Consider the following 57,336-nt stretch of genomic DNA (forward strand, 5'->3'; position numbering starts at 1 on the left):
ATGTACACACAAAGTCCCCTTGTCTACATCATACTCACTGCACCTCTTACTGATATAACTTAGTTTTATCTCAGTCTGACATGACATTTAGTTAAAAGCTACACAGTACAGCTTTTGTTAGTTGTGATTATGTCTGGATCATTTGGGTGTCAAATGTTTTTACGCTTACTTAGACTCAAAGAATCTGGAAAAACTAGCCGATCTTTTTTAAAAAGCTGATATTCCCCCCCCCCCCTCCCTTTTTTTGTAGCAACTAAATGTAGCATGGTTTTCAACTTGTAACATTTGCAATAATATAATATGCCACCCAGCTATGATGCTTGCAGTGTCCAGCACACAACTGCTTATGTGCAAACTAATAATCCAGCACCAAAAACGTTTATTCCACCCATACTTCGACTCATCACTCGAATGATCCTGCTTCTGATCTAAGAACAAAAAGCCAGTTTTAATTTCCTACAGCTATAGTTTATTTTGTGCATCACTGAACATGATAACAGTCTCAACTTAAAACATCAATTTGTTAAAACTTCTCTCAAATACATACAGGGGTAAATTCTGTGATCATAACATTAGCTCAAAATTTATCAAATTACAGATTACAAATTACTCCTTTTCACAGAAATGCATTGTGTTTCTACCCAGGGAAGAACTGTCTTCAGTGCACTTAGTGCCATCGTCTTTCATCAAAATATTGCACATTACTTTTTCCTTTTTGTTTAGTTCCATATCTTTTACGTAAATAGTTAAATGTTTAATCAGAATTTCAATCATTTACGTCAAACACAGTCCTAAAAAGTTTGGTCGTTTTTCCAGCACGGTAGACAGGGGCAACACTGGAGGAAAGGGTTTTTCCTCTTGTACTGTATGGCCTTCTTCATATGAACGTGGACTTTTTCAATATATTCCACAGTGTTGCACACATGAGCCTCAATGTTATTGAGCATGGATCCCTGCTCCTCCACTAGTATGGCCATTTGGAGGAACAGTTCGTGGATCTCCTTCATCCTGGCCTCCAGCTCCACCAGGTCCTTGTGTCTGCCTTTGATCTCGCTCAACGCAGTGCGGCAAGAGCGTACACTCTGATTCTGAAGGCCTTGGGACAGCTCCGCCCAGCCCTCACCACCTTTGTCCACCAGCGCATCCAGCTGCTCATCAGTGATTTCTTTCCCCAGTATTGAGGCCTGCCTCTGGATCCTCACCCTGCAGGTAATCCTCTGAACCTCTTCCGCCTTACTGTAGTCAGTCATAGCACTGTGGAAGGCACAGGTCAGTGACTCGTACTGAGCACGGGCAATGCGACTAACAGCACTGTTGGCGCCCTCTTTCTCCTCAAGCTCTTTGCTCCATTTACCCAGGACCTGTAGACGGGTGTACAGAGCCTCCCCCTGCTGTTGGATCCCTCTGGCAATGGAGTCACAATCCTTTTTAATAAGGGTCAGGCGGCGCACAGAGGTGCCAAATCGTTCGTTGTGGGCGTGCAGACGTGCCACCTCCAAGTGGAGCAGGGAGATCTCCTTGCGTATTGACTCAGCCTCCTTTAGGATGACCTCAGTAGCTGAGGAGCTCTCAAATATTACCGCTTGATGAGACAAAGTTCCCTTGTCTACATCATACTCAAACCCATAGAATTCGGGCTCGTACTCCTCCTGCTCCTCTCTAATGGTTTGCAGCCTCTCCAACCTGTCCCGCATTCTGCCTGAGAGACCAGTGTATTAAAAAAAAGAAGTAAAAGGTATAATAAATAAAATCCATAATTCAAAATGATTATCATGAACATTCTTCAAAGTGATGACACACATGAAACAGAGTAATCTGATCACTTGGCTGTAAATTATTGTGCTTTGTTGCCATATTTTAGTAAGGGGGGAACTTTAAGAGCCATCTAGAAAGATTGTTTTAAAAACTGATGATGCAACTGATGCACATAAGGTTAGTTTTATCTCCAGTAGCCTTTTCCCGTCAGCAGTCACAGCTAAGTGACCAACAGGAATTTCTCAATTTAAACCAGGAACAAGGACCTTCTCATCCTAAAGCAGACTTTTCCATTTAAATTGAGGTTTTGCAATAGGATGGTGGTTTGTGCATTTATCCAAGTACTTTCTCTACGTTAGGTCTGTCAACTCCACAAGTTGCAGTGCTTTTGGATGGCAGGTATCTTTTCATCAAGTTCCTGTCATAAGCTCAGAAAGTCAATTTCCTTATTCCGTACCGTTCGAATGAATAACATTCACTTCAAAAGTTGTCTCAATTAAAAATAAACGACTTAAACAAGTCTTCAGAAATCATATCTTCCCCTCGAGTTGCCTGTAGAGTGGAGCCCAAACTAAATAGCCAGCAAGTCCCATCAATTATCCAGTTGCCTCCAGGTGGCAACACTTTTCCTATGAAAAAACCCAAATCATTAGACTCACAAATCAAATGATCTTACCTTCTTTAAACGGCCACCACGCTACAGAAAAGGCAAGTAAATCCTTTCAGCTTGTCTCATTTGACATTTTTGTAGCAAGTATGTGTTTAATCTACTGAAGGAAGTTGGCCGTCTACTTTCTTTTCAGCATTGTGTGTGATTGCCGGCCCCTTAACAGGTGACTCACTTAAGCCTTCCCACTGCGACACATAATACCTCCTAGAGTACTGTTTCAACTCACGAATCAAGCAAATGGATTAAGTAAGAAGGCATTCCTGGTAAATGACATGCCCAAAAACAAGAATTAATGAAAATTTAAAGAAACAAACAAGAAAACAAAGGGATTTGACTAGACGTCTTGAAAAACGCGTAATAAGCAGCTTTATTTGTTTTGTGACGGCACCTGTGTGCAGGTTAAACAACTGGTTAATGGCGTTATACGCATCGTGACAAAGAGCAGCTGTCATTGAGCTGGAAGTCCAGATTTTCTCCAGTTTTCTGTGCGTTTGAGTAAGAACATAGCAGGCCTTCTAAAATGTTAGTGTTAATGTGAATTGTATGTTTAAAAAATAAACCCAGACATATTATATTTAATATATTTTATATTTACTTGTAAGAGAAATCACATAAGACAGACAAAAACATTTTAATATACAGAAGTCAAAATAAGGTAGTGTGCATGGTGCATCACAAGTACAATCCCTGCAGAAGTTATATCCCTGTTAAACTGCTTCGTTACCGGTACCCTCTGTTTTACTTCAACCACAACATCCATGGTATTGGTGCTAAGATGTGTAGTGACAAACCAAACATTTCTTCATGGTTATTTTAATGGAACTTTCAGAAATTGTATAAAAATATCTGAAAGCTACTTATTAGTAAATGTGTAACCTGAGCAAGCTGAAAAATACCTTCACGTACTGTTTGTTTTCAAGTATGCATCGTGCCTAGGTCATTGTTATTTGACACAGGTTATGTCTCAAACCCTTACTACAGACATTAAAAATCAAGGAATTACATAAATCGAATTTTATGAAGTTTAACCCAAGAATTTTTGCATTTAAACCAAGCAGTTTGAACCCTTTCCCTCAAACCTTCATTTTACTCTCTGAGAAAATATTAGGCAGTAACTACAAAGACCGTGATGATAAATTATTGTGAAAATAGCATTTTCGTGACACGTCGAACATTTTGAATATCCTAAGAGCTAGCTGACATCGTCTTTGCCGGGTCATCCTGTTGTACCGATTAGTCGACGCACGGAAAACAGCTGCAAAACATCTTTCTAAACGGGTTCTTGCTGTCGTGGCGTTTTGCCTTGCCAAGTTTAAAGAGGACATCCTGCATGACAGCATCGGTTTTCTGAACGTTGTTCTGGATGGAGTCCATCATGGGGCCCTGCTCCTCTACCAGCACGGCGATGTCCAGGAATATCTCATGGATGCCCTTGATGCGGCTCTCCAGGTCCAGCAGCTCCTGGTGCCGTTTCTCAACCTGGGACAGAGCCGAGCGTGCCGTTCTGCCTTCAGTCACGATGTTGTCATTGAAGATGTTCCACTGACCTTTCTCAATCATCTCCTCCACCTCCTCTCCCGTCACCTCGTGCCCCATTATCTCCATTTGCCTCTGGATCTGAGCTTTACAGCTTTCCCGGTGGCTCATCTCGGCCTCATTGTAGTCAAACATCGCATCGCGAAAGCCATTACTGAGGCAGGCGTACTGGGTTCTGGCGATACGCGTCACAGCAGAATTTGTGCCGTGCGTTTCTTCTAGTTTCTGCGTCATGTCGTCCATTTTATGTAGACGTGCTAGCACATCCTCAGCCCGCGCCTTGATATCAGCTCCAATAGTGTTAGAGTCCTTTTTAATGGTGCTCATGGTGGTGGTGGCTTGGAACATGCGGGAGTTCTGCTCACGAAGCCTCTTAACCTCCAGGCGGATGAGCTGGATGTCTTTGTGGATACCTTGTGCCTGGGTAAAGATTTCGCCCAGAGCAGGGCTGTTGTCGCTAAACACCACTGCTTCATGAGGTAACTCATCCTCCAGGTCAACGTTACTGAAGGAATCAGAGACAACGGACTCCGCATACTCCATTGGCTCCATGGGGCCGCTGGACAGCTCCTGGAGGTGAGTTAGTCTGTCCCTCATGGTTGGTCTAGGGAACAAGTGAAGGTTAGAGGTCAAGATGTTTTTCTCTCTCTCTCTGATTGCTGTTGATCTAACATACAATGGTAAAGTTGACTAATTAAAGAGGGGCCTTTCTCAACAGTGCAACACTAAGCAACTCAAGACACCCCCCCCCCTTTTTTTTTTGTTCATAATTAAACACCTTCACACCTTGTCTTTTAACCTGTTTCATACCAGGTTAAAAATATTTTCCTTCTTCCTTTACATATAATCCACCCGGCACCAATCACTGGCCTAACAGGTTCTCTAAAGAATAGTAAGAGGTGTTCCTTCCTACCAAACTAGTTCCTTCAACTTGTGATCTTTCTGTAGCTAAATTCATTTTGACTTTAAAAACTCACAGACAGAATTATTTGTCAGAGTCTGAGAGGCAGTCTAAGTAAAATAACTTTATAGTGTGAAAAAGGGACGGTGGTGACATAATTTAAAGGCATTTCTGGCACTGCCACTACACCCTTCCCGTCCTGATTGCCCTAACTGATAATCTATATCATTGATCAAAACAGCCTTTATACAATTTTCCAGTTAAGATGCAATCTAGTGGATTAAATGTGTATTATAAATAAATACATGTGGTCCTTATCATCATGTTGTTGTTTTGTTGGTAGACGTATTCAACACTTAACTCATTGTTTCAATATTCCGAGTTTTTTTAATCTAGGAAATATTTTGATTTGGGCACAATGTATCATAAAGTACAATAAAAATGTAAAATAACAACGATAATAGTAAAAAAAATAACAATTAAACAATTGTGGAAGAAAGGTGTACGTTTTTCCACAAATGTATGGACATGGTTTTAGGCTGTGTATATGTCACGCTAGTGTCTATTTCTACTACGATAAATCTCGTTTACTACTAAAAACCCCAAACAAAAACAAATTTAAAATCACTTTTCATTTGTCTGATGGGCCATAACTTAAACTTCATCTTCCTTCGCCGTTCATGAGCAACGAGATGAAATAATCTCGTGAAGATTAAAGGAAGGATCCTCACCTGTTTCGCTTTTATGTCCACAGATATCAAAGTTTGTACGTTGCTGTCAGGTGGCCGCCGTGCCTCAGCAGCATCCTGCTGTTCTGATGTCGACTGCTCCGGGCCGTGAGCACATCAATGGGCCCTACATGCGTAACGCTGCTATATCTGGAACTAAAGCTGGAATTTTACTGTGTTATTTCTTTTTTGTCAAGCTGACCAACTGCGCCTCGCCATGCAACTGCGATGAGATGTGACTTGAGGAATGAAGCCCGGTCGGTTTGGTTTGCAGTGACGCCAAGGTGTGAGCAGCGGGTGTGTAACACTCAAGTGAGTGCCAAATGCAACTTGGCGTCTATCTTATTGTACAATTAAACAAAACTGTTGGCACGGAACCTTCGAGGTCACCTTTTTTAAGGGGGTTGCGCTTAAAAACGCATTGGCGACACTTGGCCAACCACTGCCATAACATCTAAAAGCCGCGGTAGGCTACCTGACAGTTTCCGAGATGAGTGAGTGAAGCCTGAGCTGATTTTAGCTCACGTCAAGATTTTCCCAGCCACGCCCAAATGACTTACACAGTACCGGCTTGTATTTGTGCAGGAGAGATCAGACTTGTGTGGTTTTACCAGCTTCTTGCACTGTACCTTGACTAGAACACACAATAAATTATGTCCATTAACAGGTTGGTTAGGTTCCAGACATTCAAGCACTATATATACACACATACACACACATATACGTATGTATATATACATATATATATATACACACATACATACATACATACATATATACACGTATATATATATACACACACACACACACACACACACACGTATACACACACACACACATAATAAACATACAAAACTAATAAACAATATTGTTGTGCTTTATTATTGTAAATCTATAGGCAGTATTTTTACTAAAGGTTTTACTGTTTCAGAGATGCCTGAAAAAGCAAACAGTGTGTGCCTCTTTAAGAGTGACTTAAAGTAAAATGTTTGTAGTAGATCTAGTCAATTTTTAAATGAGCTTGTCTTGGATTATATGTTTACTTACAGACAAGGCACAGAACACAGGAATAAAAAAATGTTTAATATTAAAAAAGCAATTAAAAGACAGTAAAACAGTAAAATAAGTAGTGTAATCCCTGCATAACCTATATAAAAATAAATCTCTGTTAAAATGCTGTATTATTGCCTCCCTTTCCGGGGTCTGGATGAACGGCTTCTGAAAACCAGCCAAAGAAGTTTAACAGTTCAGTCAGACTACAAATAATTGAAGAATAATTCAGCCTTTCTTCAGCTACAGCAGACATTTTACTGAGTTTTATTTCTTTTCTGAAAGTGGAAAAAAAATGTTTCTCAAAGTCACAGTTTAAAAAAAAAAAAAAAAAAACCTCTTGGGGCTGCGACAGGAAGAGTATCTGACATTTAAAAAAAAAAAAAAAAAAAAAAAAAAAAAAAAAACATTGAGAAAAAAAAAAAAAATAGCCAAATCAAGCATCCGCTGTGGCGACACTTTGTGAATGTGGGAGGAGTCAAAATTAGCTTTAATAGCAAATCCCTCACATGATGAGACTGAGCCAGCTTAAAAACCAAAAAGTGTCTTCAGCTACTATGTCTTTTTAAATATTCTTTTGAATGGGTTGTTGCTGTCATGGCGTTTGGCCCTGCCAATTTTAAAGAGAGCATCCTGCACGCCCTCATCGGTTTTCTGAACGTTGGTCTGGATGGAGTCCAGCATGTTGCCCTGCTCCTCTACCAGCACGGCGATGTCCAGGAATATCTCATGGATGCCCTTGATGCGGCTCTCCAGGTCCAGCAGCTCCTGGTGACGTTTCTCAACCTGGAAGAGAGCTGAACGCGCCGTTCTGCCTTCAGTCACCACGTTATTGCTGAAGATGTTCCACTGACCTTTCTCAATCATCTCCTCCACCTCCTCTCCCGTCACCTCACACCCAACTATCTCCATTTGCCTCTGGATCTGGGCTTTGCAGCTTTCCCGGTGGCTCATCTCGGCCTCATTGTAGTCAAACATCGCATCGCGAAAGCCATTACTGAGGCAGGCGTACTGGGTTCTGGCGATACGAGTCACAGCAGAATTGGCACCATGTTTTTCTTCTAGCTTGCACGCCATGCCATTCATGTCACGCAGGCGTGCTAGAACATTCTCAGCCCGCGTCTTTATGTCAGCTCCAATAGAGTCCCTTTTAATAGTGGAGGTGCCATGGAACATGCAGGAGCTCTGCTCACGAAGCCTTTTAACCTCCAGGCGGATGAGCTGGATGTCTTTATGGATCCCTTCTGCCTGGGAAAAGATTTCTGCCAGAGCAGGGCTGTTGTCCAGGTCGACTTTGCTGAGGGACTTTGAGAGAGTGGAGTCTGCATTCTCCACTGGCTCCACAGGGCTGCCGGAGACTTCCTGCAGGTGGCTCAGTCTGTCCCTCATGGCTGATCTGGAGATCAAGTGAAGGTTATAGAGGTCAAGATGATTTTCTATTCACTTAACAAACATTAGTAAAGCTAATTCATTCAAGTAGGTGAACCATTTATGTTTGAATTTAAACACACTTGGCGCCTTGCTTGCTTCTCATATCTGATGAAAATAGTTTTCCTTCTTCCTTCAAGTATAATCCACCCACCACCAATCACTGGCCTAACAGGTTATCCAAAGAGTAGTCAACAATGTTCCTTTTCACCAAAGAGAGATTCATTTTGACTTTAAAAACCGAGCTTTAGATTCTGCATATAAGTTAGAGTTATATCTTGGATAAACAGCCTAAATATTTCCAATGCATAAAGTACACTTGTGATAGCATTAAGAGGCATTTCAGTCGTTGGCGCTACACAGCAAATATATGGTTCCAATGCTATAAAATCTAAGAAAAAACCCCAAATGTTTTAGAAGAAATGATAACTTAGACATATCTGATCTTTTCTTACATCTCATACAAATTACTGCCTCCTGTGCTCAGTATCTATCACCATGTAATTTCATAAGTTACCCATACTTTCTGTCAAACCACAAAATCCCACTGTTACCATTTCATATGCAACAAGGTCAAATAATCATGCGCACAGTGACAAGATTAAAGGAAAAATCCTCACCCGTTTGCTCTTTATCTCTACAAATCAAACTTTGGCCATCATCTGAAGTCTACTAATCCGGACTGTGAGCACAAAAAACAGTCCCACGTGTTACCAGTGCTGCAGGCTCTGAGGTAAAAACTGAAAATCTGCTGTGCTTTTTGTCAGGGTGCACAATTGTGACACTCAGTCACAGTCATGTGACTTTAGGAATGAAGACAGATCAGTTCAACCTTGACCTGCACCACAGGAGCGTCAGTTGTGTAGGACAGCTTTGTAAACATAAACTTGGACCTAGACTTTAAATCAACACACCAGACTTTCTCTGTTCCCACACACAATCTGGTGAATCACCGGTTGATTCACCATCAGCAGCTTTTCTCCTGGCCCCTGATCCTCAGAGTCTCTGTCACAATGAGATTTCCCATCAGTTACAAATCCCAAATTATCAAAAGAAATAAAATGGTTCTGGATCAGACATGGGTACGAGAAATTTAGATAATGCGCAGTTTAAACCGCTCTTTTTAAATTACTTTTTAAAAATTTTGATTGTAATATTTAATTAATTAAATGGCTGGAAAATAAAATGATGCCACGGCTCATCTGCACGGCCACCAGGGGAGGGCAGCCTACACTCTGAGAGTAGGCAGAACAAGGTCTGTGCAGTTTGGGTTTGTGCGTTAGCCACACCCAAATGACTTCCACAACTACATGCACAAACAAGTTTGGATTTTAGTAGCTTCTTTTTTTTTTTTTTTAATTCTTCTGACTACTACACACTTAGTTATGCCCCTTAGCAATTGAGTTAGGTTTAAATCAACCCCTGTATTTGGCGATGGTTTTACTATTTTGAGGAGGTCAAGTCTGCTGGAGGCATTTGTAGCACTGTCCTCATTTTTTGGCTCCAAAATCGACCACAACTAAGCACAGCTTAGGTGCTTGTTGATCACACATAGACAAACTATGTTTTCTTATCTGGATAGTTGATGTAGGAAGGGGTGTACGAGCATAGATAAGAACTTTAAGCTTGGATGAACATTCCTGCTGTAAAATACATATTAACTGTTTCTTATCTATAGTATATTTTTCGCCATCTTTTGAACTATTATTGCACCACAAGGGCAAACCCGGTCTCACTGGAATTTCTATTAGATTAGACGCATTATTATTCTCTTTATATATAGATACATTCGTTTTCTTTAATATTCTGCCAAATCCCTTATTTGCAGTCTTTCTGACACACATCAAATTTGCACGATTGGTACATGACTTCAAGATAAAAATCTGGGTTTAGGCTTCAATCATAGGGAACAGGAATGTAGCTAAACTTACCAGTTCAACTCAGGCCACCAACCCACGCTGTGTATAGAAGCCTGATTTATCACATGCTGTTAAATGAAGAGTGCCAGCTCTGGTTTAGGAGTATATTGACACGCGTTTGCTGATAAGGAACCTGGTTTTAAAGTATTCTAATACGACATATGAATTGAGGCAATGATTATTAATACTGATTGTTTGGCCTCCTGTGAATAGGTATGTTTGAGTGAGTGAAACGTTGATTCTTAATTAGCCTGAGACTAAATATAGTTTTACTCACTTACATTATTGCATTGGGTTGGATGGATATGTTAACTTACCGACTGAGGTGTATTTTGAACCCGCTGACCTAACTCTTCTCAGGGTCTTCAGCACGTGAACTCGCGTAGTCGCGAGCATTCGCTTCTTGTTAGGCTGCTGCTTTCAAGTGTACCCCGGATTTTCAAATGAAAACATATGACTTTAAAATGCTGGTTTAATAACAGCATCTAGACTTGCAAGAAATGTAGCATTTATTGTCTTATTCAAACAGTCTTTCACATTACCAGTGACTTTGGAGGAAGGAAACAAATGCGTTTTCACACGTTATTAGATAATCAAAATATTGCGGAGGCATATACACACTAACAACAAGGTATCCATATGTCACTCCTAAACGCAATGTGTTGTCTTAAAAGACCTTTCTTTCTATGGGAATTGCCCATTTGTGGGTGGGAGGATGGGGGAATGGGGGGGAAACAAAGCACACCGACCGCTAGTTTTTCATCTTTCCGACTGCTCGTGAAGACAGCGCACCTCCATCAGCACCCTGTTGCAACCTCAACTTTCTTTTTGTTCCTTTCAAGGAACCGGGCTAATCACCGCCGCCAGAGACGAAAGGAGAAGAAACACTTTTAAGTCCTGTTTATTCTTTTTAAACATAAAACTACAATGAAGTTGGCGCTTATTCGCAGTGCTTACAGGAGTCTCCGGGCACATCAGGTCCGTCCGGGTAGCAGATTCACCGGGTTTTCGCGAAGATGCCTACCGATAGGCATTACCAGCAGTCGATTGAGCCTCCGAGCGGCAAGCTCTACCTCCAGCACCGGCACCAACCCGAAGTTAACCGGTAACTTTGGGGTACAATCTCAGAAGGGGGATGAGTCTGATTACGACAACCATGTGAGGTAAAATAACAACAGCAGCAACAACAATGTAGAGTAAAAGTCTGATTGTGGCGTGTCATGACAAATTGTTTTAACGGCTAGCTAAAAAAAACGAAGTTCGTTGGAGGGATGGTTATCTACGTGACAAAGGTAGTAAGCATTTCCGGTCTCACCGGCGTTTTGGCCCCTGGCTAGTAGCCAGTTCTGCACGTGTCCCCGGGTTAGGGTGTCAGAGACACCAGCCAGCTGACGCAACCCTTTTCTGTTGTTGCTAAACATGCGACACATGAGGAACCGAGTAAAAACACGCAGGCGTGGATGACTGATGCTAACTAGTTTTGCTGCTAACACTTAAATGCATGCAGATCTATAACACTTGTATTGAGTGTGAAGAAAATTAGCAAAAATGATTTATTCAGTTAAAGTTTAACTTTAAAGTTTTGGACTTTTAACGTATTTGTTAAGGTATATGTAAACATTTTTCCCCGCCCGCCCGCATATTGCCGCATGCGCACTGAAAACGACCATGGGTTGTTCCATACCACAAATTCTGGTATCAATCCGATACCAAGTAAATGTAGGGCCAATATTGCATATACCAATACTGATACAGATACGTTTAACTTTTAAAGGCATCTTATGTAGGGGAGAGCAGTGGTCAACAATTTATTGGTGTTGATCCAATACCAATATAAGCTCTGGTTTCGATACTATTGATATTTGGATTACTACTACTCTACTCCACAGAGCCTGATGCATAATTCATTAGGAAAATTCCTGCAAATAGACAAAAAATGATGGCTTGATAGGCCCTAAGCAATACTTATCTCACATATTTCACAAGCTAGTCTGTGAATTAAAGTAAACACAGCACCTGACTGCTTCCCACCTTCTCATCAGCTCCATAGTTTGCTGCATGTGCTGCAGACATTGCTTGAAAATTTGGTTACACCATGTGCTGCTTTCAGTGTTTCAGCACATGTATGTGTACTATCTGTACTTTCTCAGTGTTCATGTGTTCGATTGTTCGTTCTCTTCTGAGCCGCCTCCTCGCATTTCATCTGATTTCTTGTTGCATTGCACTGAATTCCCAAAGCCACTGTAGTTATAAACCCCCCATAGTTATGCTGCTTCTTTACCTTGCAGCATTCAGCACCTTGAGGTGGTTTTTGTTGTGAATTGGTGCTATATAAATGAACATATTTGAACTTAATTATGTATTATCCACTTTCCTGATGGAGGTGTTTTATCCTGCGTGTACCCATTAATAGGTTAATGGGTATTTCTAACCAGGTTGTCTTCTCTTGTAGGAAAGTGGTTCAGAGCACCAGGGAAGCAATTGTGACTCTGCAGAAAAGAAACCCAGCAATTCAACCCTTGTTAGCCATTCTACAGGTACTGTAAGGGAATACTGTTATAGAACAAAAAAATGAGTGCAAATACACGGTCTTATTTTATAGTAAGCAGTCTTTAAGTGTTGTTAATGCTTAGAAAAAGCGTAGCCTAAACATTTGATGCTAGAAGTCTCCTGATTTGCTTTAATCTTCTCCTGACCTTGAGGGTATCTGTTTTTACTGAAGTTTCATCTTAGCTTTTCCATATTATCAGGGTTCTGTGCGTTGTTTCAGTGTGCTCATTTTATCTCAAAGGCAGGTGAAGACGATAGCATGCTGGAGATCAATAAGAAAATGGCAGTAAAGGTAATCCACGCCACCACTTCTCCTTTTTCTGACTTCTCTTCTTCAGCTTGGCCATTTTGTTCTTTTGTAATGTCTACAAAAGATCTCCTCTCTCCTCGTCCGCAGATTGGTTTGAACATCACTCAGATTTGTCTGGCAAAGGAGTGCAGTGAAGATGATGTAAGTCGATGTGACTCACAAGTTAATTTTCCCCTTAATAGAGAACTCTTCCTCCCCCCTCAAAGTTTAGCAAGTCACTACATGATTACCATTCTCATGTTTGTGCAGCATGTGATTATGGTGCCTGTGTGTTCAGGTCTTCAGTATTTCCAGTTTATTCTTCATTTATCATCTAAGTTTATCATCAGGTTTTATCCTACCTAGTGATATTTTCCAGCATTATGTAACTGAGATTTGGGGAACCTTCTTGGCTCTTCATTCAGCTGGAGCCTGCCACTTGAACCATGTAGACAGAAGGAATTCATGGGAATAGCTTAGACATTTGACCTGACAGTGGATGATCTATGTTGCCATGCCTGGCCTTAGGAGAACTCAGCTGCTCTACTTTTACACATTATCTCGTCCCCCTTTCTCCTGTTTTTCACCTCCTCGGGGATTTCCACTACCACTTTCCCTGTGCTCATTAGGTAGTGCTGATTTGTTAGATTTTGAAGGTGCATGTGCTGTTTGTTTCTCTCTTGACGTTTTTGTAGACTACCACATAAAGTACCCGATTGTATTTGGTATATCTTCAATATTTTCACACTTGTTTCGTCTGCTATTTTTTCACTACATTTCTCAGATGTGTGTCACTGATTGTTATTTGTTCTCTTTATGTATGCATGTAGATTGTAGAGGAGTTGCTGAAGTTGAATGATGACCCCAAAGTGCATGGTATCTACCTTCACCTCCCCCCAGCTTCAATCACCAGTCGGGTCCTCAACACCTTAAAATCCGAGAAGGACATCGAAGGGTAAAAACCTGCAGGGGCATAAATATTCAGTCATTTATTTTATAAGTTCTATAAATGTAAAAATGTATGTAAGGTTGTTATTCCAATTTAAAATAAATGAATTAACTCACGGTGCGTGTCCTATTGACCCAAATCAGAAAGGACTGCTCACAATTAAGACGTTTGTGCCCAGTGTGTGTAGACACGTGATGAGAAAATTAGCAGGGGACCCTTCTTAATCACGATAAATTGATCAGATCTGGTTCAGTTAAGGATAGATTATCCAGAGGAAAAGTATATATGTTCCTGATGATTAATGGAAAACTTTTTTAACCTAATCCTGATGAAAACTATATATCCTCATATGTTACTTGCTAGTACTGTGCTGTGTCTTTAACATTTATTATGTGTGATTGTGTTATCCATTGCACTTTATTAGTCTGTTATGGCCTGTAAAACTGGATGGTTAAATAAAAAATGAAATTTTTATGTTTTTCTCTTGTTGTAGCATATCAGACTTGAATATGGGCCGTCTGATACGAGGAGACCTGAGTAAAGGCTTTGTACCTCCTTTAGCTAGTGCTGTTTTGGATCTGCTGGAGAACCATGGTGAGTTTCTGCTGAAGGTTTTCCTCTCTTTACACAGTGTTCACACAGCACACAGGAAACATGTCAGAAGTGAGACGTTACGTCTCCTGTGAGATTTTAATTTTAAAACTGAGTTGATGCATTAGAAACCAATTATATGCCTGACTTTCTGCCATCCTTAACTGCATTGTGCAGGTTTATGCACCTTGTGCCAGAAATAGAGTAGGAGCATATTTTTAGCCAGTGAGAAAAATCATCACTTTTGAGAAAGTCACAGTGTTCTGATTAAGTGCATTTGCATTGGTGTGTGTAACCAATCGACTGTATTAAATTACAGTTTATATAAACAGTTGACCCAAAAGTGTCAGAGTGAATGAAAAAGAAATTAAATGCAGCCAGTGTGCTTGAAATATTTTCACATTTCTGTTCAGTTCAATTGAATTTTATTTTTACAGTGCCAAATCACAACAACAGTCGCCTCAAGGCGCTTTATATTGTAAGAAAAGTGTCTGGACTTCTTTAAGTTTCCTTGAAGATGTTTCACCTCTTATTCCAGAAGCTAAACTGAGATTGAGAACCTTCACAGACATATATTTACATCATAATGTAGACCCTACAATATTACATACAGAGAAAAACCTAATAATCATATGACCCTTTATGAGCAAGCACCTTGGTGACAGTGGAAAGGAAAAACTCGCTTTTAACAGGAAGAAACCTCCAGTAGAACCAGCCTCAGGGAGGAGCGGCCATCTGCTGCGACCAGTTGGGGTGAGAGAATGAGGACAGAGATTTATAACAAGTATGATATAATGCAGAGAGGTCTCAAAGTGATTCTCACTGTGCTCTGATTGGACGATATATAAACACTAGAAATTAAATTAGATATACTAATAAATGTGACAGATGTTTCTCTTTTTTAAATTTACTGTAAAATACATCAGTATCCTTTACTGTTAACTACTGAGATCTGATACCTAACAGGAAAAGATACCATTGCTGTGGTTATTGTAAAGACAACTGTGACTTTAGAAAATATCTTCCAATTTATTATTTAAAAAAATACAATGAAAACATGAGCAAGAAAAATATCAACAAATATGTGAACACGTAATGTACTTGAGTCCAAATGACTATATTATAAAAAGGTGAAGGAAAGACATTGAATTTGGTAAGATTTGACCATATTTCTGGGATGTTTCTTTTTAATTTAAAATGCTGGTAATTTACTGAACAGGGGGTCTGTGCATATGAGATACAGACTTAGATCATTTTGGTTGAAGGCACACTTCAGGGTTTAGATATTTTCAGTACTTCTGATACAACTACTAAAGATTTCCAAGCTCTTTAATAAAAACGTTGAACATTTCTGTGTAGAATGTTATAAGCTAAAGGTACATTTAAAAAAAAAAAAAAATCTGGTTTAAGATTTTTTAGATTGTTATTTTTTATATTTTGCCTTTATTTAATAGTTTGGCTTCAGATATATTTAAATGGGGAGCCTGACAGGGAGTCCATGGACAGACTCGGCAGCTGGGAGCATTTCCACTCGTGAATGATCATTTTAAACATCCCTACAGATGCTCCTTTGGAAGGAAAAACTGTGTTGCTGGTTGGTGGAGAGGGTCCCCTTCAGCTGGCCGTGCAGTGCCTGATTGAACGAAGTGGAATGGTCACTCTGAAGAGTCACTGGAGCTCCAAAAGCCTGCAGGCACAGGTGTGACAGGGTGTGCTCACATTAGATGATCTGCATTGTGCCTTAGAAGCTACCTATGTCAAAATCACTGTCCTAAGTAATGAATTAATGTATAAGGAGTGCCAGCTCCTTAACCAGGAGTTAACCAGAAGTTGTTCCAATTAATCCTTAAAATGCCTAAAATTTTGTTCTCCAAAATAGAGAGGGAGAGCTTGAGAGCGATGTAGACTAAGGCCCACTGCGGGTGAGGGTGTCCAATTTAAGAACCAGTTTAAGTAAACATTCAGTATGTACAATTGTGGTTTGAAGTTTGTACACACACATGGGTTTAAATCTCATGTCGGGCTTGTGTAGTGTTAGTTGCTGGCCACACGGAGTCAGTATTTTCTTTTTACAACAGCTCACTGGAGCAGTTTTGCTAATGGGAAGATGTTCAAAGACATTTTTCTGCAGAGGTTCTTTTAAGTCATTAATATTTCATTATTTTAATTATCATTGTAATTTCTTCTTCTTTAATAATTCTCCATTTTCCCAGGTTATGCAGGCTGATGCTGTGGTCCTGCTAGATGTTGGAAATATGTATGTTCCACCCACCTGGATTAGACCAGGGGCTGCTATCATTTACTGTAAGCCAGCTCTGGAGAAAGGTATTGCATTATATGTTGTGTTTCCAATTAACTTGTGCTAAAATGAACATGAAATGATTTTAAAGTCCCTCCATTGCAGAGACACTTTTTAAAGTTATTGTTTAAAAATGAATAGAAATCTGTGAAATTTCAGATGCACTGGTTTGCTTCCACTATCACATGCTTTTTGTTGTTGTATGGATTTGTGTACTTATTGTGTTCATTAATCCTGTTGTCATTTGTTTTAGATGAAAATGCTTTTGGATTGTCTTCAAAATCTGGATTAGAAAGCCTCACAGCAGCTTACAGAACACAGGTATATATATTCCCATGTGACTCCTCTCTTTGGCTTACTATATTCTTCCTTACTTATTCGTTAGCTTTCTCTGTCCTTCTCTTTTCTTTTCTTTTTTGTCCATTAGAATGTTGTCTGGAGTTGCAGTCGGTGGCTCAAGGGTCAGGAATACAGACCCTGGCATCTGCGCAGCCTCAAACTGCAGCCCTTAACTCCTGTACCAAGGTATAGACCACTGTGTGGTGAACACTGGAATTTAACTTCATTCATCTTACCCGGATTCTTGTATACCTCATTTTAATGCTATTTGAATAAGATGTGGTGCGTAGAGCCATTATCCATATAGTCTATATGTTTTCTCTGTCAGTGATTTAGAGATATCCAGAGCTCAGATACCAAAACCAGTAGATCAGCTGGCTGAAGAGATTGGTTTGCTACCAGAAGAGCTAGAAGCCTATGGGAGGAGCAAAGCTAAGGTTCGACTCTCTGTGTTGGAACGCCTCCAGTCACAGCCTAATGGCAAATATATTCTGGTTGCCGGGTGAGTGACTGACCAAATCCTCTCTTATTCTTTCTCCTGCTTCATAATAATAATAATAAAGTTTATTTGAATAGTACAAAATTACCATTACAAAGAAAATACATAGGTCCTAGTATAGAACCCTGAGGGACTCCACAGTACAGGGTCATATTGTGCACACCAGAAAAAGTGATATTTGAAAATCTTCTGTATTCTCTCTTTGTTCAGTATAACTCCCACCCCACTGGGCGAAGGTAAAAGCACAGTGACTGTTGGTCTGGTCCAGGCGTTGTCTGCCCACCTTAAGCTCAACTCTTTTGCCTGTCTCCGTCAACCATCCCAGGGACCAACTTTTGGAGTTAAAGGTCAGCAATGAATACTTGGGTCTTTATGCTAACTGTACTTGGCTTATCTTCTCTGAAAGATATGCTGTCATCTCTCTGTGCTCCTTTGCATTCCTTCATCTGGATACTTTTTATTTTACTTTACTGTTGGTCATTCCAAACTATTTTCTCCAAAAACAATGAGTGTTTTCTCTAAAATCCTGTTTTGTAAGAAAACGTTGATAGAATAGTTTATTTTCACATTGGAACCAATGTTTAATGTTTCAAATTGTGAATATTTCTACTGAATACATTCAGTGACATTTGGACAAGTTTAGCTATCTTTGTCAGTGTGGGGTCAGCTCTACATTTTGTTCACGGGTGGAGCAGTTCATTTAAAGTCCAACACTCAGCACTGTTTCTTTGTGTGTCCTCGTCCTGTTGCCTGCCTCTCACAGTGTTTCCTCTCCTCCTTTGCCTAGGGGGAGCTGCAGGAGGTGGGTATGCCCAGGTCATCCCTATGGAGGAGGTAAGACACACAGACAGGCTCAGAGTGTTCCCTAGCAGGACAAAAGCAGGCTTCAAAGACCTGAGGCATGTAAAGACTCACAGTAGTTTGTACAAAAAGACACACAAGCATACATTCATGACCCCGGAGCTGTGACTACAAGCACAGACATAAAGACACACAGAACGAGGGGTTAAGCCCCAGCCTTGTAGGCTACAATAAGGCCAACTACTTTTCTCATTCTCTCAATTCACCCTTTTTCTTTACGCCTCCTTCTTTTAGGTGCACTTAAAAAAAAATATTTGTATGTCTTGAGATCAAAGGGCTTTGTGTCAAACTGTGAGAAAATGTGTCATAATATATTTAAAGACTCAAGGGACAAAATCCAAGCCATGAGAAGATTGCTTTAGTTGAACCCACATTTATCATCTGCTACCAAATGCTGTGGGTGCAGCCCACTGACCCCCATTGTTAGCGGTTTTTTTCTCCCTAGGGGCCATTCAATCAATCTTACAGAGTGTACACTTCTGCAGCAGCATGTTGATGTCTCGCCTGTAATCCTTTCATCTCTCACTGGGTTTTTTTTTTTCTGCTACTTTTTAAAATCTTCTCAGTTCAACCTTCATTTGACTGGTGACATTCATGCCATCACAGCTGCCAATAACCTGGTGGCAGCAGCCATCGATGCCAGGATGCTCCACGAAGCGACGCAGTCAGATAAGGTGACTGTGCGAAAAGATATCATATAGCAACTCTAGTTTAAAAAATGCGTGTGTAATATAATGACAGTATGGATTCCTTTTGCTCTCAGTCATGTTTGCGATTTGCTGTAGATTTATTGTAGTCGGTGACTGTAAATTATTCTGTGGTAACTTTTTAAGTATTTGATTTATTTCTGTAATCCTGCTTTTCATGCACATAATGCTATCTCGTTATCTAAATTCCAGCTTAACAAAAGTCCTTTCCTCCTGTAAGGACCGGTTAAATGTACTTTAAATAATAGTATTGTTTTTCTTGTTTTCTTTACCACCAAGGCCCTTTTCAATAGATTAGTCCCTTCTGTGAATGGAGTCAGAAAATTCTCACCCATCCAGATCTCCAGGCTGCAAGTAAGTTTAAATACCGGTACTACAGCTCCATAATCACACGTGATGTCTATGATCACACGTGAACTAACTAACTTGTGTCTGGGGTGTTCATGAAAAGTTGTCATTGTTGTTGTTGTTTTTTGTCCACCAGGGGGCCTCTGTGAATCCAGCTTAAATTTTCAATCTTACCCTTCACATTGGCTGCTTTACCAAACATTTCTTTATGCCAGATAAAACTCCTTGTTTGTAGAAGAAAGAGTAATTCAGTCTTCATGTAATGCTGATGAAGAATGTCTAATATTTAGTCCTAACAGATAAAATATGCATGGCAGATGTTACTGATCCAGGAGATGAAGGTTTGAACATGTGTACAGTTTATGTCCTGTTGCAGGAAAGTCCAGGTTTAGAGAAAAAGACTATGAAATTAGCCTTAATTGATGAAGGGAGAGATAAAGGTTTTTAAAAGGCTTTTTTTAAGCAGAAAACTCCAACTAAACCTTCTGATCTTGACAGTGAGTTAATAATTTCCTGGTTATTTAGCCTGGATTTGTTTCCTATACATGAATGATACCTCCCACCTATTACGGTGGACATAGCAGGCTTCTTTCATGTTAAATAAAATCTAAACAGCATCAGAAACATGTGGAACAAAATCGTGTTGTCTGTCTCAATTTCCAGCGCCTTGGCATCAGGAAAACAGATCCTGCATCACTCACACCTGAAGAAATCAACGCGTTCGTACGTCTTGATCTTGACCCCTCAAAAATCACCTGGCAGAGAGGTATCTTTATAAACAGACACATTCTCTGTGTATGCTTTTTTTTAAGGAGGGGTTGTAACTGTACCGCAAGCATGGCTGATTCAAGCTGTTTTCACACTAACTGTGTCGGGAGACTCAAACAGAGATGTTGTCCAACTCAAATGCAGCACCCAGCAGGAGAAATACTCCTTAGACAAGAATTTTAGGCGAAGATACCGCCTGTGTAGAGCTGCGTATGCACCAGACAATTACCAGCAGCTTTTTTTCACATGAGCACAGTTTAATCAGTTAGACTAAAATGGAACTTTTAATGTCTCTCTCTAACTAAGCTGGATCTTTGTGTTCTCGCATATAATGGGAAACATCCTAACACTGAGCAATTACGCTTAAATGTATAATGGGGTAACTGAGTTAGCACTGGTTCAAATCTTATGGTCAGCTGGGGCTTTTCTGTGTGATGCTTGCATGTTGACAAAGACATGTATGTTAGGTCAATTGGTGGCTCTGAATTAAAGATAAATGTGAGCTATTTAAAGTGTATGAAATAAAAGTGCTGCATGCATGTGTGGTTAAGCATGGCTTGTATTTTTAAATAGTTTTTAAGTGCTCATTAAGAGTAGAAAAACAACTGTTACATGTAAATTTTGCAGCTTTATCCACAACTGCATTAGGTTTGTCACTCAGAAAAAGTATTGCTTTACATTACTTGGCTGCTCCAAGGAGAAAGTCATTTGTTGCACTACTTTTTACATTACCTATGCACAAATTGGTAATATGGCCTAAGATGCATAATTACCAGCAAGTGGTCCCACACCACATATCACTGTACTAATGAGGGGCACTTCACAGTGATGCTACTGTCCTAAGTCCAAATGCTCATCAGTGCAGTTGTTACCTGTTGGACATCAGGTTGTGGCTTCTTGTCCAGGCTTGGCATACATTCAGCTTAAATCTGCCTGTGCAGATCCTTGATACAAGTTGTCATGTTAGCATCAGTTGTTTCTGGCCTGTCCCTGCTAATAAACTGAAAATAGCTGACTGTAGGACAATTGTGCAGGAAAAAAGGAAAATTTGATTGATTCATTTATTTATTTTTACATTTATAACAGAAATGGGCGACTGGTTCAGGGGGTTGGGAAGCTCATCTTGTAACCGGAAGGTTACCGGTTTGATCCCCTGCTCTGTCTGTCTTGGTCGTTGTGTCCTTGGGCAAGACACTTCACCTACTGGCTACTGGTGTTGGCCAGAGGGGCCAATGGGGCGATATGGCAGCCTCGCTTCTGTCAGTCTGCCCCAGGGCAGCTGTGGCTACAACTGTAGCTTGCCTCCACCAGTGTGTGAATGTGAGAGTGAATGAATAGTGGAATTGTAAAACGCTTTGAGGGTCTCGAAAAGCGCTATATAAATGCAATCCATTATTATTATTATTATTATTATTATTATTATTATTATTACTACTATTAAGAGTGCTAAGTGTATGTAATACAGGTAATGGCATAAGTAACATAATTCTTTGCTAAGCAGCATTATTGCGATTACTGAATCTCCGATAGTGTTGTTGCAGAGAAAAACGTAATTACAGTAACATGTTACTAAACCCTACACTGATCTCCAACTGCTTATGCAGTCAAGTGGTTTTTATAGCAGCGGCGGTGTAAAGCACGCAATCTTAATCTGGCCAAATGTGAACAACACCGCAGCAGAGATGCCTTATATTTCAAACTGGTGCAAAGGGGCTGCTTCAGAACACCAGTCTGATTGTCTGCGCTCGGATGTACTCGCAGTCAAAAAGCAATATCATGACTATCACACAAATCTAATTATCATAAAAAATGTCTGACAAACATCTCATGCTCTGCAATGTAAGTGTCTTATTGGGCCGTTCCTGAGGAATGTCACATGCAGTCTTGAAATAGAAGGTAATTTCCTTTCTTATATAATGTGTATTCATTATATAATTCATTCATTCATTCATTAAATTCATTAATTTAATGGCTTCATATTAAATTAATGTAAAGTGTCAGACCATCAGTCACAAGATTATAAACGTGGGTATGGTAGCTGTGGAATTAGCTACAGCAGTGATAGCTGGGTGCGTTTAAAGTTGCCTGTGAGACAGCCGGCCAGGTGCTGCTTTGACCGACGTGGTATTTTACTCTGTCGGCTTCGGGGTCACTCATCATAAACAAACTCTGGAGATTAAAAACAGGTTCAGCACCCAGTGTGACTTTGTTTCATGTGTTCACGGGACTTATTCTTGCTTAACTTTTTTCCTAAACTTGTTTTTTTTAATGGACACACTTTCCTTTTTTCATGAAAGGGAATGTTCTTTCATTCTACAAAACCAACACAGGAATAATGTCTCCTAAAATGATTTCCTGGCTGAGCGCAGTGAATTTCTAACCGCATTATCAGAAAGTAGCCTTAAGTGCTGAGTGAGGAAACCTTCATTAGCTAATCCATTTTAAGATAAACACAGGTTATGGGGTAGTATTTATAAACGTGTAGAGATGGATTTTTACAGTGTGTCAGGCTAACGCTGTAAAAACATACATTTTCCTTGTGGCTCAGGTATCAGATCAATTAATCACAGTTTATGGGCTCTTACAGTCACGTAGTCCTGTTGGTTTTTTTTTTTGTGTGTTTTCTTTAAAGAAAAGTGCTTTTTAATCTAATCTAACATGAAATTAATCAGAAATGTGAATAATGTTTTTCTGTGGAATATTGTTTCACATAAGGCAACTGCATCATGTTAAAAGGTGAATGTTTCATGGTCAGAGTTATAGATTATATAACAAGGTTTGCCCAAAAAAAAAAAAATGTTTCTTTTTGTCTTTTTTTTTCCAGTTGTTGATACAAATGACCGTTTTTTGAGGAAGATCACCGTCGGACAGGCAAGCTCTGAGAAAGGACAGATCAGAGAGGTATGGCATTATAGTGGAATAAAAGTGGAAAAGCATTCCATTTACCTAACGAACAATTTTGGGAAGTTGGAAAATTAAAATGGCTTAGCTTTAGTCTTTGTTAAATTGGTACAGTGTATTATCACAACCTGCCTGACGAGGCTGTAATGGACGTGTTTATTAAGACTTTTGACGTCTACAAGAATGTGAGCCAACTTTTTTCAAGGGTTTTTATTGTAATGCCTATACTGTTTTCCTTACCTCCAGCTTATTCCCTCCATACAATAATACTAAAATAGACTAACAAATAAAAGCTCTACTAAAATTAAACTGAGCTGAGCAAATCCACTCTCAAAACAAAATGAGACCAAATTAAAACAAGAGTAACAATGTAAAATATGTTGAATATACTAAAGTATAATAACTGTGGTATGAATCACTCAGGCTGTGAAAATTATGATTCTTTAAAATAACAAACAAACCATGTTGCATACTTTTCACCCTGGATTTGTATAATTTGTTCATTCAAACAGAAAACTTCACATGAACTTACTTTATAATGAAGAACAATGGTGCAGCAGTTTATTTACATTGTAAAGATGTAGCTGGTGGGGCAAAACTGGATTATAGATGGCAGAGAGTTGGTGTCGTAAACCACCGCCTCTGTTCAAAGATGGTCGCTCACAGTGGACATAGATGGCTTCTTTCACTCCTCTTTCAAACCATCTGTCTTCTCTGTCCAAAATGTGAACATTGGCATCCTCGAAAGAGTGTCCTTTTGTTTTGAGATCCCTTCCCAGACGCCTTAACGCCCACTCACATCCTGGGCCATCTGATCTCAGGAATTCGCATGATAAGGTGGGGCCAGGTTTCACAATGAACTCACCCGAAACTCTGGCTGATTGGGACCCACACCCAGTTTCACACCTTGGCTCAGGCGATTAGAGGATCATCAGGGGGTCCTTTTGTCCCTCTGTGGGGGGATCACTCCCACTAGGTTTATATCTGGGACTCTCCACCATTTGACCTTAGAACTGAAGAAGCTTCTCGGATGAGAGGTGAAACGTCTTCAAGTAACTTAAAGAAGTCCAGACGCTTTTCTTTGCAAGCTCCTTTGACTACGATGACCTGGATGACCGAGAACCTTCACAGACCTGGTGGGGCGTCATATTACTATTAACATGGCCTGGCCTCGGATATCTCTGTTTTATTTTTTGCTTTTTAATATAGCAAAACCATGACTAAAATCTTTCTCATGCATGTCCACTCTGATACACTCCCCTCTGCACATGCTCCTCTGTTCATGATACAGCCCAGATGTAATCAGCCCCCTCCACCACCACCATACATCTGTAGTAATGGCAGCTAAATGAAATTCTCTAAATAAACATTTCACGTCAGTGGGAAGCTAGCAGGCCTAAGTGAAAGCAAATGTTTAGAGAATGAGAAAAATGACCTACCCATCCATCCACACTCACACATGTACACACCTAGAATAGTCTTTAAGCTAGTTCACCATATGGTTATATTTATGATCATTGGTAAATCCATTCTGTTTCCACTGCCCTGCACTTTCTCCAGTGCTGGTTATACTATCGCCCCTCGGGTTATTATCAGTGGGAGTAGGAATAGAATTCTTATATTCCTTGAGGGATTATTGTGGGTTTTATGCTTCTTCTTTTTTTTTTTTTCTAACCTTACTTACTCATGTTTTCTTGTTCTCTCCATCCTTTTTTTGTTAAACATAAATCATGACAGAAACTCGTATCAAAACAAGTTAAACATTGTTATAGGTTTTTTTAAGTTTTCTTCATCAAATTAGCCGATCCGAAACTAGGCCATGTTCATAGGACTTTATTCTCTTTCTCATGTGATAAGCCCGGTGACTGCCATTTTGAAGAAAGTTGCCAGTTTTCTTCCCACGCTGTGCAAAACATTTTATTCACTTAAAGCTTTTATTCTTGAGTCTGAGAAAGATAAATTAGATTGTAAAGGCTTAAGCTTACTATTTTGCATTATAGCTCCAAACAAACTCATCCATTAAACTTTACTGCAGGTAAAACATTTGTTTTCAGCTCTCCGCTAGCAAGTGTATAAAAGAACTGTTGAAACTACAGTCCTAGTTTATGTCGCAAGTGATTTTTCTTTTCTCACACTCCAGACTGGATTTGACATTGCAGTGGCCAGTGAGATCATGGCCATCCTGGCCTTGGCTGACAGCCTCGGGGACATGAAGAACAGACTGGCACGCATGGTGGTGGGGACCAGCCGCTCTGGACAGCCTATCACAGCAGAGGACCTCGTATGTATTTAGTGTTGTAATCTCATTTGTAAGTGTGGAAGTATTATTGCTGTCTAACTCAGAGAATTTTAGACCAAAAATATGGATTTTTAAAAAATTTGTTCGGAAAAAAGTTGTTTTTGTGCTTAAGACTGTAAAGAAGAGTTATAGAAAGATAATGGTTTTAGTCCTTATCAAGCTATCTTTGATTTATTTAAGTGATACGAAACATCTTCAAATCTTAATTTGAGAAATTAACTGTATATAGTGGAAGAAAAACACTTGTAGTGTAGAAAGTGGAAGTTTTTTTTCCACTCTGGAGCATTCAGCTGTGAGTTAGTACAATGCTCCAATCTTCCCAGGAGTGAATGTTCCAGCTAATTCACCCTGAAGTCCGACCGTGTAATGGTCAGAGAACACAAGCAGAAAACCCGAGTGTTAATCTCAGACTTCACAGGCCTCGGTTAACATGTTAAATGTTAAAGGTCGTGAAATTAGTTACAAAAAAGGACTGAACAGGTGTGGCTCTTTTGGAATTGTTGCCAAGAGAAAGCCTGTATTCTCAGAATCAACTTTCTGAGATTTCCTTACTTGGATGATTGAGCTTGCATCAACCAACCAAACCAACACAGCATATCAGCACAAACACCTCATACCAAGTGGCAAGCACGGTAATAGAGGGAGGATTTGGGCAACCGTGAACTCTTCTGTATACCAAAGTATTCTAGAGTCAAATGTGAGGCCATTTATCCAACAGTTAAAGCTTGGTCAAAGCTGGGTCATGCGACATGTCAATGATCCCGAGCACAGGAAAACTTTAAGTTTTAGCGACCCATTGTAGATTCTTCAGGCTCTGGTTTCCCACACATGACTGTGATGTTTCAGAGCTGTAGAGGAGGAACCTCCATAAAGTTGCATTAGCATTTCTGATATGCCAGGATGTGAAAACACAACCACACATCAATGCCTGCCCAGTGGAAATATGCTGTCCGTTTGTGTGTGTGTGTGTGTGTGTGTGTGTGTGTGTGTGTGTGTGTGTGTGTGTGTGTGTGTGTGTGTGTGTGTGTGTGTGTGTGTGTGTGTGTGTGAAAATGTGTCCACGTTGCTGACGGAGCATTTTGTGCAAAGCAAGATTTACTTGCATGCAGGATGGAAACTTGCAAATGGACTGTAAAAACATTTATCATCTAAAGTGGACAGCTGTTTGACTATACTTTACATTATCAGTTGTTTGTATTAACGAGCTCAAAGTTTTGTCTGAATCTTGATAACCTGCTCTGTTTTCCAGCCAGCACCCTTATTTTTCTCTCTTCCTCTCCGTCAGGGTGTGAGTGGAGCTCTGGCGGTGTTAATGAAAGATGCTATCAAGCCCACGCTGATGCAGACCCTTGAGGTGAGACCTGTGAACAGCCCCTCTTAAATAGTCGTTATCCTGCTCAGCTGAGCAGCTTCTGATGAATATCTTATGGAATAAATGGGTTTGCTCCGCTGCTGCCGGAGAAAGCGTTCCGCTGAGATCCTTAAAGAAAGGATGATGGATTGGCTTTTTTCCTCCCAGGGCTCTTTATCTTAATGGCAGTTTACCTCGGTGGACAGGTGAAGCTCTCGGCCAGGGGATCCGCCTGATCCAGTTTCATGCAGCTGTGCTAGGGAAACACTTTAATTTGGTTGTGATGATGATAACAAAACTCTGCTTCTCACAACATCTGGCTTTTATTAGGCGTTTGAGATTTTACCTTAAGAAGAATTAGACATGAAGGATATTTCTTCCATGTGGACAGAAAGCACATACGCACCAACATATTTGTGACACTACGCCCAAATCTTGTCCTTGCAGCCACCATGATTAGTCAAACTCTATGGGAAGCTGGGGCACTTATAAAATTGAATAAACCCCACATGAAGGATGCATATTTTTGGTTTTCCCAAGTTTATTTGTGCATTTTTAGAAGTTGTGATTAAAGTCCAAAGCAAGGATTCAGTTTTGGATGATGACATCACAGAGAATAAAAGAGTAAAACTTTAATGTCTCTGCTTTTTTTTTTAATCCAGTAAACACTGACGATTATCTCTAGTGTACTCCTGTTTTTGATATTATTATTATTTATATATATTTCTCTTTTTTTCCTATGAGCAAGCACTTGGTGACAGTGGGAAGGAAAAACTCCCTTTTACCAGGAAGAATCCCCAGGCAAAACCAGGCTCAGGAAGGGGCACCCATCTGCTGCAAATGGGTGGTGTTGAGGGAATGCACAGAGAGACTCTCTGCTGGACAGGCTTCCATTAAACCCAATCCTAATATATGTTTGTTAAACAGGATTGTATACAAGTGGAACATTGGCTTTTATGCATTTTTAATAAGTTCTCACCAACGTTTGGACAAACATATTCATTAGGCTTGTTCTATAAAGGTGTTGTGTTATGGCATCACAGTAGAATGTGTCATCTTTAATGTTCACATTCCCGAATGTAAGAGGTGCGATCAAAAAGTTCTGGTCAGATGCTATTTTGAGCACCTTTTGATTTTTTTTTTTTTCAGGGTGTTTGGTTGGATATCGTTTTTATTTTTTTAAAATAATGGGATGATTGCTTTTGACTTTTTGATCACACTTGATTCAGTTTTCTTGTGCACAGACTTGAAACACTGAGTTAAAGGCCAAAGATTTACCACACAAGCTGAGGGTACTTTTCTGCCCATTTGGTTTAAGTAATTAAAGTTTACAGTGAACACAATGTTAGCAGTCATGCTTGTGATAACGACTTTTTGTTTCTCGTTTTGACGTGATGGCTGTTTCTCGTTTGTTTGTTCCTTGTTGGTTTTTGAGCAGAAAGCTTGATTATATGGCTGCTGGGTGGAGAAAATAAACATCGACTGTCCCGGATTCTGTGTTTTCAAGGGTGCGGTGAGGGTTGTGTTGTACGAAGCAGAGATTTGGTTACTTTTTGTTTTTGGGAGGAAGCGTTGCGGTCCTGTTGTGTGAAACTGTTTCCTGTGTGGGTTTCCTGCGATTCTGGTCAGGGAACTGGTATCGGGACCAAGCGGGCCTCAGAGCTCCATGAGAATTTTCCGCCGAGCTTGACCGCCTTTGCCCTTTGTGTCCTTTTGGCTCGTCACGGCTGTGAATGCAGATGCGCTCCTGAGAATAGAGCTGGCATACGAACGCTGGTGCTGAGCTTGCATTTCTGTGTCGTTTTTAGACGGGACACAATTTGGGTCACAAGAAGAAAGGGGATAGTTTTTTCTCCCTGTGTACGTGTCTGTTAAGCAGACTTCAGTTGTTGTGTGAGTTTTCCAAACATCCTGTCTACGTGGAGGTTCACAGAATGCATCTTTCCTGGGGGAGAGGAAGTAGACTATAGGATAGAGGGCAAGGGTTGTGTGGAAATGCGGAGCAGTTTGAGTCCTTGTGCTGTGTCAGAATACATTTTGGATACTTTGTCACTTGCTTGCTCTGCAGTTGACATATAAAATTGGCCAAGTGATGCGCGACACCCGGAAATATTAACATGATCTCCGGTTTCCTGTTTTTATTCGTCTCCCTTTCCGAATGTTCCTAATCCTTGCGTTCAACAGATGGAAAGGTGACACAATGGATTTTCATTGATTTCCACTTTCATTCCATTGTTGTTTCCTCCTGGACAGATGTGGAAAGAGTGAAAATTTTGCACTGGGTCAAGTTAAACCTCAAAGTTTGCAAACACAGATGGAAATCCGTGTAATGTTTGACGTCCATGTCCTTCCACTAAAACACAGAAATGGATGTGATGTCTTTGGCTAGGTAATGGTACTAAATTGCAATTTCTCTTCATCTCACGGTCTGCGTTTTGTCTTCTTCCCCCTTACTTTTCATTCTTAACTATGCATACTCTTTTTTTTTTTCTTTTTCTTTCATTCAGTAAATGCTGCTAGTGGCAGCTTCGCTCGTGACCTTGTTAAAGAAATGATTTACTCCTCTGAGGGGAGGCTGTTTATGCTGGGTGAGGGAGAGGTATGCAAACAAAAGCCTTGAAAATCAGACTAGGCCTTCCCATCCTTCCCTTTTCCTCTCTCTTAAGGAATTCATATTCAGTGTAACAATGGGTCAGCTGCCTTCCCTAGTTTTCTTTCTAAGTAATGACCTTTTTTTAAGAGCCTGTCTGGAGTGCGGCAGAAGGATTTTGATCTCGATGAGTGGGCCTTTCCTTGGCAGCCGTATTCTTTCATGCCTTTCTTGCAAGCAGGCTGCACTCCACGAAACAGATCTGAATTATTCCGAGAGGATACATCTGCTGCTTGTAAAGTACACCAGCTGTGCGTCTGTGCATTTGAAGTAACTTTAACTGGGAGGCAGCAAAATAAAAAGTCATTAGTTATTCCTTTACTTTATTTAATAAGTGATTTAGTCCAAGAAATGTTGAAAAATAGTGGAAACATGACAGTAACAATTCTTTACACTTAAAAAAAAAAAGCCAATGATATTCAGTTACACCTAGTAGAATATGTGTCAGTGTTAACTCTTTGAGGTCCACGCCAAGAAAAAAGCAATGGAAAAAAATTTGTTTGCTTTTCTTATTGACTTGGGTGAGTAATCACCACAATCAATACTTATTTTTTCTTTTCAATAGACCCTGGAGTTTTTAAAATATTGATCTCTACCAAATGGTTGAGATGTCACTCAATGGTAAAAGTATGAAATGTCATGCAATTCAAGTACAGTAGATAATACAGTTGAAAAAATCAAATAAAGGCCCAAATTATAATTAACTTAATAACAAAAACTATCCAGGGCATTGGATAGAGTTTATTTCTAGTAGCATGCCAGTGACCATTGCTGGTTTTCATTCTATCAAAGGAAAGTATATCAAACAACAAAATACATATTTTTTAAATCTGCAAATGTGAAAAATGTGCAACAGCACAAAATACTCACTTTCAGGCCACTTCTGATTGAATGCTACTGTGGAAAATCATTTTTGTTTGTAAAAAAATAAAATAAAAACAGTGCAAATCGAGCACATCTGCTTATGGTTTTGGTCGTTGGGGTCTTATGGTGTAGCATTTACTCTGTGGTGGTGGAGAGCAGAATCATGGTTGTCCAACTCTAGATGCGGCTTGTTAACTTGGTTCAGACACAGCCAGGCAGAAACCTTTTGCGAGCCATCGGTTTCTGGTCCAGTAGGGCACAGTCCCTCTTGTAGACCAGGTATTCAAGTCAAGGATGCATCCGAACAGTGGAATATGCCATCTCCTTAAAGATGAATTGATCATCAGAATCTTAGGTATTTAAATGACATCAGCCAATCTTACCTATAGCAAACCTGTGCAGAGTGACTTAATAGAGCAACAGAAAAGAGTGATTTTTGTTGTATTTCTTACTGACTCAGTGTTTCCTTTGTGTCTTTGTAAGGCTAATCGCTGCGAATGTGAACTTTGCACAGCTGCACTGCCAGATTTGAGGCCTTGAAGTGCTCCTTTAGTTCGTGTGGGTGTGTTTCTAGCCTTTCCAAAGCAGTCCAAATCAACAGGCAACACAAGCCTGGCTCATATTCAGGCTGGCAAGCCAGTGAAGGGCCTCTTAACTTCTGCCCACTGTTTAGACAAACTCCGCATCAGCATGTCATCATTTATCCTGGCAGCCGGGGTTAAAAGATGTTGAATTTTCTATGAAAGAAGTGGTTAGTTAGTATTTAAACTTGGTTGCCATGGGTTGCAAAGTTTTCTCAACTCCTCCCATATGTTTGTGCACCCCTCTTAATTGTTGTAGGGTACGCCGGTGTTTGTCCACGCTGGGCCCTTCGCCAACATCGCCCATGGCAACTCCTCGGTGCTGGCAGACAAGCTGGCTTTGAAGTTGGTCGGACAGGACGGCTTTGTGGGTAAGAGCATGCAGCCCATGCATACAGATCACACACACACACACACACACACACACACACACACACACACACACACACACACACACACACACACACACACACACACACACAACCACAACCACAACCACAAAACCTTTGGGGATGACAGACAAAAAGATCTCAGCTGTCGGATCTAGGAGTCCCAGATGTGTTTGAACTGAAGGCTTAAGCTTCGTTAGTAGAACAAACAAATTTATAACTTATAATTTATTCCAGCCATGAACTTCAGCGTGATCCCCTGCCGCTGAAGGCTTTAGCATGAACTCATTATCAGCCTGGTTCTGGATCTGTTCTGCCTGCCTCGGGTGGACTAGTATTCTGCTCTGGTGCTGTTCCTCCATAACTTTCTAAGAAGCTAGTCGAAAGAAAAAATATCAGCGCAGAGGAAGGAAGCAAGTTGATAATCTTAAGAGCCCTTGGAATGCTTTAGAGTAAACCACACTAATCCCTTCAACGTCAAAGCACACTGCAGCATTTCCATTTTTATCGGCCTATCTGTCCCGCCGCTCTCTCCCTGTCTTCATTTACTTTGGCTGCAGGAATATGTCTGGAATGCATGTGTGTGTCTGTGGTTTTTGCCAGGTGCATTCGGCGTACACGCAGATCTCCTTAAGGCGTACGTTCACGTTTAGGCGACAGATACTTTAGCCATCAAAGCTATAACAGGTATAAAAGGAGAAAAAAAAGGTTGACTGCTTGGGCAAAACCAGCGTTTGTCCAAGCTATCATCTGTGAGTCGGACAAATGTGAGAGCAGAGAGCTGGATTTCACAACACTGAGCATAAAAGCAGGGAGACGTATTTGTTTTAAACCTCCACCTCTCTCCATCTCACTTAGTTACCATCTGTATGTCTTGTTCCCTGTCTCCCTTCCCTTTCCGCATATTCGTTACCTGACTCTCAGGTATGCCGGGAACCCCCCACCTGGCAGCTGGGACGCGTGTGCCCTCCTCTCGTTCGTCCCATCTACAAACAAACAGGAACACTGAAAAAACAAGAACATTTTTACAGATGTAATGTGGTACAGCAAGTCATTTCTTTGTACAATCTTGTGCAGTGAAGCCCAGCAGGAGAGTAAACCCGTTTTCAGATGATCAGATAGGTGGTAAAACTGTGATGATGTTGATAATTCCATATTTCTCAGAAAATTGTTTAAATAACACGGTATGGTAGGTCAAAGATGAAAACAGAAGGAATATAGGATTTGGCATCATCCTGATGTCTTATTCCTTTTCACCTTGAAACTCCAAACCTATTGAAAAAAAGACATCTGCGAGCCAACACATGAAGTTTTCCTTCATTGTGTCACCGCACATCATCCTGATGCTGTAAATGCAGACTAAGGTGTCTAAAAGCAATATACACTCACTGTATTAAAGGTAGAATTCCCTACTTTTGTAGGAAATCACATTGCCTTGTATAAATGAGAGTTTTGTCAGAAATAGAGGAGCCAACTACTTGTTAGTTTTTGTGTTACTGTTATGGTTTAACAAGAGAAATAGACAGTACACATATTTTGAAATGTTTGCAGGAGCCTGTTAAATATTTAGGCTCTGAAAAATTATTATTACTATTATTGCTATTATGACTAATGACCAAAACTGCAAAAAATTAGGCTAAAGTTTTTTTTAAAGGACAATTAGAGTGAAGAAACTACGTCTGGCACTCATGTACAGTAAACACGCCCAAGTTTCGTTAATTGCTGGGACCCTCTTTGGTGAGTGAAAGTTGTTGTTGTGCCATGAACTCTTTGTGAACTCCGGGGGGGTCCGGCACTAATGCTGACTCATAGCCCTGCTTCATCATTCTTAATATTATTGTGGTGTTTTTCAAGTCACTCTGGAATCTGGACTTAACATGAAGAAATGCTGCTATTGCGTGGAGGGGCGGCTGTCGGGAGATGAATTCCACATGACAGATGTGTGCGTCTCTTGTACCATTAACCGTCTGGAGTCCTGAACGCAGATAACCCCGCGACACTTATTTATTATAAGGTTTAAAAGATCACATTAGAAAACGTGAAAAAAAAGTTTTGGCGTTTAAAGATTTGCAGTCATGTTGGAGTTTTTTTTTTTTTATCACCTACATAGACAAACAGTTGCTTGAAAATTATGTTTGAACAATAATGTGAATTAAATTTAAAAGAAAACTCGGTTACATTATAGAATTTTAGCCCAATTTTAGCCCAATTGGTTGTTAATTTTTCTTTAGTTTAGCTTCAAATGCAGGGTAAATACACCCTCACATTGTATTAAAATATGATCTTAGAAATAAGTTGTAAGTAATTCTTTGAATGAGATGTCAGATGTGGTGGCTGAGGACCTGGGTCCAACTCCACTGGCTAGCTGGGGCACTTAGGCGTGGCGTTTGGTTGAGCACAGGGTTGGGTTCAGTAAGTATGTACATACTTCTTTCTACTTCATTTAGCACTTGACAATTAAGTTGCTTTTTGTCACGTCATGAAGATTTTGTTTGTTTATATGTCCAAAATAAAAGGTTATCGTCATCCCTGTACCTTTTGTGGGTCTCCCCAAGTTCTCTGACTTCTGAAGGCTGTTTTTTTAGCTTAGCTGCTGATTCTAAATTGGCTCTAGGACAGCGGTCCCGAACCTTTTGGTTTATGTATGCTGGTTTATCTCTGACAATATTTTCACGGACCGGCGTTTAAGGTGTTGCGGAAAAATACAACAAAGTAAAACCTGTACCAAAAAAAGGAAGATTTATTCGTAACACACGGGAAAAGGCCCAGGCAAACAGAGTTAACGATAAAAAACGATTTTAAAAACCCTGAAAAGCATAAATTTCACACCTGAGCCTCAACTCTCGCAGCCCGGTATCAAACCAGTCCGTGGCCCGGGGGTTGGGGACCGCTGCTCTAGGAGGTAATGTGAGCATGAATGGTGGTCACCCAGCAAATAGACCACTGGCCAGTAGTCCAGGGTGTACACCACCTTTTGAGCAAATGCAGATGGATGAGAGATAAATCACATTTCTTTATGATCGCTTGAACATTTAGTTAGAAATGTTATAGGATTAGCTGATTTAGCTTTTCTCAGTTTGTTTGTTCATTACACAAAAATTAAAGAAGTTAAATTAAAGAGCCTTAAGCCAAATAATGCAGGCATGTGTTCTGACATTTGATTAAAGTAGTAGTACTTTTTACTTTTAAGTCTCTTATTGTGGAAAACTAACAGCACATAGATGGTCGTGCAGCCTGCTCTGCAGTGTTGTTTTTTATTTTTATTGGCAGCTGTGTTGATACCAATGCTTTGACATCTAGTTCCACCATCCCGATCTTTCTCTCTCTCCTTCTCTCTGACTCTGCTCACAACATCATCGACCTCTTCCTTCCCTCTCGGTCTCTGGGCAGTTCAGGGTTGTCATACAGAACAGGAAGCTTGCAAGTGTTTCCTTAGGACATCCTCCGGGGTCACTTTCCCGCTTGATGCAATGCCATCGAGGGGAAACTGTCTTTTCTGTTTTCTTTCTTTCACCTCTCAATATGCGTGTGTGTCGTGTGAGTACTCTTGTGCTCGCTTTTTGTCATAAAGTTTCTGGAAATCCACAAATACTCTACCCAAGAATCAGATTTTTGTTGGCAAGCTGTTTTTGTATTCAGAGCCAAAGCTCTAGTGTGGTGCTAATGAGAAACATTGCACTGAGCGCTATTTGGCCAAAAGAAAGCCGAGTTACATTTTTGCACTCCTCCCGCAGGCTTTATTTTTTTTCCCTCTTTGAGCAGATAGACTTTTCAAGATGCAGGCGATGCAGCCAAGGCCCCCCAAGTCACAGTTTCTGCTAAATGTTGTTGTTGGTATTCCAAGAAACTAAGTCCTGTTAGACTTAGTTCTTCTGCTCTCCAAAAGACTTTCTCAACTTTCTGATTTAATTTCATTCCTCACGTATTTCCATCTTCTTTCTCTCCTCCTCTCGCCTTCCCTCCAAGAAGTAAATTTACGCTCGCGTCTCGTGAAATAAATCACACCGTGACTAGCATTAAACGAAGACAAACAAAGCAGAGTGATGCATTTCTTCTCGCAAACGCTTGTTTTTTCTCTAAAGCCTCAGAGAGATTGATTTCATCAAATGTCAGACACAAGTACTACCAAGCTAAAGTACTCTTGTGTTTCCAAAGGCATGTCAATAAATGTTTTCAGCAAATTTCTTTTTGGATTAAACACAGTTTAGCTCATAAAATTTAGTGAGGATTCATTATTTTGCTGTCATAAACTTTAAGTCTTCAAAGTTGAACCAAGAAAACGACTTGGCATATTAGACATTACATGTAATAAATGTAGAATGTACAAAAGCCTGCTTTATTTTTTTATGTAATTATAAAAGCCTTCCAAAAGTTCAAATCTTCCAAAAGTTATTCCATCATTTAGTTTTTTAATAACGGCGATGGAAAGAGGCATTGAAGGTCATAGCTTATGATTCACTTCACTTCAGTGACTCCTCTTGGAGGAGACAGCTCTCATCAGGATGGGAATGATTTATCTTAGAATGAAGGAGACCACACAGATTTGATTTGCAGTGACGCTTCCCTCCAAGTGGAAATAGATCCAAGCCCCCCTCCCCTCGTTCCCTTTTCAATTTGTAAACCCATGTCTTCGTCATTACTGTCTACGTTCAGAAGTGGAACTGGTCAAAGCACGTCTCTGTGGAGCTCAAGTCTGCGCACAGGGTCCTACGCACAAAAACTTGTATGAGACGTAAAACTGATCAGAATGACACAAACATTTTATTTGTTTTTCCTGGTTTGCATCTGAGTCCCATTTGGGTTTTTTTTTTTTTTTTTTTAAATCGTTTTAATCAAATTAACTGTCAATAAGGTTAACAGTTGACGAGCACAGATGTTACACCACTGGAAGAAAGAGGTTAACCAGGATGGGTCAGTTTGAGCAAGAGGGGAAGCGGGGTCTGTAGATGATTAAGTTTATGGGCTGCGTATTGGTTCTTTAAAAAAATAAATAAATTAAAAAAATGTTAACTCCAAAAAAACTCCTCAAAAATGGGAAAATAACAGCAAACTCCTCCTGTTAATGTTATTTTTCGTGAATACCCATAGTGAGCGATTTGCCCTATATTTGGTCATTTGGTGACCTTTTCTCTCACAACAATCCCTTTTTTGGCTCTTAAACCCTGTGATTGTTTTTAGTCAATAATGTCCTGACCTGCCCACCCAGTTGGTTCGGCAATTACAAAAGTTAGTTGTTTTTTATTAGAATAACAAAACTGTAATATGGATAATTACCCTTGGCTGTTAAAACAAATCTGCGCCTTGGTCTTTGTTCCTTAGTAATATTTGGTTGTCGTGGGACAGTACTCCTTGTAGATTCCAGTACCATTTAAAGATTGTATTTCAGCTAAATTCTGTGGGGGTTTTCTGACTGAGTTTTCTGTGTTTTGTGATTTTCATCAGTCTTAAATTTGTAAAAATTTACTTTTGGGCTTAATTAGAGTTTTTCCTTGCTTTAATCACTGACATGTTGTTTTTATCCTTTAATAATACTTAAATTATCACTACTTTGATAAATGTTTTCTGAGATCAGCTGGTTTAGACTGGTTCCTTTAAAAAAAAAAAAAACATTTTACACTAATATTGCGAGGGCCAGCTGCTACTAATGGACCACAACTTGTTAACATTATGTCACATTGACAAAGCCCTCTATATTATCGGGACCCGTGGGAGACATTCAAAACAAACTTTATTAATTTGACTGACAGAAAATCATGCTGCATTTGAAGGCTTAATCTCTCTTCTCGTGGTCACAAAGAGTTCGTGAAGCGTTAAACTACAAACTGGACTCCATGCACGTTACGGTGCATTTATTCTGTTTGGATTTTAGATTTAGATTAAATGTTTTACTGGAAGATTTCTCGTAAAATATGTGTTGGAACGAAGGCAAAGCATTTAACCAAACAGCAAAGCCGTTAGTCTTTACTAGTCTTTACGGGGGCGACCGTGGCTCAGGGGGTTGGGAAGCGTATCTGTAACCGGAAGGTCGCCGGTTCGATCCCCGGGTTCTCTGTCCTGGTCGTTGTGTCCTTGGGCAAGACACTTTACCCTACCGCCCACTGGTGTTGGCCAGAGGGGCCGATGGCGCGATATGGCAGCCTCGCTTCTGTTAGTCTGCCCCAGGGCAGCTGTGGCTACAACCGTAGCTTGCCTCCACCAGTGTATGAATGTGAGAGTGAATGAATAGTGGCATTGTAAAGCGCTTTGGGTGCCTTGAAAAGCGCTATATAAATCCAATCCATTATTATTATTATTAGTACCAGTAAAAGTGTTGGGGCAATGCCACTATAGCTCGCTTGGTGACTGAATCATCTAAATCCACTCTAAATCATCTCTTGCATGTCATTCCTCCCCTCACTTTCTCCCTTTCTTCCTACACACTACTCTGCACTGTCCTCTTGAATAAAAGCTAAAATATTTGCAGTAATAATGTAGTCGACTTTCAGCGCATTGTGCAGTCTATCCTGCAAACTGTGATGATTCATCATGACCCATCTGAATATCATAATCTTTAGCACAAACCAAAAGCTTCAGAGATCACAAGGAAACAGACTTGGAAGCTTGCAGTGAATTCTTCCCTTTCAAGTACTGAAAGGGAAGAATAATGGCATCTGAGCAGACTAAACAAACAGCCCAAGGTGATTAAAACCTGCCTAAACACTTTTGATGGGAAATAAACTTTAGTTTTACTGTAAAATGTGTAAAACTAGCCAGCATGTAGCAGGAAACCTTATCTTAACAAGGCTGCCATTTCAGGTGGGGTATTTGCTTTGTTTGGAGCCTGTTCAAGAGGCCTGTGCGTAGAGCTGTCTGTATCAGAGGCCCTCTGTCTTTTTCAGAGCCCCTACAATGTACCCATTACTCAGTACTACTGTTCAGAAACCGTTCCCATGTCTCTTCCAGGCGTGTAATCGAGCTCACATGTGGTGCTGTGAGGTCAAATTGGGTCAAACATGGCTTGAAGGTGGAAGATGAGTTATTTCAAGCAAGATGATACTTTAATGCCTGTGTCCAGCGCCGCTGGTCCAGCTTCTAACACGGCTGAATCGCAGTCTGCTCACATTCTTTATTTGCTGACCATAAATTTTAATATGTAATTCAATAATTCACTGGTAGACACGTTTATGTGTTTTGTACCCGTTTCCTCACAGTGACCGAGGCAGGTTTCGGAGCTGACATTGGGATGGAGAAATTCTTCAACATCAAATGTCGAGCCTCAGGTTTGAGGCCCAGTGTGGTGGTGCTGGTCGCAACCGTTCGAGCGCTAAAGATGCACGGCGGCGGCCCAAATGTAGGTCAACACAGCGCTGTTGTAATAACACAGTATAGCCTAGCCATAAATTCTTCTCTGGTGTGGATGAATTAAAGAACCACTCACTTAAATGTCTCTGAAAATCTAGCGCAGCTTGTGATTGACAAACTCGAATAGTAAAATGCTCTTAATGGTCATGAAAGGCCCTGCTATCCCGTACTGAGCTGTAACTCAATTGAATTTAATGCGCTGACTATCTCATAGGGTTATCTCAGTTTCTTGGTATTCATTAGTCTTCATCCTGTTTGCTGAAATTAATCTTCCAAATTAATAACTGTGTTTATAGACTTGCTAGTGAAAATATTAAGAATTAGAAGGGTTGATTTCTTGTTTATCTCCCATATGGACAAAACCTGTGATGCTGAAGTGTCTAATTTGTTGGTCTGTTTGTACGGTTTTAGGTATCTGCAGGTGCACCGCTTCCCCGAGAGTATACCGATGAGGTAGGAACCATGAAAAATATGCATGAGCAAACATAAATATACACTCACCAAACACTTTGTTAGGTATATGCTTTGCTAGTACTGGGTTGGAACCCGTTTGCCTTCAGAACCGCCTTAATTCTTTGTGGCACAGATTTAACAAATTACTGGAAATATTCCTCAGAGGTTTTGGTCCATGTTGACACACAGTTGCTGCAGATTTCTGGGCTGCATATCCATGATGCAAATCTTCCGTTCCACCACATCCCAAATGTGCTCTATTCATTTGAGATCTGGTGAGTTTTGGTTGACTACAATGAGCTCAGTGTCTCGATTTAAAAAAAAAACAGTTTGAGATTAATTGAGCTTGCCATGATTTGATGATATGGTGCGTTATCCTGCTGGAAGCAGCCACGAGAAGATGGGTACACTGTAGTCTTAAAGAGATACAGTGGGGCAAAAAAGTATTTAGTCAGCCACCGATTGTGCAAGTTCCCCCACATAAAATGATGACAGAGGTCAGTAATTTGCACCAGAGGTACACTTCAACTGTGAGAGACAGAATGTGGAAAAAAAAAATCCATGAATTCACATGGTAGGATTTGTAAAGAATTTATTCGTAAATTAGGGTGGAAAATAAGTATTTGGTCACCTCAAACAAGGAAAATCTCTGGCTCCCACAGACCTGTAACGTCTTCTGTAAGAAGCTTTTCTGTCCCCCACTCGTTACCTGTATGAATGGCACCTGTTTGAACTCATCATCTGTATAAAAGACACCTGTCCACAGCCTCAAACAGTCAGACTCCAAACTCCGCCATGGCCAAGACCAAAGAGCTTTCGAAGGACACCAGGAAAAGTATTGTAGACCTGCACCAGACTGGGAAGAGTGAATCTACAATAGGCAAGCAGCTTGGTGTGAAAAAATCAACTGTGGGAGCAATCATCAGAAAATGGAAGACATACAAGACCACTGATAATCTCCCTCGATCTGGGGCTCCACGCAAGATCTCATCCCGTGGGGTCAAAATGATCATGAGAACGGTGAGCAAAGATCCCAGAACCACACGGGGGGACCTGGTGAATGACCTGCAGAGAGCTGGGACCAAAGTAACAAAGGTCACCATCAGTAACACACTACAACGGCAGGGAATCAAATCCCACAGTGCCAGACGTGTTCCGCTGCTGAAGCCAGTGCATGTCCAGGCCCGTCTGAAGTTTGCCAGAGAGCACATGGATGATACAGCAGAGGATTGGGAGAATGTCATGTGGTCAGATGAAACCAAAGTAGAACTCAACTCGTCGTGTTTGGAGGAAGAAGAATACTGAGTTGCATCCCAAGAACACCATACCTACTGTGAAGCATGGGGGTGGAAACATCATGCTATGGGGCTGTTTTTCTGCCAAGGGGACAGGACGACTGATCTGTGTTAAGGACAGAATGAATGGGGCCATGTATCGTGAGATTTTGAGCCAAAACCTCCTTCCATCAGTGAGAACTTTGAAGATGAAACGAGGCTGGGTCTTCCAACATGACAATGATCCAAAACACACCGCCCGGGCAACAAAGGAGTGGCTCCGTAAGAAGCATTTGAAAGTCCTGGAGTGGCCTAGCCAGTCTCCAGACCTCAACCCCATAGAAAATCTGTGGCGGGAGTTGAAAGTCCGTGTTGCTCGGCGACAGCCCCAAAACATCACTGCTCTCGAGAAGATCTGCATGGAGGAATGGGCCAAAATACCAGCTACTGTGTGTGCAAACCTGGTAAAGACCTATAGTAGACGTTTGACCTCTGTTATTGCCAACAAAGGTTATGTTACAAAGTATTGAGTTGTATTTTTGTTATTGACCAAATACTTATTTTCCACCCTGATTTACGAATAAATTCTTTACAAATCCTACCATGTGGATTCATGGATTTTTTTTTTCACATTCTGTCTCTCACAGTTGAAGTGTAGCTCTGGTGCAAATTACTGACCTCTGTCATCATTTTAGGTGGGGGAACTTGCACAATCGGTGGCTGACTACTTTTTTGCCCCACTGTAGGCATGGTCGGCAATAAGAGGTCTGAATTCTGCCAAGAAAATATATCACCACCAGCCTAAACATTTGACACAAGGCACGAGGGATCCATGCTTTTGTTGTGCCCACCAAATCCTGACGCAGCAGTCTGAATGTGGCAGCAAAATTCGAGGCTCAGACAAGACCAGACAAGGCTTTTTTTCCAACTTTCTGTTGTTCAATTTTGGTGACCCTGTGCAATTTTAGCTTACTTTTCCTGTTCTTAGCTGGCACGAGTGGCAACCAGTGTAATTTTCTGCTGCTTTAACTCATCTGCTTCAATGTTTCAACATGTTGTGCATTTTTCTGCGTTTTTTAATTATAACGAGTGGTAATTTGAGTTTATATTACTTTCCTGTTAGTTCGAAGCAGTCTGGCCATTCTCCTCTGACCTCTGATATCAATAAGATATTTTCACCCAGAGAATTGCTGCCTACTGGATATTTTCTCTTTTTCCCAACCAGCAAATCCTGGAGATGGTTGTGTGGGAAAAGTCCCAGTAGATTAGCAGTTTCTGAAATACTCAAACATGCACCCACATCCAAAGTCACTTAAATTACCTTTCTTTCCCATTCTAATGCTGTCAGCAGCTCGTCTTGACCACATCTACATGCCTAAATGCATTGAGTTACGAGAGAGTTAAAGAAAAAGGCAGTGTGGTAAAATAATGGGGGATGGGAGGTAATTATTGGCCCGTGGCATCACTTGTAATTAGGATAAAATAATTATCTGTCCTTATTGTATTTAGTCTGAAAGTTCAGGATGTTTTCAGGAGAATTAAAGCTATTTACGCTCATTAACATAACTCTATTTGGTGATGTGCTTGGTGCTGTGTTTTGAGTAAACTACCATGGCAGTGACGCATGACCGTGGGTGGTGATCCCACTTCCTCTTCATGCAGCTGTTTTGTGACCTGGCTCCTAATGGGCTTACTGTACACATTAGGGCTACTTACAGAGCAGTGCATCATCCTTGTATTAATGTATACTTGGTCTCTCCTCTGCGTCAAACATGTGTAATATTAACCAGAAAAATCATGGAAGGGAGACGTCATTTGATAGCATTTATAAGATGTTTATGTGATGCAATAAAGGGTCTTGGAGATTGTACTGAACCAGTCCACCTCAAGCTTTCAGCTGCATTCCCATTGACATTTAAATCTCCATCTACCTGCATAGATCCGCTGCCAACAACCGTGATTAGAAGCATTTGATGTATTAAGAGAGCATTTGCCTGTGGTTTTCACCTATGTAAACTTAAGCAAAAGTGGAATCGGGATTCTTTTGGTGTGTGTGTGTGTGCATGCATGTGCGGCTGTATCTGGCCAAAATCAGTGGTCTCTCAGGCAGGTTCAGCTGAGTAAATAATGAAGCAGTTAATTAAGGTTAACTGTAAAGCCTGTAATAAGAACCAGAAGTACTGAGGAAAGCAGAGCTCAGGAAATGAATTTATGGGACCTGTATGGCCTTACTCTTCTTAGCCTGTGGCTACACACAAATAGGGCTAGATTAGATTACTTTGGTCGCATAGGAGCTTATCGTGAAGCTACTACAGTGTGCACATAGTAGCATGCGGTTCAATATGAGCTATTGAATTGCTGCACACATCACCGGATCAAGTATAATGATGCAATCACATGCAAAGCACACAAGTGTTAGTAACGAGACATTTTATATTAGACTGAACAACTTATACAAAATGGTGAATAGGACATTAATGTATTCAAATGAAGCTCCCACTAGAATCACAGATTTCCTGTCATGCCCTTTAAATCATATCTCTGTAAACTGCTTATCAGTTACACAAGAATCTTTAGCATTTTTTCCACTGGTGAGCTGAAGATGCAGGAAAACTTTCTCCATCTCATTTGTTATCTTTTAGGGGTTTTTTGTATTTTTATTATGACACAGAATAATTTCAGTATTAAGTAAGACAGGAATTTCTTTTTGGCGGGGGGTGAGTGTTTTCATAGAACAAAGATCCACAGGACACAATTAGCATGTAAGATTTCTGCAAACCATTTAAGTACTTATTTCTGACTTATATAGTACTCGGAGTGAGGGATATGGCCTTGAAATTCTATCACGATATAAGTGTAACAGGTTTTTAACCACCTGCTGAAAGCTCTGGTTTTCCACCATGTAGCTGAATCAATAAATTCCATCTACCATCTTCCTCCCTCATGGAGTGCAACTTAGAAGAGCTCCAACGATGCTCGGTGGAGTATTTTGCTTACATTTAGGTCACAGATGATAGTATCTCCTCCCTCACGCCGTGACGAAACAGGCTGTGGATTTCACCTTTAACGGGAACCGTTTTCTTGCGTAATTTGCTCGTTAAACTCGTTGTGTAGAAAAGATGTGACACAATGTGACATTTTTATATTGCATAATATACCGGTGTAATCGTGGGCGGAATAATATAACACAGCCCTGTGTATTGTTTATTCTGTTAAAGAAGCCAAATGAACACATCCACCTTGTAAGAAACTGTGCAGCGCAGATGTTATGAAGCTACAGGACGTGTAGCTCATCTATTACATTTATAATATGTTTTGGTTCAAGTTGTGGCACATTTTATGGGTTAGATGTGTTTTGTTTTTTAATAACAGTTTGTTACCTCTGCTCTCTTTCCTCTTTCTCTGCCATCTCTAGAACCTGAGCCTGGTTGCTGGCGGCTGCCGTAGCAATCTCAGGAAGCAGATCCAGATTGCACATCTGTTTGGGGTACCAGTCGTGGTTGCTGTTAATGTCTTTAAGTAAGTTGTATATTACGGGTATATTTTTATAAAAATAGCTAACTGCAAGTAAAGCTACTAATTGTGATTAATTTGTATTTTATATAAACGCCAGCTTCGCGCTGCTAATGGTGCTTTTTTCCTCGGATCTTTTAGGACAGACACCCAGGCAGAGATCGACCTTGTATGTCAGATAGCGAAAGAGTGTGGCGCATCCGACGCTTTGCCGTGCAACCACTGGGCGCAGGGTGGAAGAGGCTGCTCGGAGCTCGCCCAGGCTGTGAAGGAGGCCGCCAGCAAACCCAGCGACTACCAGTTTCTCTACAACACAGAGGTGAGTGCAGATAATGTAATGGAAATTTTATTTAGTTATTTTATTTAGTTATTTTATTTAGTTATTGCTCTACAATAGGCGGTATTCCTGTTCCTACTGTTTCAGCGTTGGATAATTTGTAAATTATGTTGATTTTGGGAGCTAGAGTAGGTTGAAGTAAAAAAAACATCAGCTGGTTTGAGTTAGCGAGTCTAGGAGGTTGTGACTTAAATTAACTGACCTTGTTATGCTGTTTGTGTCTTTGTGCATGGCTCCATTAGCAGTAAGCATGTGCCTGCATGCAAGCGCTCTCAACAACAGGATTTATTGGATATTAAATTAATAAATCAAACCTTAACTGCTGTATAATAAGGTGTTCAATCTTTTGATTATTCCATGTGCTAGACGAGTTAGAGGGAAGGTCAGACAGAAAGCCTCAGGCTTGGATGTTTGCCAGAAGAGAAGGTAGTGTGAGAATATCCCATACCTGCTAAAGTTCCAAGTTAGCAGCTCGGATGGATGATACAGAAGAACTCCACCTCGATACACCTGGCAGGTGATGGTGTCTCATAGTGAAGGTGCTGAAATTCTGAATATATTAGTGACGAGATGTTCTCCGACAAGCTGCAGTTTAGGAGATGAAGAAAGAAGTCAAAGACGTGTTTATAAATGTTTTTTATAGGTTTCTCATTAATAAGCTGTTGATGCCATAGTGCTCAAATCCTCTGTTATTACATGTTTTTGACCAAAAAGGAAAAACAAAGGTTTGTAGTGTCAAGTGAGAATCAGATATAACGTTCTTTTTTTAATTTAATGACACCTGAATGTGTCGGCTTTGTTTACAAACCACACCTCGGGCAGTTTTGCGTTAGAAATTAGGCCATCAGTCTTCCAGGTCAGAAGTAATATTTGTGCGTCCCTTTCAGTTTGTCAGAAGTCCTTTGTCACATTAAAAGAAAGTAGAATTGCAAATACACGAGTCCATCATTGATTGTTGTCTAAATACCCCTGAAATGGAGACAGGCTTGATCAAGATCTAAAAGCAAATGACATTGTGTACTTGGCTTCAGTCAAATGGGCAGAAAATCACTTCACCAAATTTAATTTCCTCACTTCCCTTTGAGTGCAGAGCTATTGTGTGTTCACCTGCATTTGATGCGCTGTCCTTCCGATAGATGTCGATCGTGGAGAAGATCAGAACAATAGCCCAGAAAGTGTACGGGGCCGATGACATAGAGCTGTCTCCAGAGGCCAAGACCAAGACAGATTATTACCATCAACAAGTGAGCTCACTGCCGCTGCAGTAACTGACTCATCTCATTTCTCTTTCCTCTGTGACAAGGTCACACAATGACTATTTCTCTTTTGCCTTTTACCAGGGTTATGGTTCATTGCCCATCTGCATGGCCAAGACCCATCTGTCCCTGTCCCACATGCCTGACAAGAAGGGGGCACCCACTGGATTTGTTTTGCCAATCAGAGATGTCCGTGCCAGCATCGGAGCTGGCTTCATCTACCCATTAGTGGGAACGGTACGTGGTCTGCAGCAGGTTAACGTTGACGTCTTGGTCCATGCCTCATAGCGCGAAGTCACAGAGCTTTTTGAAAGTGATTGGCTTCGCAATACTGCACAGAGGTGATAAGAAAGTGCATTTGGTGTCATTTACAGAGAAAACTTGGACCAGCTTTATGTAGGCTGTAAAGCAGACGTCTGCACAGAAATCACACCACAAGTGTTTTCTTGTTTCTCGTGCCTACACGTTTGCCTGTGCAGCTGCTTTTTTCTTGAAGAATGTTCAATTTAATTTTGTTAACATGACACCGTTCCTTAACCTTGCCAAAGCTTAATATCTCCATTCTCCAACCCTTGAAGCTCATTCTGATCTTTAAGGGTTCGGTGGGTGTGTAGGATTATTGTTCCTTGCATGTGCTAATTCATCTGTCAATGTTAATTCCTTCCTCCCTCGAGTTCGTTCCTGGAGAGTGTGTGTGTGATTTTGGTCCTCTCTGTTGCTTTCCCTGAGCCATGTAGTCCTACTTAGAGCAAACAAGGCTGGCTGGAGCCTTTTGCTTGATGATGGGCTGGGCAGGCAGGAAGGAAGCGGCTTCCTGAGTGCTTTGGCTCCCGCTGTTTCACCAGTGTGCCCTCAGGGCCTGGCTTTGAAAGGCTGGGCCAGAGGTGTGAGACGCTGGCCATGCTTGGAAAGGCATCTTGTAGGGTTGTGGCATCTCTCCACTTTCCACAACCTGCCTTTGATGTGCTGCTGCCTATGGAGCCACTGGCACACTGACATCTCTTGAACTATGACTTCTAACCCAAAGGAAGTTCTTTGTTTGTCCTCTGAACTCATTGGCTTAGCTTCTGCTTGACACACTGACCCAAGACTGAAACTTTTAATAGTTTAAAGATTACACCATTTCTAATCGCCGCATGATTTTCATGTTAGCACCTGTTGCTCTGGCACAGTTAAAATTGTGCTATGTTGTTTAAAATGGCTTTATTAAGAAAACAGTCAAAAAACCTCCATGAGATAATTTTTTTGATAGAACTGTCAGGGGACTTCCGATGCCTTAGCTCTGATTACAGCTAAGAACTCAATTCTCCCTTCACGGAAAGAGGTGAAAAGCTCTCAGTCAAGATAATAAGGAGGAGGATGGCGGGGTTTTAGATCGATGGGTAGGTTAGGGGTCTGCAGGGTGAAGAGTCAGGAAGGCACTGATGTCATTCTCCAGATATGTATGGGAGGAGTTGCAAGCGGAACAATAGATGTCTTTGGAATTCATATCCCGTTAGAATTGCTTTCACTGAATCATTACACCCTAAACCAGTCAGGTTTATAGAAACGCCCTCCTTGGCTGAATATTCTCCGGTTAAACTTTAAAGATGGTTGATGATTAAAGATTTCTTATCAATTCTAAGAAAGGCAACAGATATAGCAGTTAGCCCTAAAGCTGCAGCATGCAATACGAATCGATCTCCTGCAGTGCCCCCCTTTCTCTTCTAAGCCCCACCCATAAGCAATAGTTGTAGTGGTCTACGCATTCACCTAACAAGCAAAAGATCCCCAGGTTGATGCCGGAAGGAGCCACAAATCCTATTGAGGTTTGGTCAGCATTTAAAGAAAATATCTGCCAACTCAAACACGTGGAGCCTCTTGCTGCGGCAACCCCATGTGAATAAGGTATCAACCGAAAGCAGCTTCTTAGATACACACTAGGATGTTCCTGGTGACTAATTTACTAGTTGTTTAAACAGGAAGAAAAAAAGACCAGGCTACTTTAAAAGACGGAGAACATCCAGAACTGACCACAGTCAGGCATAAACATTCGGGGTGGGGGCAGCCTTCTGTCCAGGCTGGATTCTTGGATAGTGGACGGTGGAATTGCAGCATCTAGCATTCAGCTGACTTGTCGCCCACATCCCTACTACACATGCTTCATACATGCTGCACCTGTGAATCGAACCCTGTTTTCCCAGGTTAAAGTCTTCTGGTTAATCTATCACACCATCTTACTTCCGATCTGGAATTTTTTGCTCTTCGTGCTACTTCGTAGAACTTAACTGAACTCACCTGAGCAAACCTGTGATTGGCTCCAGTCTTAGTGTTTCTATTTTAAAAAGCCCAGTAATGGCACAGGATTCCCTCTCAGACCACTTAACTTGTGCTGAAAGGTTATCATGGATTTTCTTGTCCAGTGATGGCAAAAAACAGCTGTCTGTTTCAGTTTTCATTAATTTTGGATAACTCTGTTATCTTAATGACCTGCCGGCCAACAGGTCCAGTAAATGTATTTATCTGGTAATTGACCTGTGCCTCAACTGCAGCTTTACTAAAGTTAGATTAGACACGAGGCAGAGATTGATCAAGTTGCATAGCATCATTAAACGCATTAATCAGTTCTTCATCATCAAGGCAGCAAACATACATGAACAGATGCGTCTATGGTAGTATACATGTAGCATCAGAATGAATACACCATACACACCACAAATAAGCAGTAAATGTACAAAGGTTCACAAACAATGGAACACCTTTGGCAAAACGAAGGACAATTTACAAGCTTGGCTTTATTTATCTATGCAAGCACGCAGCCTGAAGTACATCACAGAAGAAGATTCAAAATTAAAGATTAAAAGTTTAAAAAGTTTGGTGTGAAAAAATAAAAACCTGTAAGTACACACACATTTACAAAAAACCTGTACAGGATTTGTCATTCATTGACAATCAGTGATACTGTTTTTTAGCCCCAAACAGGATGCACCATAGTCCGTAAAAAACGTAAGAAGTCCAAAGTGCACGGTTCAGAGTTCAGACTAGATCTAAAACTAGGGCTGTTCGATATAACGATATATATCGGATGACGATATAAAAACGTCTATCGTTTCATTTTACACTATCGTTTGTTTCGTGGTGTCGCAAAATAAACTGTTTACGGCAATATTTTTTCATTGTTTTGATGGTCACTGTAGTGGCTATATTAATTTCTTAAAGTTCTCTCTTTCTCCTTTATTTAATATAACCACACTACAGACGGACAAGCGCCTGTTTTTATGCGTTGTCGTTAGCAACAGCGACGGAAACACCATCGCGTGTCCGCTTGTTTATGTTCCACATAAACCTTTCACAATAAAGCTCAAGATCCTGTTGAGACTTTTCAAAATAAACTGAATCACGTGAAAGAGCAGATTATTTACGGATGAGAAGTTTAAAAAAAAAAAAAAAAAAAAAAAAAAAAGAGCCGCCAGGTGCTAAAAAATAAACCTTAGACTTAGACTAGATGTATAGTTTCATGCATCGGTTAAAACACTCGACTCCAGGTACATGATGCGCTGCTGGAAACACTTCCCGCAAGTCGAGCTGCCCGAGATTCACAGAATTTACAGAAAATGTTACAGTTTTGTGATTTATATCGTTATCGGGACGATAGAATTCTTATATCGGGATATGAGATTTTGGTCATATCGCACAGCCCTATCTAAAACTTGTTAAATCTCATCTGTTCTTCACATTTTATCCATTGATTTCTATCAGACACAGATGAACCATAAATCTTAAAATGAAAACAGCTTTAATAAAAACCCTATTACTCAATAACCAAATAAACTGTGGAGAATCTGTGTGACTTTTAAAGATTTACTTTTATGGACTTCACTTATTTAATTTTAAATTGACACAAGTGCTTTTTGGTCTTTTAGATTTCATAATCTTCTCAGTACTTTTTCAAACTCTGCTGCTTGTTGACCGAGACGCTTCTCCAAAACCAGTGGGGGGTAAAAAACCAGCTACATTGTCTCCTCCAGGGCTTTCCCCAACAAAGGCACATTGTGTTTGGGCATAATGAAGGGACTTATTTGCCTGAATGGGCTTTCCAACTTTAGCCACGGAGTGTTATGTGTTTTCGCGAGTGCCAACTTGTTCTCAGGCTTGAGAGGAGGACTGGCAGAACAGCACATCTTTTGTTGCTTTCATCACTTTGAAAGGTTTTCATACACTTTTTAGTACCTTTTTATATTTAAATGTGCTGCCCAATATTTCATTCAAGGACGAGAAAAGTGAAAGGACCTTTTACTTGTGAATCAGAATTGATATTTTTAAATAAAGTTTGATTTGCCTCCTCCTGTGAGCTGACATTTTGTAGTCTTTCATTCAAGTAAATAAAGTGAAACTGTGATTTTGTTGCAGAACAAGGGGATGAATTTATTCCTTGCAGCTTTGCTTTCATATACAGGAATATACAGGAATGGAAAACATTTGCATTTGTACACAGAAGTCATCACAAAGCAGTCTAGAGTTGTAGGGACAGAGTTTTCCCCCGTAACGATTTCTAACCACATGTCATATGTCTGTTTTTTCTGAATGGAAGCCCTTAATCGGATGCTTCTGCTCATTATTTATCAGCTGATTGTTATGACATGAGGAGCATGCACGCTAGCTAGGGCAGGAAAAATAATTTAATATTTGAATATGGAACAAAACGATTTTCCAAAACATGGCTTCTTGTTCTGGTTAATGCAGAGATCGATGGCTAAAGTGAGATTCATCAATGATAAGCCTTATAATTAGTCTATTTCATGTAGGCACACACATTTCTATAAAGTTTAGAGGGTGGTGGAGTAAATCCTACAGGTGGACAATATGTACCCTGAAGTTAAAATGAGATTTTATCGGGCCGGGGGTTTCCACTAAAAGGTTAATTTTAGTACCAAAAATATCAAATTACATTAAGAACAGCTTCCTATTAAATCCAAATGGATCTGATTTTTAAAGCCTACCATATTTTTTGGACCACAAGGTGCTGGATTATAAGGCGCACTGTCGACGAACGGGTCTGTTTTCATACATAAAGCGAACCGGATTATAAGGCGCATTAAGCGAAACAAAACAGACAGATAAGTTAAAATTTGCTCAACTCATTCTTCTTGTTTCCTCCACTTCTGTAACATTAATTCATTAATTTTGAATTCTCTCTATTCCCATGTTGTTGCAGTATATTAATGACTGACCTCATATTGTGGATGGATTATCTCAGTTGTTCTCCTGACTGAAGTTTGGTCCGTTTACAGCATCCTGCCATGCGAACCCTCACTTTTATCAGTGGAAAAAAGTTAGAGTTCATCCTCCAGCTTCACTGTGTTTATGTTATGCTAACATAGCGGTGTCATAGTACATCATTATATACCAGCTAGTCCAATTTCAGTAACCCTATAAGAGTCACTGCTGTTTAGTTTTCTATCTTCATTTACGTTGGAAGTGATAGCAGAGCTGTACGTTTTAATTTTTTCAAAAATCTCTCAGTCAGAACATGCTATATCATGTTTTAGGTGGAAACTAGTGAGCTAACTTCCTGCTAACGGCTAACTCCATTAAATTTAATAAATTCTGTTTTCGTGGATGCCTGGATGTTAAACTTAATTGTTGCACCTGGTAAAGCAGCAACGCTGATCATTTTATCAAAGTTGAAAGAATTTTGACAGTTTTTAACTCTCGGTGATGCTGCAGTGTAAGTTTGAGTTTGGGACCTGAAGAGGACGGAGTTTTGGACCCAGATTACTCAGCGAGGCTCCTGACTACAGTAGCCATAATGCTCCAAAAATCCATCAAGCGGTGCGGCTTCATAGCTTACGAAGTCGTACTAAAACATTTTTGACAGATGTTTGAGCCCCGTGTAGCACATTAAATTAGCTCCAGGTCAGTAAGCACAACCAGAATTCATACATAAGGGGCACCAGATTATAAGGGGAACTGACGATTTTTGAGAAAATTAAAGGATTTTAAGTGCACCTCATAGTGTGGAAATATGGTAATTTCAGTATCAGATGTGCAATCGATGCCTCAAGGTACATATTGGACTCTGATTGGTCTCTGTAGTTCTGACTTCACAAATGTTTGTTCTGTTTTTCATACCTGATAAAAAATATTAATTAAATGTGTGTGCAGAATACTTACCGAATTCAATTCAGTTAAATTAAAATTTTTTATACAGTTCGAAATCACAACAACAGTCCCCTCAAAGCGCTTTATATTGTAAGGTAGACGCTACAATAATGCATACAGAGAAAAACTAAGTAATCATAAGACCCCCTTATGAGCAAGCACTTTGGCGACAGTGGGAAGGAAAAACTCCCTTTTAACAGGAAGAAACCTCCAGCAGAACCAGGCTCAGGGAGGGACGGCCATCTGCCCCAACTGGTTGGGGTGAGAGAAGGAAGACAGGGCAAAAGACATGCCGTGGAAGAGAGCCAGAGATTAATAACAAGTATGATTTAATGCAGAGACGTCTATTAAACATAGTGAGTGAACACTGTCTCTGTTTCAGCTCCGCCGTTCAGTATAATTTGATCAGTCTCTCACGTCATTGTGGAGAATTTTGGCCAGCTCTTCTTTACAACATTGCTTCAGTTGATTGAGGTTTGCAGATATCTGTCATGCACAGCTCTCCTGAGGTTCTGTCACATTGTTTCAGTCAGGTTGAGCTCTGGACTTTGTCTGGGTCACTGCAGCACCTTTTCTTTGTCAGCCCTTCTGTTGTAGACTTGCTGCTGTGCTTGGGATCATTGTCCTGCTGCATGACCCAGTTTGACCCAAATGTGAGGGCTGCCTCACATTTGACCCTACAATACTTCTCTATACAGAGGAGTTAAAGGCTGAATCAGTGAGTGCAAGCCGTCTGTGTTCTGTGGCTGCAAAAAAGTTCACATTTATCCAATCATTAAGTATTAAGTATTTCAAAATGTTTTCTTATGATTGTAAGGACAGATGTTTCACATATGTCACACTACCTGCATTCACTTTAGATGTAGGCTTCTTAGTGTGTCCTATTAGATTTTAACATTTTTATATTTTTATGTTATATTAATGTTATTACAAGTTATTTTCATGTTTTGGCTGCTATAACACAATAATTCCAATCTTTTGGGATAAATAAAGTATTTGTTATCTATTATGTTTGTTCACAGAGAGAAACATTCCTTCTTTAGCCAATTAACTCTACTCATCAGTCTACATAGTTATAATCAAAACATCCAACAATAACCCAAATTATTATTATTTTTTTTTAGGGGGAGGGGGGATTTCCAGAACTATTATCCAAATTGGTGAGGAATGTAGACAGAAAAATATTTTTTTGATATCACATGATGATTTTTGCGGAGCTTTTCCTTTATTAGATTAGATATTGGTAGCGCTAGAAGCAAAGCAAAGGAGGTGGTATAAACAGAAAGGCATGAAGTGACTGGAGCAGTAAATGCTGCAGTTAAAGTGAAAGTCCCCCCGCACTCCACCCCTGAAAAATATTTAATTGTCATTCAAGTCCTTTACAACCTTTTCAATAATCCAAATCAGGCAGCAAAGAGACCACCAACATGTAATTTAATTGAGAACGATCATGTATTTTAATTAGCCTAACCATAACTGCATAGCAGTGGTGTACGTTTTTTGTCCATCCATCAGTTTTATGCTGCTTATCCAAGGCCCAGTTGCCAGGATTAAAGTCTAACTAGAGAAGCCTAGCCTTCCTTCTCCCTAGCCACCTCCTCCAACTCATCCAGGGGACACCAAGGGGTTCCCTCAGTGTAATTTCTCCAGTTTTTCCTGGGTCTTGCCCAGAACATTCACCTCAGCTGGCTCCTTTCAATGTGGAGGAAGAGTAGAACCAATCCTCATCCTAGCTTTAAAGCTGACCACCTTCAAAGGAAGCTGCATTTCCACCACTTCTATCTGTAATCTTCTTTTTTCCATTACTACCCAGAACTTGTGGCCAAAGGTGAGGGTATAAATGTAGATCGATTGGTAGAGTGACATCTTTTCTTCTACGCTTCACTCTCTCTCAAACGCAATTCGTTGGTGCAGTGTCCTTCGGACGCCACACCAAACCATTGTCAGTCTTCACTCTCCCCTCAGCCATAAACAAGGCCTCAAGATAGTTCAACTCCCTCATTTGGGGCAGCACCTGCTCCCTGACCAAAAGTGGGAACGCCACAAACTACCTGACCAACTCCTTTTAGCCTTGTAGATCCTGTTTCCCATGGATGCATGGACAGAGAACTTTTAATAATATGTTGGAGAACGGCTACACTGATCATGTTATTGGATTTTTAAAGAACTTTGACCTTATTTTATTTGTTAATGGTCCCTCTCTGTTTGATTTTGGCAACTGAAGGAGCATTGGGACCTCTTAGTTGGATTCATTTGGGATTTAAGCATTGACGGTGGACTTTAAAGGACACGCCCATGTCACAGCAGTCATATTTGAGGAATTGTTATCCGCTCTGTGAGATTGCGAAAGCACGTTCTCCTTGTTTTGTGCTTCTGCAAGTATGCAGAGCCACGTTTTCTCAGACAGGAAGCTCACTGCCCACTTCCTCCTGTTTAATTCCCACTTGTGGGTCCATAAAACTGCTCCTGGGTCAGAAGAAGGGAGGTATGCAAGGAATGTCGCTGTCTGTCTAATGAGCAAGATAATTTACTTTTGAGTCTGGACGGGAGGAACCGGCTGGGTTTTGAGAGAGTAAAAGGAGTTTATGAGTCACATAGGAGTCTTTGATCCATTGAACTGTGCAAAACATGCCCTTCTCCCCCCCGACTATGTAACAGAGACCCAGACCTGACTAAATAACTTTTAATTAGTTGCTTAGATAGCTTGATGTCATCATCTCGTGAACCATGATAATGTCAAATTTCTTTTGGCAGCATTTCCAGCCTCTTACGTTTCTTTTCTTCTTCTAGAGTCAGTCCCAATGTACTTCCACGTGATGCTCTGTAACTGACACAAGCTTTCTTGTTGCACTGTAGACATGATCAGGATTAACAGGACGGTTCCTCTGTTGACTCATTGTCATTCAGAAACTTAAACACGAAGTCTTTCTGGCAGATGTGATGGATCAAAACCTTTTAATGTAAAATAATTACAAGGCCCTCTAAACATTTTTCAGTTTATGTTTTTCTATTTTTAAAACTCTAAAATATATCTCAGTTGAGCTTCTTAATGCCCAAATCAAAACTGTGATTCTCTCTGACTTCACATAGCGCTTATTAACTGTCTCGTACCTGCAGGACCTCTTTTCGTTTATATTTTGACAACAGTAAAAACAAAGCTGCCATTTTCTGCGGGCGTATTCATCACCGCTAACCTTGAGTTAAATTAAGTCTAGATTACAGTTATCGAGCTTGTGTGGAATGACCCTATTCTGTCTAATTTACACAAGTTGTGATGCTAAATGTTGGCAGATGGTGTTTTGGTGTAGAGCAGCTGTGTTGTGGTGACGGCCTTAATGTGAGGTCATTATATAGATTGTAATTTTACCTTCTTATCTTATTTTTGTGGCCACTGACAGTTTCATGAGAAGATCTGTACCAGCTGCGTGTGCTTCCTCGGATATGTCCACTCATTAAAAGCTTTCTTGAAATTCGACTAGATTAGGATAATAGTAGACAACAGACATATTCTTTTTTCTTTCCAAATTCTATTGTTTGTTGATGAGTTTAATGTCATCTGAGCACCTTTTTGATTTCTAGCAAACGTGGATTGTCACATAAAAAGGATTTTAAGTACATCCATTAATTCAGTAGCTTATAAATCCACCTCTAGCATTTGATTAGCAGTGTTATTATTCTCTTAATTCTGTGGTCTGATATTTCCATATATGCATTTTTTGGTGACTTCCCATCAAACTCTTTGTTTGATACATGATTACAGTAAATGATTGACATAATTAAAATTAAATAGATCAAAATTAGATTTATAATAGTTCAAATATGGGTTAAAGTTCTTCTCTGATGTGTTTTCCCTCAGATGAGCACAATGCCTGGCCTGCCCACACGACCCTGTTTCTATGACATTGACCTTGACCCGGTTACGGAGGAGATCACTGGGCTCTTCTGAGCATGCTCCCCAACATTATTCTCGTGGGTATCATCTCGTCTGTATCATATAAATACTTCTGAAGAAGCTGCCATTGTTTCACTTTACATATTTCACAAGCAGCTATTGACAGTACAGTTCGTTACATCGACTGGCTGCTGGGACTTTGCTGCGTCTCCAGGCTCAGAGGCCCTGCAAACATCTTTGTTTTTTTGTTTTTTTGTTCCCAGGCTCCCTGCTCTGTTTTCAGGATCATGGGCTCCATGCATTCACCATAAGGCTCATCTAACCCTGAGCCACTGGCAGGAAACAATTTCTTTCTCTTCCCAGCTGATCCGCATCAAAGCAACATGGAAGAAGAGGGAGGATTAGCGGACCATTAGACTAGCATTATGCTGCATTTGCACGTGTGTCATATGCCAAAGACCATGCCCTACAACCATATATATGTATATCATACATCCTCTACTTGTGTCAACTTTTTTCTGGGTATAGAAGAGTCCATTTTCTTGGATTTTATTTTGTTGTTTGCTTGGATGTCTAACTTCTGTTTGTTTTTCTGGAAAGAAAATCAAATGTCTTAATACAGTGTTGTTGTTTTGTACCTAAATGCAGTGAGTGGGCAAACTTGCCAATTAAGATGCTGGTGTACGCACAAAACGCCCTCATGTGACTTTGAGTTTCCTAATCTGTTAAGTGGTGCTGAATGTTAAAGGTGCTTTACATACACTGAGAAACACTACAAATGTCAATTATGTTCATAATTTCTAAGCAGTTTTTTCTTTAAGTATTAGTAAATTATTTTGTTTTGTGGTTTGACAAGAATATCTGTGCTTCTGTCATGTTATATATGTTGTTTGGAGGTATTTCAGACAATACCGACCAACCAGATTCTGGAGCTTCTTTAAGTGTTACCTTCAGAAAAGATAAAGTCAGCTCATTTTCACTTTTATTCCATAGAGTGTAAAACAAACAGAGGTAGCACTCTCTGAAAACATCTGGTACAATCCTGAAAGCTGCTGTATGTCAAACATTTCATTTGTCAAAGATCAAAAGTGCCTTATAGCAGTAATAATAAACCCTTTCTTCACTCCAAAACTGTGTATTTCTGTTTTTACGTCAAGCATCAGACATGAGCTCTTTTCTTGCTGTTGTCTCGCGATTGTTTTTGAGATGCCGCGATACAATCGTGCCTCCTTTCACAGATGAAACCTTTAAGATTTTCTGTGCTTTTTTTCATTTCTTCGCATGCGTTTTGGAACGGTGTCTGAAAACAGATGATCCCCCTCACCCCCCAGCAGCACCCCAGGGTGCAACATCTGTCATTATGAGGTGTTTGGGTTTTCAGCATGAAGCCAAGTGTGCATGTGTGCACATGTGTCATAGCTGGCATTCCACACTTTCAAAGTCTCCGTGTTATTCTGCGTGTTCACCCGGCAGTATCTGGCACTGGGAATCTTATACAGTAGCACCCCAACAGCAGATTTAGTGTGTGTGTGTGTGTGTGTGTGTGTGTGTGTGTGTGTGAGAGAGAGAGAAAGACAGAGACTGAACCATCTTGTTTTGATCTGATGACAGATTTAAAGATGTGTTGATAAGTTGTACACTTTGGCATTGCACTGTAATGCACTGACAGATCCCTGTTTTGTTCGGTTAGAGTTGTTTACATTGAGTTTTTGACTCCATCTGAGAAATAGTTTAGGCTCTCATCTTTTAGCACTTCTGGACAGATTTAATAGATTTTCCAATTTCAGTACCAAGGACAGTGTCCCGTTGAATGTTTCATGTGAGAGGAATTCCAAGAGTTTCTGGAAAATTGGTCCAAATAGTTGAAGCTGAATGATCCTGGTCCCCACACATCCATATACTAAATG

The 57,336-nt window shown here is 40.4% G+C and overlaps 4 protein-coding genes across 7 annotated transcripts; 1 reads left to right on the forward strand and 3 right to left on the reverse strand.

Moving 5' to 3' along the window:
• Positions 1-477: 477 nt before the first annotated feature.
• Positions 478-2,621, reverse strand: LOC120725097 (syntaxin-11-like). 4 transcript variants are annotated; one of them, XM_040017766.1, is made up of 2 exons: positions 2,432-2,621; positions 478-1,695 (listed from the first exon to the last, which is right to left on the reverse strand). In XM_040017766.1, the coding sequence occupies exon 2, from the start codon at positions 1,692-1,694 to the stop codon at positions 792-794; it is 903 nt and encodes a 300-aa protein (XP_039873700.1). In that variant the 5' UTR covers position 1,695; positions 2,432-2,621; the 3' UTR covers positions 478-791. The 4 variants fall into 4 exon arrangements, with proteins under 4 accessions (XP_039873700.1, XP_039873697.1, XP_039873698.1 ...); XM_040017763.1 differs by having other exon boundaries at positions 478-1,699; XM_040017764.1 differs by having other exon boundaries at positions 478-1,708.
• Positions 2,622-2,994: 373 nt separating this feature from the next.
• On the reverse strand, positions 2,995-6,263 carry LOC120725098 (syntaxin-11-like). Its single transcript, XM_040017767.1, has 2 exons — positions 5,594-6,263; positions 2,995-4,565 (listed from the first exon to the last, which is right to left on the reverse strand). The coding sequence occupies exon 2, from the start codon at positions 4,556-4,558 to the stop codon at positions 3,659-3,661; it is 900 nt and encodes a 299-aa protein (XP_039873701.1). The 5' UTR covers positions 4,559-4,565; positions 5,594-6,263; the 3' UTR covers positions 2,995-3,658.
• A 252-nt stretch (positions 6,264-6,515) lies between these two features.
• LOC120725100 (syntaxin-11-like) lies at positions 6,516-10,287 on the reverse strand. Its single transcript, XM_040017768.1, has 2 exons — positions 10,269-10,287; positions 6,516-8,036 (listed from the first exon to the last, which is right to left on the reverse strand). Exon 2 carries the CDS (start codon positions 8,027-8,029, stop codon positions 7,196-7,198), a length of 834 nt encoding a protein of 277 aa, XP_039873702.1. The 5' UTR covers positions 8,030-8,036; positions 10,269-10,287; the 3' UTR covers positions 6,516-7,195.
• Positions 10,288-10,745: 458 nt separating this feature from the next.
• Positions 10,746-56,560, forward strand: mthfd1l (methylenetetrahydrofolate dehydrogenase (NADP+ dependent) 1 like). Its single transcript, XM_040017761.1, has 28 exons — positions 10,746-11,150; positions 12,440-12,524; positions 12,779-12,829; positions 12,935-12,988; positions 13,657-13,781; positions 14,269-14,369; positions 15,929-16,065; positions 16,580-16,691; positions 16,919-16,986; positions 17,093-17,190; positions 17,333-17,506; positions 17,714-17,850; positions 18,291-18,337; positions 18,931-19,038; positions 19,351-19,425; positions 20,083-20,185; positions 23,012-23,088; positions 25,229-25,369; positions 26,673-26,741; positions 31,093-31,204; positions 38,413-38,552; positions 38,975-39,016; positions 43,706-43,809; positions 43,945-44,122; positions 45,277-45,384; positions 45,481-45,633; positions 55,394-55,506; positions 55,693-56,560. The coding sequence occupies exons 1-27, from the start codon at positions 10,915-10,917 to the stop codon at positions 55,481-55,483; spliced, it is 2,925 nt and encodes a 974-aa protein (XP_039873695.1). The 5' UTR covers positions 10,746-10,914; the 3' UTR covers positions 55,484-55,506; positions 55,693-56,560.
• Positions 56,561-57,336: the final 776 nt, after the last annotated feature.

The sequence above is a fragment of the Simochromis diagramma genome, unplaced genomic scaffold, assembly GCF_900408965.1.
Source record: "Simochromis diagramma unplaced genomic scaffold, fSimDia1.1 OVJJ01000802.1, whole genome shotgun sequence".
NCBI classification, from domain to species: Eukaryota; Metazoa; Chordata; class Actinopteri; order Cichliformes; family Cichlidae; genus Simochromis; species Simochromis diagramma.

What these genes read in the sequence shown, in the direction of transcription:
- LOC120725100 (XM_040017768.1), bottom strand. Translation starts at nt 8,029, where the DNA reads ATGAGGGACAGACTGAGCCACCTGCAGGAAGTCTCCGGCAGCCCTGTG.
- LOC120725098 (XM_040017767.1), bottom strand. Translation starts at nt 4,558, where the DNA reads ATGAGGGACAGACTAACTCACCTCCAGGAGCTGTCCAGCGGCCCCATG.
- LOC120725097 (XM_040017766.1), bottom strand. Translation starts at nt 1,694, where the DNA reads ATGCGGGACAGGTTGGAGAGGCTGCAAACCATTAGAGAGGAGCAGGAG.
- mthfd1l (XM_040017761.1), top strand. Translation starts at nt 10,915, where the DNA reads ATGAAGTTGGCGCTTATTCGCAGTGCTTACAGGAGTCTCCGGGCACAT. An exon ending in TAAGCCAGCTCTGGAGAAAG is followed by an intron (nt 16,692 to 16,918) that starts GTATTGCATTAT and finishes CATTTGTTTTAG; the next exon opens with ATGAAAATGCTTTTGGATTG. An exon ending in CGGACAGGACGGCTTTGTGG is followed by an intron (nt 31,205 to 38,412) that starts GTAAGAGCATGC and finishes GTTTCCTCACAG; the next exon opens with TGACCGAGGCAGGTTTCGGA.